At 41.2% G+C, this 72,089-nt stretch overlaps 1 long non-coding RNA gene across 1 annotated transcript; it reads right to left on the minus strand.

The window, feature by feature from the left end:
• Positions 1-330: 330 nt before the first annotated feature.
• LOC121847460 lies at positions 331-37,428 on the minus strand. Its single transcript, XR_006084323.1, has 3 exons — positions 37,242-37,428; positions 36,457-36,541; positions 331-1,025 (listed from the first exon to the last, which is right to left on the minus strand). It is a non-coding gene; the product is annotated as an uncharacterized LOC121847460 (long non-coding RNA).
• Between the last annotated feature and the right edge of the window lie 34,661 nt (positions 37,429-72,089).

A 72,089-nucleotide genomic window follows, 5' to 3' on the forward strand; every position in this document is an offset into this window, starting at 1 on the left:
CGCCTTCCTTAAGTCAACTGAATTCCGACTACTTGAGGTCAGTCTTGAAATGAGCAAGAAAGGGCTGCATTTGAATACGTTAACTGCTGAATAACTTCTATCCAGCAGGCTCATTAATCATAACAGCAAACACAAAGCTAATGCTGATAAACAGATTCACTTAATATGAAATGAGTTTCTTATGCTCCAGACATACAAGGACAATTGGTCATACTTTATTGTAGGTGTCCTTATGCATGCACTCAGAACTGCTTTAAAACAGCTACATGACACTTTGTAAAACTTGTCATAAGTTGTTTATAACTAGTTATGAGTAACCCCATATGATGTTATAAAACTAGTTAACATTTGCATTATAGATGACTGTTCGTCCTGTTATCATATGCTCTAATATCAACCGTTATTAACGACTGCTATTACATAGTCTGCATGACAACTTTTGTCATATGTTATTACATTCTACATAAGTCTACATACAATATTTTATAACAGGGTGTTATTTAATTTACCAACCTCTATGTCACAACCACATTATTACATTGATTGAAATCCTAGGTGTCAAAACCATGTCATATGCACAGTGCGCACAGACACCTTAAGTAAAGTGCCATTAATATGAGGTATTGTAAAAAAAAAAATTATGAATGTGCTTATACCACATTTTGACAACGAGACAATAACCTGCTCTGAGTTGTACAAATTGGACCACGTCCAGATATAAAATGATACATTATAATAACAACAATTTGCTCAAAAAACACAAACATGTTCAAATGAAATGTAAGTAAATAGAAATTTACAACAAAATCAATGTTTCTGGGACACATCAGGATTAGTGACAGGTGTGAAAAAATGAAAATGTATAGGCTACAGCAATAACAACCGCTACATAAAAAAAGGTAGTTAGTGTAGTTAGTTAGGTAATTGCGTAGTTGATGTTGCAATTGCAACATTGTGTCAATTTCCAGTGTTGAGCTCTTTGGTGAGGAGAATACTTCCCGCCATGTTGATGGAATGTGGCAGCACTACAAAAAAGAAGCAAGACTCAGGTAAGTGTAAAATCGGTACCGGGTTTAGTGCCACACTCACAGACATGGAGGTGTGTTCATCAGTCCATAGCCTTATAGTGTATTGCTACACACACACACACACACACACACACACACACACACACACACACACACACACACACACACACACACACACACACACACACACACACACACACACGGTTGTAAACAAAATGGTGGATGCTTAACATAAAGGTTTACAGCCAAGGGAAACATTTCTTTACTTTTACTATTTACTACATTGTAGAAGAATAGTGAAGACATTAAATAACACATATGGAATCATGTAGTAACCAAAAAGTGTTAAACAAATCAAAAGACACACTTTTCCTTGATGACAGCTTTGAACACTCTTGGCATTCTCTCAACCAGCTTCACCTGGAATGCTTTTTTTTTTGGAATGCTGGAATGCTTTTGAAGGAGTTACCATATACACTACCATTAAAAGTTTGGGGTCCCTTAAAAATGTCCTTGTTTTTGAAAGAAAAGCACATTTTCTGTCAATTAAAATAACATCAAATGGATCAGAAATACAGTGTAGACATTGTTAATGTTGTAAATGACTATTGTAGCTGGAAACGGCACGTTTTTTATGGAATATCTACATAGGCATACAGGCCCATAGGTAAAGAGGCCCCTTATCAGCAACCATCACTCCTGTATTCCAATGACACGTTGTGTTAGCTAATCCAAGTTTATAATTTAAAAAAGGCAAAACATTTTTTTTTGCAATTATGTTAGCACAGCTGACATACTGACAACAAACTGTTGACAGCTGACAACAAACTGTTGTCCTGATTAAAGAAGCAATAAAACTGTCCTTCTTTAGACTAGTTGAGTATCTGGAGCATCAGCATTTGTGGGTTCGATTACAGGCTCAAAATGTTCAGAAACAAAGAACTTTCTTCTGAAACTCGTCAGTCTATTGTTATTCTGAGAAATGATGGCTAATCCATGCTAGAAATTGCCAAGAAACGGAAGATCTCGTGCAACGCTGTGTACTACTTCCTTCACAGAACAGCGCAAACTGGCTCTAATCAGAATAGAAAGAGGAGTGGGAGGCCCCGGTGCACAACTGAGCAAGAGGACAAGTAGATTAGAGTGTCTAGTTTGAGAAACAGACGCCTCAAGTGTCCTCCACTGGCAGCTTCATTAAATAGTACCCATAAAAAACAGTCTCAACGTCAACAGTGAAGCGGCGACTCCGGGATGCTGGCCTCCTCTAACTTCCTGACCCTGTGACTCTGTAATGAGGTCGACAGTGTGATAAGGCATTTTTAGAAAAAATCAACAGAATGTGTTATTCTTTTTGACATTTGTCTTAGAGTTTTGTATTCACCTCTCTGGGATATGTGGGACGCTAGTGTCCCACCAGGCCAAAAGCCAGCCAAATTCAAATAAATTACGATAAAAATCTAACTTTAATGAAATCACACATGTAAGATACCAAATTAAAGCTACACGTGTTGTGAATCCAGCCAACATGTCAGATTTCAAAATGGCTTTTTGGCGAAAGCAAACAATGCTATTATCTGAGAGTAGCACCTCTGTAAACAAAGAGAAAACATATTTCAACCCTGCAGGCGCGACACAAAACGCAGAAATAAACATTTAAATCAGTCCTTACCTTTGATGAGCTTCTGTTGTTGGCACTCCAATATGTCCCATAAACATCACAAATGGTCCTTTTGTTCGATTAATTCCGTCAATATATATCCAAAATGTCAATTTATTTGGCACGTTTGATCCAGAAAAACACCGGTTCCAACTTGCGCAACGTGACTACAAAATATCTCAAAAGTTATCTGTAAACTTTGCCAAAACATTTCAAACTACTTTTGTAATACAACTTTAGGTATTTTTTTACGTAAATAATCAATACAATTGAAGACGCGATGATCTGTGTTCTATACAGGAGGAAAACAATCTGTAGCTAGCTTTCTGGTCACTTGCCTCTATCTAACAGTACACTTGAAGTGACCCTCATTCAAGATGGCCGTACTTCTTCATTACACAAAGGAACAACCTCAACCAATCTCTAAAGACTGTTGACATTCAGTGTAAGTGGTAGGAACTGCAAGAAGGTCCCTTAGAAATCTGGATTCCCAATGAAAACCCATTGAAAAGAGAGTGACCTCAAAAATTTTTTTTTGAATGGTTTGTCCTCTGGGTTTTGCTTGCTAAATAAGTTCTGTTATACTCACAGACATGATTCAAACAGTTTTAGAAACTTCAGAGTGTTTTCTATCCAAATCTACTAATATGCATATCTTATCTTCTAGGGATGAGTAGTAGGCAGTTGAATTTGGGCATGCATTTCATTCGGACGTGAAAATACTGCCCCCCGTCACCAAGAAGTTAAGCTACATTCTTAAAATGTGTACGCCACATTTGTGTGTTTGAGTCACTTTTAATTCTTAATTGATCTACCGGTTCTATCATAGGCCACTGTAATCGATGGGGGCTCAGGGCAGTAACATTCTGCTCATCTGATGAAGGTGCTCATGGGTGAGATTCAAACTTTGAAGACCGAGATCGAGTCATTGAAGGCAGACCATCAGAAGAGAAACATTCTTTGAGGGCAGAGATGCAGGTGACAGCTAATGCATTGGTCCAGAGCCAGGCGGTATTGGCGGAGAGTCACTCCTCATTAGTGAAACTCCGGGTTCATTAATACTGTGTCTCAGAAGTTTCTGTCCATGAATGATGTAACATGAAAAAGCATTAAAGACAGAGTTAACGAGTACTTGAGGTCACCGAGAAAGTCTGGACATGGCCTGCTCTACCTTATGTAAGGAATTAGACACTTTCCCATGTTTACTACAGTATGCTATGTTTACTTGTCAGACTGCACAGTAGCCTAATAAACAAATGCAGTTGGCTTATATCTTCAAAATGCTTTATTACCCAAATGTAAGACCATATACAGTACTGTACAGTACTGTATTTCCTCATCAGCATCTTTATGCTTTCGTTAATAAAATAATGATAAAAATTCTCTTTCAAAATGCTGATGTTTATTTAGTTATGGATCCGTAACAAATTACTTGTTCAAATAGGCCATTATATTCTTGAGAAGTGTTGACTGAATACAGTGGGACAAAAAAGTATTTAGTCAGCCACCAATTGTGCAAGTTCTCCCACTTAAAAAGATGAGAGAGGCCTGTAATTTTCATCATAGGTACAATTCAACTATGACAGACAAAATGAGAAAAAAAATCCAGAAAATCACATTGTAGGAATTTTTATTAAATTATTTGCAAATTATGGTGGAAAATAAGTATTTGGTCAATAACAAAAGTTTCTCAATACTTTGTTATATACCCTTTGTTGGCAATGACAGAGGTCAAACGTTTTCTGTAAGTCTTCACAAGGTTTTCACACACTGTTGCTGGTATTTTGGCCCATTCTTCCATGCAGATCTCCTCTAGAGCAGTGAGGTTTTGGGGCTGTTGCTGGGCAACACAGACTTTCAACTCACTCCAAAGATTTTCTATGGGTTTGAGATCTGGAGACTGGCTAGGCCACTCCAGGACCTTGAAATGCTTCTTACGAAGCCACTCCTTCATTGCCCGGGCGGTGTGTTTGGGATCATTGTCATGCTGAAAGACACAGCCACGTTTCATCTTCAATGCCCTTGCTGTTGGAAGGAGGTTTTCACTCAAAATCTCACGATACATGGCCCCATTCATTCTTTCCTTTACACGGATCAGTCGTCCTGGTCCCTTTGCAGAAAAACAGCCCCAAAGCATGATGTTTCCACCCCCATGCTTCACGGTAGGTATGGTGTTCTTTGGATGCAACTCAGCATTCTTTGTCTTCCAAACACGATGAGTTGAGTTTTTACCAAAAAGTTCTATTTTGGTTTCATCTGACCATATGATATTCTCCCAATCTTCTTCTGGATCATCCAAATGCTCTCTAGCAAACTTCAGACGGGCCTGGACATGTACTGGCTTAAGCAGGGGGACACGTCTGGCACTGCAGGATTTGAGTCCCTGGCGGCGTAGTGTGTTACTGATGGTAGGCTTTGTTACTTTGGTCCCAGCTCTCTGCAGGTCATTCACTAGGTCCCCCCGTGTGGTTCTGGGATTTTTGCTCACCGTTCTTGTGATCATTTTGACCCCACGGGGTGAGATCTTGCGTGGAGCCCCAGATCGAGGGAGATTATCACTGGTCTTGTATGTCTTCCATTTCCTAATATTTGCTCCCACAGTTGCTTTCTTCAAACCAAGCTGCTTACCTATTGCAGATTCAGTCTTCCCAGCCTGGTGCAGGTGTACAATTTTGTTTCTGGTGTCCTTTGACAGCTCTTTGGTCTTGGCCATAGTGGAGTTTGGAGTGTGACTGTTTGAGGTTGTGGACAGGTGTCTTTTATACTGATAACAAGTTCAAACAGGTGCCATTAATACAGGTAACAAATGGAGGACAGATGAGCCTCTTAAAGAAGAAGTTACAGGTCTGTGAGAGCCAGAAATCTTCCTTGTTTGTTATTGACCAAATACTTATTTTCCACCATAATTTGCAAATAAATTCATTAAAAATCCTACAATGTGATTTTCTGGATTTTTTTCTTCTCATTTTGTCTGTCATAGTTGAAGTGTAACTATGATGAAAATTACAGGCCTCTCTCATCTTTTTAAGTGGGAGAACGTGCACAATTGGTGGCTGACTAAATACTTTTTTGCCCCACTGTAGGACTCGATTTATTGTGGATATAGATACTTTTGTACCGGTTTCCTCCAGCATCTTCACAAGGTCCTTTTCTGTTGTTCTGGGATTGATTTTCACTTTTTTGCATCAAAGTACGTTCCTCTCTAGGAGACAGAACACGTCTACTTCCTGAGCGGTATGACGGCTGCGTGGTACCATGGTGTTTATACTTGCGTACTATTGTTTGTACAGATGAACGAGGTACCTTCAGGCATTTGGAAATTGCTCCCAAAAGTGAACCAGACTTGTGGATGTCTACCATTTTTTTTCTGAGGACATGGCTGATTTCTTTTGATTTTCCCATGATGTCAACCAAAGAGGCACTGAGTTTGAAGGTAGGCCTTGAAATACATCCACAGGCACACCTACAATTGAATCAAATTATGTCAAATTATGTCAAAAAGAAGCTTCTAAAGCCATGACATAATGTTATGGAATTTTACAATCTGTTTAAAGGCACAGTCAACTTAGTGTATGTAATCTTCTGACCCACTGGAATTGTGATACAGTGAATTATAAGTAAAATAATATGTACGTAAACAATTGTTGGAAAGATTACTTGTGTCATGCACAAAGTAGATGTCCTAACCGACTTGCCAAGACTATAGTTTGTTTACAAGAAATTTGTGGAGTGGTTGAAAAACGAATTTTAATGACTCCAACCTAAGTGTATGTAAACTTCCGACTTCAACTGTAACTGTTCTAAAGGCGTTATGAATGCATACATAAGGACACCTACAGTAAAGTATTACTGGACAGTCTTTAGCCATAGACACCCTTCATCAGACCGGATATCGTGTCAAAAACGTACTTAAAAAAAAAAAAAATGTCCCTTCGTCTGGTAATATTATTTTTATATCCTGATAAAATTATTAAATACCTAGGGACTAGACACACACACGTCCGCATTCGCAGAAATACACTTATACATGTACACACACACACACACACACACACACACACACACACACACACACACACACACACACACACACACACACACACACACACACACACACACACACACACACACACACACACACTCTCTCTCTCTCTAACAGAAATGCAAACAACTAACTGAAACAAAAACACGCATGCACTCAAGCATGTACCATGCAAACATGCACTCATGATTGATTCAATATTTTTGCAACTCAGTTCTTGTCGGATAATTGTACGTCATTTTCACCTAAATCAATACTAATGTTTGCAGGCCTCTCAATGTGTCTCGTCAGCTAGTTCAAACCTCAACTAGATGACACCAAAGGTGACAATCTAAGCACCCTTGGCTGACAGGTTTTGTGTGTCTGTGTGTGTGTGTGTGTGTGTGTTTGTGTGTATGTGTGTGCGTGTGTTGCAGCTCAGTGTGATGCAAGCCTCAGCTGTCCAATTTGTGTTAGAGGGGGGAAAAATTGGTTTGCTTTGTCACAGTTGGACCTTGTTAAAGGCCCAATGCAGCCATTTTAATATCAATATATAGTACATTCTGGGCAAAAATTAGGTACTTTACTGTAATAATTTATATTAAAATTGACAAAAGTAGCTTTTTAGCTAAAAACTATTTCTCAAACAATTTTGCTAGGACTGGCTGGGAGTAGTCTGAGTGGAGAGGTGCAAACTGAAAACTAGCTGTTATTGGCAGAGGTTTGGAAGTCTCTTTGTTATTGGTCTCTTAAACAATTAACTGCCTGGTGATGTCATCAGGCAAGCCAAAACTCCCGTCCATGCAAACCTTCTGATTAGAAGGTCCTGTGTAGATTTTATTTTCAACCAGCAACTATCAGTTAATAACACTGATTTAATAAAATCTAACTATAACAGTGTTTGTTTCATCAGCTGTTGTACAATATGATACAAAACACAGGAAAGCAATGATTTGACTGCACTGGGACTCCAAGGGACGGTTAAGGCAGAAGTTGCCTCAGTCAGAAATCTTTAAAATGCATGAATTTTAGAGTATATGTTCTGGAGGTCGAAAATGTATAATCTGTTCATTTCTTAATTCTTATCAATAGTTTCTCTTTTGAGGAGTGTAGTCGCAGGGCAGAGGCAGGGATGTTAAGTGTAGAATGTACGTGGCCTGCATGTCAAGTAGTAAAACCTGTAAAGTACTAGTATGACAGAATGATACTACTTTCTAGAGCCTGTAGCTCTCTAGACAATTCTGCTAGTGGACATTTTCTTTATGACTTCAAAACCAAGTAGTTACAGCACACTTCTTTCCTGTACAGTTTCACTTTCTTCATTTGAAATGCCAATGTTTGGGTCTACCGAACTCCGACAGTCTGGCAGTTGGTTGCTTGATGAGTGAGGCCAGTAGACCGAAACACTGGCATTTAAAACTTCTTAGGGCTAGGCCCCTTTTTCTCAATTTCTGCCTGAATGACGTGCCGAAAGTAAACTGCCTGTTGCTCAGGCCCTGAAGCCAGGATATGCATATAATTGGTACCATTGGAAATAAAACATTTTGAAGTTTGTAGAAATGTTCAAATAATGTAGGAGAATATAACACAATAGATATGGTAGGAGAAAATCCAAAGAAAAACCAAACAGAATATTTTTGTTGTTGTTGAGAGACCATCCTCTTAGAATGGCAAGTATAGGGTCATATTGAAAATTAGCTCCCTGGATGCAATTCCTATGTCTATGTTCAAGGTTTCAGGCTTGTTACTTCAAAAACGTTTGCGGGTGCCATGAAGACAGGACAGATTCTCGGATTCCTTTCTCTGCACGTTGAACGAGTAGATTACTCAAAATCGATGACGCCAACTAAACTGACTTTTTGAGATATAAAGAAGGATTTTATCTAACAAAACAACACTACATGTTATAGCTGGGACCCCTTGGATGACAAATCAAAAGGTTTTCAAAAAGTAAGTGAATATTTCATCTTCATATGTGAATGTATGAAACCTGTGCCGGTGGAAAAATATTTTGACGATGCCATCCTCAAACAATCGCATGGCATGTTTTCGCTGTAATAGCTACTGTAAATCGGACAGTGCAGTTAGATTAACAAGAATTTAAGCTTTCCACCTAAATGTTTAAAATCCATAATATTTATGATTATTTATTTGAATTACGCGCCCTCCAGTTTCACCGGAAGTTGTTCCGCTAGCGGGATGCCTATCCCTTTAACCCCAGAGCAGGTTCTCATTTTCACTTCGGGGCTTCAGCCATTCCTAGGCTGGGATTTCCAGTGGAGCCACAGCTACAGTTCTTATACAAACAAGAGAATGAGGCCACCAGGATCTTCCCGGAAGCAAATACATGCAGCATTGTTTTAAGGCTGCCCATGCACGCCACTTATTACGCAGCCTTCAAAGGCTATAAATTCACAGACAACACAAAGATTCCTTGATGTCCTTCCAGATTCCTTCTGTCTACCCAAGGACACCAGAGGACAAAAATCAGTTAACCACCTAACTGAGGAACTCAATTTAACCTTGCGCAATACCCTAGATGCAGTTGCACCCCTAAAAACTAAAAACATTTCTCATAAGAAACTAGCTCCCTGGTACACAGAAAATACCCGAGCTCTGAAGCAAGCTTCCAGAAAATTGGAACGGAAATGGCGCCACACCAAACTGGAAGTCTTCCGACTAGCTTGGAAAGACAGTACCGTGCAGTACCGAAGAGCCCTTACTGCTGCTCGACCATCCTATTTTTCTAACTTAATTGAAGAAAATAAGAACAATCTGAAATTCCTTTTTGATACTGTCGCAAAGCTAACTAAAAAGCAGCATTCCCCAAGAGAGGATGGCTTTCACTTCAGCAGTGATAAATTCATGAACTTCTTTGAGGAAAAGATCATGATTATTAGAAAGCAAATTACGGACTCCTTTTTAAATCTGCTTATTCCTTCAAAGCTCAGTTGTCCTGAGTCTGCACAACTCTGCCAGGACCTAGGATCAAGTGAGACGCTCAAGTGTTTTAGTACTATATCTCTTGACACAATGATGAAAATAATCATGGCCTCTAAACCTTCAAGCTGCATACTGGACCCTATTCCAACTAAACTACTGAAAGAGTTGCTTCCTGTGCTTGGCCCTCCTATGTTGAACATAATAAATGGCTCTCTATCCACCGGATGTGTACCAAACTCACTAAAAGTGGCAGTAATAAAGCCTCTCTTGAAAAAGCCAAACCTTGACCCAGAAAATCTAAAAAACTATTGGCCTATATCGAATCTTCCATTCCTCGCAACATTTCTAGAAAAGGCTGTTGCGCAGCAACTCACTGCCTTCCTGAAGACAAACAATGTATACGAAATGCTTCAGTCTTGTTTTAGACCCCATCATAGCACTGAGACTGCACTTGTGAAGGTGGTAAATTACCTTTTAATGGCATCAGACCGAGGCTCTGCATCTGTCCTCGTGCTCCTAGACCTTAGTACTGCTTTTGATACCATCGATCACCACATTCTTTTGGAGAGATTGGAAACCCAAATTGGTCTACACAGACAAGTTCTGGCCTGGTTTAGATCTTATCTGTCGGAAAGATATCAGTTTGTCTCTGTGACTGGTTTGTCCTCTGACAAAACAACTGTAAATTTCGGTGTTCCTCAAGGTTCCGTTTTAGGACCACTATTGTTTTCACTATATATTTTACCTCTTGGGGATGTCATTCGAAAACATAATGTTAACTTTCACTGCTATGCGGCTGACACACAGCTGTACATTTCAATGAAACATGGTGAAGCCCCAAAATTGCCCTCGCTAGAAACATGTGTTTCAGACATAAGGAAGTGGATGGCTGCAAACTTTCTACTTTTAAACTCAGACAAAACAGAGATGCGTGTTCTAGGTCCCAAGAAACAACGAGATCTTCTGTTGAATCTGATGATTAATCTTAATGGTTGTACAGTCGTCTCAAATAAAACTGTGAAGGACCTCGGCGTTACTCTGGACCCTGATGTCTCTTTTGAAGAACATATCAAGACCATTTCAAGGACAGCTTTTTTCCATCTACGTAACATTGCAAAAATCATAAACTTTCTGTCCAAAAATTATGCAGAAAAATTAATCCATGATTTTGTCACTTCTAGGTTAGACTACTGCAATGCTCTACTTTCCGGCTACCCGGATAAAGCACTAAATAACGGCTGCTAGAATCCTGACTAGAACCAAAAAATTTGATCATATTACTCCAGCGCTAGCCTCCCTACACTGGCTTCCTGTCAAGGCAAGGGCTGATTTCAAGGTTTTACTGCTAACCTACAAACCATTACATGGGCTTGCTCCTACCTATCTCTTTGATTTGGTCCTGCCGTACATACCTACACGTACGCTACGGTCACAAGACGCAGGCCACCTAATTGTCCCTAGAATTTCTAAGCAAACAGCTGGAGGCAGGGCTTTCTCCTATAGAGCTCCATTTTTATGGAATGGTCTGCCTACCCATGTAAGAGACGCAAACTCGGTCTCAACCTTTAAGTCTTTACTGAAGACTCATCTCTTCAGTGGGTCATATGATTGAGTGTAGTCTGGCCCGGAGTGGGAAGGTGGACGGAAAGGCTCTGGAGCAACGAACCGCCCTTGCTGTCTCTGCCTGGCCGGTTCCCCTCTTTCCACTGGGATTCTCTGCCTCTAACCCTATTACAGGGGCTGAGTCACTGGCTTACTGGGGCTCTTTCATACCGTCCCTAGGAGGGGTGCGTCACTTGAGTGGGTTGAGTCACTGATATGATCTTCCTGTCTGGGTTGGCGCCCCCCCCTTGGGTTGTGCCGTGGCGGAGATCTTTGTGGGCTATACTCGGCCTTGTCTCAGGATGGTAAGTTGGTGGTTGAAGATATCCCTCTAGTGGTGTGGGGGCTGTGCTTTGGCAAAGTGGGTGGGGTTATATCCTTCCTGTTTGGCCCTGTCCGCGGGTGTCCTCGGTTGGAGCCACAGTGTCTCCTGACCCCTCCTGTCTCAGCCTCCAGTATTTATGCTGCAGTAGTTTATGTGTCGGGGGGCTAGGGTCAGTTTGTTATATCTGGAGTACTTCTCCTGTCCTATTCGGTGTCCCGTGTGAATTTAAGTGTGCTCTCTCTCTTTCTCTCTTTCTTTCTCTCTCTCGGAGGACCTGAGCCCTAGGACCATGCCTCAGGACTACCTGACATGATGACTCCTTGCTGTCCCCAGTCCACCTGGCCGTGCTGCTGCTCCAGTTTCAACTGTTCTGCCTTGTTATTATTTGACCATGCTGGTCACTTATGAACATTTGAACATCTTAGCCATGTTCTGTCATAATCTCCACCCGGCACAGCCAGAAGAGGACTGGCCACCCCACATAGCCTGGTTCCTCTCTAGGTTTCTTCCTAGGTTTGGGCCTTTCTAGGGAGGTTTTCCTAGCCACCATGCTTCTACACTTGCATTGCTTGCTGTTTGGGGTTTTAGGCTGGGTTTCTGTACAGCACTTTGAGATATCAGCTGATGTACGAAGGGCTATATAAATACATTTGATTTGATTTGATTCAAAGAGAAAGTGGAGAGTGGAATTCTACAGTCACCAACATTTGGTGTCATTTAAAGGAAATTAATTTAAAGGGAATTATCCAAAATGTTTATTGCATGACTACCTAGTAAAGTTTGGAATACTGCAGCCAATGTTAATTGGTGATGTGTCCCAAAAGGCTTGATATGTTATGAAAGTTTCCAAACAGGATCGGCCATCAGAAAAAAAAAAGTTGTGTAATGACACTTTTCAAAAACATTACAACCAAACAGAATCAATTGGACACAGTATTACATAATGTAGTTTTAATATAAAAATGTATGATTTCTTAGTAGAGTGGGTAAACTGAGCATTATGCAAAGTAGTTAAGTCATGTATGTCAAGGGACTATAATGTTACAATATGTGCAATGTTACCAGAAATAAATTGCATTATTGTTATGCAAAAATAGTTAAATACGTCAACACGCACACAATCTCTGAATCCAGCAGTCCCAGTAATGATAGCTAGGTTCTGGGGTACAGTATGAGTGACTGAACCCTATCTCCCAATTATTCCTAAGGATACTGAGATAGAGTGGCATGTGTGTGTGTGTGTGTGTGCACACCCCTGTGTGTGTGAGAGAGTATCTGCTCTCTATTGGAGATCATTAGAAAACCACTCAGTTGAAACAGATCACTGTAGAGAGAAATGGATGGGGGAGAGAGAGAGAGAGAGAGAGAGAGAGAGAGAGAGAGAGAGAGAGAAATGGACAGACAGAAGGAGAGATGTCTCTGCCCCTAATAGCACAGCGGGAGGCTCCCCCAGCACTCTGTAACCCTTTATTTTTTTATTCTATCTATATTTTCAATTCCTCACTCCCTCCCTTGAATGGTGTCCTCTCTACACAATTTTGAATTATTGCTTGTAAGATACTGACTAAAAGTATAAAGTGTGTGTGGGTCTAAGTTTGTGTATGAATATTCCAGTGTGAAATTGTGTGTGTGTGTGGCAGATGAACAGCACCAGTGTGTGTGTGTGTGTGTGTGTGTTTGTGTGTTTCCATATAGCTAATGCCTCTGTATTTATCTGCCTTATTCTAAAACAGATTAAATACATTTAAAAAATCCTCAGCAATCTACACACAATACCCCATAATGACAAAGCAAAAACAGGTGTTTAGAATTTTTTTGTAAGTATAACATATACCTTACTTAAGAAATACCTTATTTACATATGTATTCAGACCCTTTGCTATAACACTCGAAATTGAGCTCAGTTGCAATTAAAAATGGAAAAAAGGCAAATCCAGTCATACAATCAAAATCTTCACACACAGATGTTTCTACAACTTGATTTTAGTCACCTGTGGTAAATTCAATAGATTTGACATGATTTGGAAAGGTACACACCTGTCTATATAAGTTCCGACAGTTAACAGTGCATGTCAGAGCAAAAACTAAGCCATGAGGTCGAAGAAATTGTCCGTAGAGCTCCGAGACAGGATTGTGTTGAGGCACAGATCTGGGGAAGGGTACCAAAACAGCATTGAAGGTCCCCAAGAACACAGTGGCCTCTATCATTCTTAAAAGAAGAAGTTTGGAGCCACCAAGAAACTGAGCAAACAGGAGAGATGGGCTTTGGTCAGAAAGGTGACCAAGAACACGATGGTTACTGTGACAGAGCTCTAGAGTTCCTCTGTGGAGACGGGAGAACCTTCCTGATTACAGGCCTGAGCAATTCCAGTCCTCTGGGGCCTGATTGGTGTCACACTTTTCCCCCATTCCTATCAAAGACACCTGATTTAAACTAATTGAATTTTTAACTGAAGATCATGATTAGTTGAATATTGGAGTCAGGTGTGTTAGCTGGGGCAAACGTGTGACACCAATCAGCCCCCCAAGGACTGAAGTTGCCCAGGCCTGTTCCAGAAGGACAACCATCTCTGCAGCACTCCACCAATAAGGCTTTTATGGTAGAGTGGCCAGGCGGAAGCTACTCCTCAGTAAAAGGTACATGACAGCCTGCTTGTAGTTTGCCAAAAGGCACCTAAAAACTCTCAGACCATGAGAAACAAGATTCTCTGGTCTGATGAAAGCAAGATTGAACTCTTTGGCCTGAATGCCAAGTGTCACGTCTGGAGGTAACCTGGCACCATACCTACGGTGAAGCATGGTGGAGGCAGCATCATGCTGTGGGGATGTTTTTCAGCGGCAGGGACTGGGAGATTAGTCAGGATCGAGGTAAAGATGAACGGAACAAAGTACAGAGAGACACCTGAACATAGCTTTGCAGCAATGCTCCCCATTCAACCTGACAGAGTTTGAGAGGATCTGCAGAGAAGAATGGGAGAAACTCCACAAATACAGGTGTGCCAAGCTTGTAGCATCATACCCAAGAAGTCTCGAGGCTGTAATCATGCCAAAGGTGCTTTAAAAAAGTACTGAGTAAAGGGTCTGAATACTTATGTAAATGTAATATAAATTCGCAAACATTTCTAAAAATCTGTTTTTGCTTTCTCGTTATGGGTTATTGTGTGTAGGTTGATGAGGGGAAAAAAACGATTGATCAATTTTAGAATAAGGCTCTAACGTTACAAAATGTGGAAAAAGTCAAAGGGTCTGAATACTTTCCGAAGGCACTGTATCTCTGTGTCTCCCTGTCACAGTGACCTGATAAGGGGACAGAACAGGGTGCCAGTGAGATAGTTAGTCGATTCTCCTCCTCTCTAGCAACCTATTGAGGGAAGACTCTGTTACGTTCCCCAGATTATGTGTTGTAGTTTGTGTATTTGCATGTGTTTATTTCAGGAAATGGCTTCCTGAAATCCCTCAAGCAGCTGATTGGTTGACTCCATGGTTAATTGGAGAGCTGACCCCGCCCCCTCGTCAAGACACAGCTGTCTCCAATTACCCATTCCTTCAGAAGCTATATAAAAGCCAGTGTTCTGTTCAGGAGGGAGAGATTTTCTGGGAGGTCATTGCAGAGATTTTGCTAGAGAGATTTGCTAGAGATTTTGCTAGAGATTTTGGAGGTAGGGATTGCTGAGAGAGATTTTGCTAGAGAGAGATTTTCTGGGAGGTCATTGCAGAGATTTTGCTAGAGAGATTTGCTAGAGATTTTGGAGGTAGGGATTGCTGAGAGAGATTTTGCTAGAGGTTGATTTTCTGGGAGTTCATTGCTGGGAAGTGGTATGTTCTGTGAGTTTGTTGCTCAGATAGAGCTGATTTGATGTCCTTTGGTTCTTAGTTTGTTTGTGAAATTGTTTAATATTCTGTTTCATTTGTTCCCAGGGGGGAAGGGGAAGGCACCTAGGGAGTGCTTAGGCAAGAGGCCCGCGGGCATACATATACCCGTAGTATATTCACTGTCTAGGCACACTAGGTAAGACCTGGGTGGACCACCCCCTGTATTTTGGTTAGGGCACCAGGTGGTGCTAAATTAGGTAAGTAGTGGGTAGGCAGGTAAGATAGGAGAGGGGGGGGCTTTGAGATTTACTTTCTTTGCTTTGGTTCCGTCCAGCCCCTTTTCCCCATATTACCGTGTAAAGGAATAAAGTCCTTGTAAACGGTACCACATTCTGCCTGTTGTCATTCTTACTCGCACCTACAGTCCATACCTTTTTCACTTCACGGAGAGCTTAGTTGTAGCAGGGTGTTGCGTTCCCTTTTTATAGAGGCGGGCGTAACAGACTCCTATGAACATCACCGGTGTGTGTGTGTGTGAGAGGGTGAGATATGAGGAGGCTTATCCTGGAGTATTATCCGATCTTAACTCATCTCTACCCCCCCTTTACACACACACTCCCCAAGGGCTATGGTTGGAGTGGCAGAAAGAGAGAAAGTGTAGCTGCTCATCTGCTGAAGGATGACAGTTTAAAAGCCCCAGGGGTCTTTCACTGGCTGTTCAGATCAACTGACAGGTGTGTGGGTGTGGGATGGAGTGTATGTGTGTTGGAAGATAGTTTTTGTGTGTGTGTGTGTGTGTGGGTATCAGAATAACTCTACCAGTATACATTGAGAGGAATGATGTCTAAATAAGAAAACTGTGGCATTTTGATCAACTTTGTTGCATGGGAGACTAATTTCATGGATGTATCAATGTTCAGATGGAAGGCTATCTGTCTGAGACGGTTGTTCATGGGTGCCAAGGAAAGCCAGGCCTCTCTCAAAGATTTACCAAGAAAAAACATACAAAATAATTGATCTTTCATCTGTCTGTGTTTCATACAATTTACAAGAGGCTGAATGTATCTCACTGGAAAAAGCATCAGAGTGATTGAAACCGCGTCCCTCTGTCTCAGTATGGGTAGCCCAACTATCAGATGCTGTCTGGTCAAAAAGAGCATGACATTGTTGCCGCCCATAGTATTGAATACAAGAGAAGTGAGCGAGCATTTGACCACCCTTGATAAAAAATATTAAATAATAGCCAATCAGCGTTGAGCTAAACTGTGTGTGTTCAGCTGTGAATGGTCCTGGCGCACCAAAAACAAAAGTGTTAAGGGAAGCCAGTTTGGATTTGGCTTCACACCAATCACTTCACCAGAATCCAAACCTCATTGACAGAAAAATATTGAATTGTTGCATCTCGTTGTGCTGTTGTGCTCTAGTGGCTACCTAACTAGCTAGGTAAAATAAGCCATGGATGGAGATAGGGATTTGGACTTGTGGTTTTACTTAATTCTCCATACTGGCCAATGATTATAATGGCGATTCTAATAAATGTATACATTGTGCCTCTGGCCTGAGAGGATGGAAGTTCAACATGTAGCTAGATGTAGTAGGCCTGTTGCATCGTTTGCCATGAAGGGAAGTTAGGCTAGTGAGCAAGCATTTGTGACTCGTTTCAGGAAACTAGGCGTATGTCGCGCTACTTCACAGGAAAAAATTCTAATCAGAATGTGTTTGTTGGCAGAAATGCCTTCTGGAACATGTGAACTTTCTTGTGCCTTAATAACAAACTTGTAAATACTCTGTAGATACAAATACAATTGTTAAATTAGGAGCCTAGTTGGTTTAGCCATAGAAAAAGTCAGCAACCTTCCCACTAGCCATGATTGGCTGAGATAATTTTTATTTATTTATTTATTTTACCTTTATTTAACCAGGTAGGCAAGTTGAGAACAAGTTCTCATTTACAATTGCGACCTGGCCAAGATAAAGCAAAGCAGTTCGACAGATACAACGACACAGAGTTACACATGGAGTAAAACAAACATACAGTCAATAATACAGTATAAACAAGTCTATATACAATGTGAGCAAATGAGGTGAGAAGGGAGGTAAAGGCAAAAAAGGCCATGGTGGCAAAGTAAATACAATATAGCAAGTAAAACACTGGAATGGTAGTTTTGCAATGGAAGAATGTGCAAAGTAGAAATAAAAATAATGGGGTGCAAAGGAGCAAAATAAATAAATAAATTAAAATTAAATACAGTTGGGAAAGAGGTAGTTGTTTGGGCTAAATTATAGGTGGGCTATGTACAGGTGCAGTAATGTGTGAGCTGCTCTGACAGTTGGTGCTTAAAGCTAGTGAGGGAGATAAGTGTTTCCAGTTTCAGAGATTTTTGTAGTTCGTTCCAGTCATTGGCAGCAGAGAACTGGAAGGAGAGGCGGCCAAAGAAAGAATTGGTTTTGGGGGTGACTAGAGAGATATACCTGCTGGAGCGTGTGCTACAGGTGGGAGATGCTATGGTGACCAGCGAGCTGAGATAAGGGGGACTTTACCTAGCAGGGTCTTGTAGATGACATGGAGCCAGTGGGTTTGGTGACGAGTATGAAGCGAGGGCCAGCCAACGAGAGCGTACAGGTCGCAATGGTGGGTAGTATATGGGGCTTTGGTGACAAAACGGATTGCACTGTGATAGACTGCATCCAATTTGTTGAGTAGGGTATTGGAGGCTATTTTGTAAATGACATCGCCAAAGTCGAGGATTGGTAGGATGGTCAGTTTTACAAGGGTATGTTTGGCAGCATGAGTGAAGGATGCTTTGTTGCGAAATAGGAAGCCAATTCTAGATTTAACTTTGGATTGGAGATGTTTGATATGGGTCTGGAAGGAGAGTTTACAGTCTAACCAGACACCTAAGTATTTGTAGTTGTCCACGTATTCTAAGTCAGAGCCGTCCAGAGTAGTGATGTTGGACAGGCGGTTAGGTGCAGGTAGTGATCGGTTGAAGAGCATGCATTTAGTTTTACTTGTATTTAAGAGCAATTGGAGGCCACGGAAGGAGAGTTGTATGGCATTGAAGCTTGCCTGGAGGGTTGTTAACACAGTGTCCAAAGAAGGGCCGGAAGTATACAGAATGATGTCGTCTGCGTAGAGGTGGATCAGAGACTCACCAGCAGCAAGAGCGACCTCTTGTGATGAGTGGGCTGGACATGCCGAGAGATGAGTTCGGATTGGTCTGCGATGTAGCATGCTTCTGTCTATTTGAGCTGGTCAGCATGTGTAGTAGGTAATCATATCTAACGCTGCTTAAAAAAAAAAGATATCATGTACTAAAACTGCAGTGTTGTTCTCCACTTTCTGGAGGACCGAGTTTTGAAATCAGTGGAATTAGTGTATGATAGCTAAGGAGATGGAGAAAACACCTGTCTCTGCATTACATCTTCAAACTAAGGACAGCCATGGCATCCTTCACAGAGAGGTAGAAGCGTCCATCCATGTCTATCCACGGGTAAGTAGCCTAGAACAACAAAAACTACATGACAGATTCATAGACTGTTTAGACAACATGAAAGAGGAGGATGGCATTGCTAGCATTTCTTTACAAGTAGGGTGAGTCAACATGCTTTTTTTCTTCACACACACACACACACACACACACACACACACACACACACACACACACACACACACACACACACACACACACACACACACACACACACACACACACACACACACACACACACACATATCAGTACCATGGACAGCTACATCATATTTAGCTTACGTTGATTGGACTAAATAGTTGTTGGTATCTTTCATTGTCACTGTATTAGGTGATTAGATGATGTTGAAGTTTAAATGGTGCTGGATTAGTGGAGGCAGCTCCTGTTTTCTTTGCAAGTTGCGGTAACTCTCCGTGATTGTAAGTCAATAGTTTCGTCGTCCGAAAATGTCGGAAACATTAACTTGCTTGAACATGCTGTAGGTCATGTAACTGTTTGTTACATGCAATATGTTTTGTGGACTTCACTGGACAGATGCTGCTCTCCAGTTTTGTGATGGAAACAATGTTTTGATTGAATTTATTCTTATTATCTCAGCCTTAGGCCTATGTATCATGGTGTCAAGCCATATTAAACTAACATGCTTCGCTTCTCAGGTGATTTTACACACACATACCACTACTGTTGTTAGGTCTGATGAAGTCTATTTTATTCATTCTGGTTCCTCAGGTGCTGTTTAGCAACAGTTCTGATCACACAGCAATTACCACCATTACAGTGCCTTCTGAAAGTAGTCATACCCCTTCACATATTCCACATTTTGTTGTGTTACAGACTGAATTAAAAATAGATTAAATAGATTTGTTTCTTTTTCACACAATCTACATACAATACCCCATAATGTGAAAGTGAAAACATGTTTATTAACATTTTTGAAGATGTATCAAAAATGAAATACAGAAATATCTAATTTACAGAAGTATTCACACCCCTGAGTCAATACATGTTAGAATCGCCTTTGGCAGCGAGTACAGCTGTGAGTCTTTCTGGGTAAGTCTCTAAGAGCTTTGCACACCTAGACTGTACAATATTGGCACAGGGTAGCCTAGTGGTTAGAGCATTGGACTAGTAATTGAAAGGTTGCAAGTTCAAATCCCCGAGCTGACAAGGTACAAATCTGTCGTTCTGCCCCTGAACAGGCAGTTAACCCACTGTTCCTAGGCCGTCATTGAAAATAAGAATTTGTTCTTAACTGATTTGCCTAGTAAAATAAAGGTAAAATTAAATAATTATTTCAAAAACTGTTCAAGCTCCATCAAGTTGGTTGTTAAACAGCCATTTTGAAGTCTTGCCATAGATTTCGATTTAAGTCAAAACGGTAACTAGGCCACTCAGGAACATTCAATGCCATCCAGATTATGTGTCCCTGTGTTTTAGGTTATTGTCCTGCTGAAAGGTGAATTTGTACATATGTTGATGTTAATCCTATGCTAAGGCTAATGATAACAATAGCCTAATATACTCAATATGCTGTAAACTATTGTCTTTTTCACAGTTTCACTCAATTAATTCTTGTCATACCTTGATCTGTTTCACCTCTCTTTGTGATTGTCTCCACCCACCTCCAGGTGTCCCCATTTCCCCCATTACCCCCTGTGTATTTATTCCTGTGTTCCTGTGTTTGTCTGTTGCCAGTTTGTTTTTGTTTTGTCAAGCCTACAGTGGTTCCTCCTTTAAAAGTTGTGAGCTTACAACACGGCTTCATTACTCAAGACCACCACAAGGGGGAGTTAGAGCACTCATTATGCATTTGGGTCCCAAGGTTTTTATATGACCAATCATATCGAGTGGTTCCAATGACGAATTTGACGCGAGCCACCCGTCCCTGGCGACTATCTTCAGCAAAGATGGCTGACAAAACATTACGGGGGAAGCAAATGTAAGTAGTTATAACGTCACAACGAGTTAAGCAAAAAATGCACAATTGAGAGGAATATGTTAGTTAATGCAGAGACAAATGACTGAGCATATTTTTTTGTCATAAAGTTAATTTACGAAAATCACTATGTAGCAGTTTTTTTTCAATCTAATACCAGGTGTATCAAACTCCATTATTTGAATGATGACGTCTTTAAAAAATATATATATTTAAGTAAAGGCTGATTTGTAATTCATATATACAGAATAAAAAACAATACATCTGTCACGCCCTGGTCGAAGTATTTTGTGTTTATCTTCATTTATTTGGTCAGGCCAGGGTGTGGCATGGGTTTTTGTATGTGGTGTGTATGTATTGGGATTGTAGCTTAGTGGGGTGTTCTAGTTAAGTCTATGGCTGTCTGAAGTGGTTCTCAATCAGAGGCAGGTGTTTATCGTTGTCTCTGATTGGGAACCATATTTAGGCAGCCATATTCTTTGAATGTTTCGTGGGTGATTGTCCTTAGTGTCCTTGTTCCTGTCTCTGTCTCTGTGTTAGTTTACACGTTTGTTTATTAAAAGTATAGGCTGTTTCGGTTTTCGTTACGTTCATTACGTTCTTTGTTTTGTAGTGTTTATAATTGATTCGTGTTTTACGTTTGTTTATTAAACATGGATCGAAATCTACACGCTGCATTTTGGTCCGACTCTCCTTCACTACAAGAGAACCGTTACAACATCCTGCCAGCACGCTCACAAGCATGCTGAATGGCGTGTGGAAGAGAGCGAGTAACGAGATGGGAGTAACAATCCAGGCTATTTGCTCTGAGACCCGCATAATAATGTAATGAAACAAGCAGAGAGCAGGTTTCGAACCCTCAACATTATAGCCCGAAGTCCAGCACGCTATCGACTGTGCCCAAATGTATTAATTGGGGTTGGGGCCGATTGTGGCTAAAAACATTTTATCAATTGGAATCTTTAACATGTGGAAAGAGGAAAAAGTATTATTATTTGTTTTTCACAAGCGTAGCAGGATGGGCTATTAGCTGAACAATACACTATTCAACCTTTACTAAAGAATTGTCTAATAGCCGAGCTAGGTGTGAAACCCCCTCCTCCTCCCCAACTTGAGCTAGGTGTGAATCCCCCCTTCCCAACTTGCAATAAATCCCTTGTATCCATCTATCCACATCTACCAACACACGTCTCTACCTACACACGGTTAATGTTCTGAAAAAAAAATATAAATTGAAATAAATACGTTTGAATGACTGAGGTGTGCTCAAAGTAAACTGCCTGTTACTCAGGCCCAGAAGCTAGGATGCATATAATTGGTAGTATTGGATAGAAAACACTCTAAATTGTATAAAACTGTTAAAACAATGTCTGTGAGTATAACAGAACTGATATGGCATGCAAAAACCCAAGGAGAATCCACCCAGAATTTTTTTGTTTGTTGAGCACACCACTCATTGAAATGTCTGTCTATGGGAATATCAATGGAATACCTCCCAGATTGCAGTTCCCAGGGCTTCCAGTAGATGTCAACAGTCGTTAGAAAGAGTTTCAGGCTTGTTTTTTGAAAAATGAATTTGGAGTTTTTCTATGTTCCCATTTAGGCTGTAGTATTGTGACGCGAGTGGATGAGGGCGCACACTTTGTTATTTATCTCCGGTTTGAACATACTATTCTCTGTCTTAAATTTGATCGTTTATTTACATATTAGGGTACCTGAGGATTGATTAGAATTGTTGTTTGACTTGTTTGGAAGAAGTTTATAGGTAACTTTTGCGATTCATTTGTATGCATTATGAACGAGGGAAACCGGTGGATTACTGAATCAAGCGCGCCGACTAAACTGACATTTTTGGGATATAAAGAAGGACTTTATCGGAAAAAAAAAGAGACAATTGTTATGTAGCTGGGACCCTTGGGAACAGAGGAACCCTTGGGAACCCTTGCAAACAGAGGAAGATCTTCAAAGGTAAGTGATTTATTTTATCGCTATTTCTGACTTTCATGACGCCTCTGCTTGTTTGGCACGGTTTGTAATGCTTTTGTATGCAGGGCGTTGTCCTCAGATAATCGCATGGTCTGCTTTCGCAGTAAAGCCTTTTTGAAATCTGACAAAGCAGCTGTATTAACAAGAAGGTAAGCTTTTAAACGATGTGAGACACTTGTATTTTCATGAATGTTTAATATTACGATTGTGTATTTTGACGCGCTCCGATTTCACCGGATGTTGTTGAATTGGATCCCGGTAATCGGATTTCCGCACTAAGAAGTTAAGAACATATTCTGATTTACAAGGACAGCCTATTCCTTCCTCGTGCCATGCAGGGATTCTTTAGCTAAATAGCCAAGTACTGTACTGCTGACCGTCACGTTGTACAGCTCCATATTTTCCATTCCATCCTAATGGAAACCCAGAGGGTTTTTCATTTTTCTTGGAACAGAAAAAAGCAGTACGCAAAATGTGCCGCAGTATGACCACTGTACCAGCGGTTTTCCCCCTGTTCTTGTTTCTTGATTTGTCCTGTTCTCTAGTTTTCCTGGGTTTTGACCTTTTCTGCCTGCCTTGACCCTGACTGCCATCCTGAACCTTTGACCCACTTATCTAGATTATTGACCCCTGCCTGTCCTTGTCTTTTGCCTTCCCCTGTTGGATTAATAAACTATTGTTAATTCGACATTGTCTGCATCTGGGTCTTACCTGAAACGTGATAATTCTAATCAACCTAATAATTATGACACACCCCTCACCTTGTTATGACCCTATACTTGTGATAAAAGGTCAAGTTTTGGTCAAACCCACTTCTGAGCTTTGAATTGCTGATAAGATGGTTGCTGCTGTCAGGGGGAGGTTAGATTTATTAAAATGATGTTGCCAGGGAAACTCACGCAAGGAGGACTGGGAGATGCTATATGAGTAACAGGATGTCTTAGACATTTTGCAGAACTTGTGGAAAACTATCATATACTGATATAGTGTACTCTGTACCAACTTCTGCCAACAATTGTATTACTAGAAGGAGTAGATTAATACTTAAACAAAGAGTCTGTGTTTCCTTTCCTTTACTAATGTATGTTTGATAATTATATAGACCCGATTCAGTCTAATGTAGCAAAATTTGAATTTCTGTTTGTTACATTGGATAAAAGTAGAGACTCAGAGCTACAAAATGATATATCATACACTGCATTTGAGGAACAATGGGACAGTCATTCTGTTTTGAAAGTTGAATAACTTGTAAACTCTGCTTTTGAGAAAATTGCATTTTAGTGTTTCGTTGAGAGAGCTCTTCTTTGTCTACACCCATTCAGCATTGTTCACACCCTCTTAAGCATTATCCCCACCCATCTCCTTGTGTTCAGAGCGTACACTTGATGCTTGGCCGATGATTTGTTTACCTCTGGATAACATGAAAACAGCCTAACCAGCTCTGCTGGCAACAATTTCATTATGCCTTTTTGCTGACGTTTACTGACACCGGCCATATTCAACAATTGTTGACACTCTAGCTTAAGACATGTAACTAACTACCTAGGTAAACAATTAACCTAGCTAGGTAAACAACATGTAGGATCACACACATCACTTCATGCCACCTAACAGTAGCTAGTTAAATGGTACCTGCAAAACACCAGTCTCAACGTCAACAGTGAAGAGGCGACTCCGGGATGTTGGCCTTCTAGACAGAGTTGCAAAGAAAAGCCAGAACTCAGACTGGCCAATAAAAAGAAAAGATTAAGATGGGCAAAACAACACAGACACTGGACAGAGGAACTCTGCCTAAAAGGCCATTATCCGGGAGTTGCAGTTGACGTTGAGCGTCACTGTTGATGTTGAGACTGGTGTTTTGCAGGTACTATTTAACGAAGCTGCCAGTTGAGGACTTGTGAGGCGTCTGTTTCTCAAACTAGACACTCTAATGTACTTGTCCTCTTGCTCAGTTGTCTACCGGGGCCTTCCACTCCTCTTTCTATTATGGTTAGAGCCAGTTTGCGCTGTTCTGGGAAGGGAGTAGTACACAGCGTTGTACGAGATCTTCCGTTTCTTGGCAATTTCCCACATGGAATAGCCTTCATTTCTCAGAACAAGAATAAACTGACGGGTTTCAGAAGAAAGTTATTTGTTTCTGAACATTTTGAGCCTGCAATCGAACCCACAAATGCTGATGCTCCAGATACTCAAATAGTCTAAAGAGGGCCAGTTTTATTGCTTCTTTAATCAGGACAACAGTTTTTAACTGTGCTAACATAATTGCAAAAGGGTTTTCTTATGATCAATTAGCCTTTTAAAATGATAAACTTGGATTAGCTAACACAATGTGCCATTGGAACACAGGAGTGATGGTTGCTGATAATGGGCCTTTTATGCCTATGTAGATATTCCATAAAAAAATCAGCCGTTTCCAGCTACAATAGTCATTTACAACATTAACAATGTCTACACTGTATTTCTGATGAATTTGATGTTATTTTAATGGACAAAAAATGTGCTTTTCTTTCAAAAACAAGGACATTTCCAAGTGACCCCAAACTTTTGAACGGTAGTGTACATTATCATGCATGATAGACGCGTCTCCCTGTCACGGATCCATGCCACAAATGCCCTTAGTTTGAAGACGTAATCTGGACACAGGTGTTTTCCCATCTCTTTAGCTATCATACTCTAATTCCACTGATTTCAAAACTCGATCCTCCAGAAAGTGGAGAGCAATACTTATGCAGCTACATTTTAAAAAAGCCGCATTCGACATGATTACCAACACAGACTGACCAGCTCAAATAGACAAAGCCTTCAATATGGCAGACAAATCCGAATTCATCTCTCGGCATGTCCAGCCCACTCATTATCTCAGCCAATCATGGCTAGTGGGAAGGTTCCTGTCTTTTTACTGTATGTGGCTTAACCAACAAGGCTCATAATTTAACAATTGTATACGTATTTACAGGTGGCATAGAAGTTTATTGATGCACATGAAAGTTCACATATTTGAGAAGGCATTTCTGCAAAAAAACAAACACATTTTGATAAAATAAAAAAAATGTTTAAAACTGCTCTCCTTTTTTAACCTTTATTTAACTAGGCAAGTCAGTTAAGAACAATTTCTTATTTTCAATGACAGCCTAGGAACAGCAGATTAGATTTGTACCTTGTCAGCTCGGGGGTTTGAACTTACAACCTTCCAGTTACTAGTCCAACGCTCTATAACCACTAGGCTACCCTGCCACCCAAGTAGTGACTTGCGACATATGCCTAGTTTCCTGAATTGGGTCACTCATTTGTATTCATTATTACAGGAAAATAAACTCACAACAAGATCATTATTCACAAGTTAATGGTGAGCAAATGACAGAAATAGCTTACGGTTGTGAGTGTGACAAAATAAAAGCAGGGAATTCTACCAGAGAATTTTAGAACTTGACCCTGTCTCATTGGCCTAACGTTATATCCTAATTTGACTTTGGTGCAGGGCATGTTGAACTTCACATTAGCCTCTGGGAAACACACTAACATTTTATTTGTCAAATGCACAGGATACAGAAGGTGTAAATGGTACAGTGAAATGATTACTTGCATAGTAACAACTCCCAACTCATAACATTACTGCCCTGCATGAATTTACAGGTAGCTAAAGCTAACCAAATAGGTTCAATGTTAGATAGATAGCTAACATTAGGCTATAACTAGCAATGCAAATGGCTCTGAGATACGAATAACATTACTACACAGATAATAGCAAGCCAGCCAGCTAACATTAGCTAGTTTGCTAACAGTACACTTTAACTTGCAATAAACGATTTTCTGACAAAATTAGAAACATACTGTATAATATCTGAAAATGTAGCTAGCTAGACTCTCTTACCCGTATACATGGATGAACGCTTCTCCCTCTGTCACAGATGCCATGGTTGACCTTAGTTATAATATGTCATACGGAGACAGGTGTTTTATACAACAGCCTTCTTTGTGTTCTCTTTTTGACTCCCTCTGCACATTTGCAATCAAACACCTGAATTTTCTTCGTCTCGTTAGCTATCGTATTCTGCTTCCACTGGGCATTCTATTGATTTCAAAACTCCAGAAAGTGGAGAGGATTAGCAACACTTTTGCAGGTCTTTGTGATATCTTGCCTAGTTAAATAAAGGTAATTAAAATTTGTCGCAAAAAGGAACGTTTGGAAAAAGGAAAAAACACCCCTTTCGAACGGATAAATGTCTCCTATATTTGCCGTTTCCATTACACCTCACAAGGATTTTTTTTAAAGAAACCTGGGTCAATGTAAACTTCCCTAGTGAGAACTTCAACCTGGAGAAAGCCGTCACTGGTGCTACCCATGATGTGTCAGGTGTGGTCATTGCGAAGATAGGACATGAGATCTAGTACATCTCTAATGTGTGTTCTGAATTCTTTATGTCTGGAACAATAAAACAGGCACGTATGAGGGCGCATATACTATACGAAATAAAACAAATTATTTGAACTTGTAAGGACCGACGCTGGAAACGAGAAGCAAGTACAGGGAGTGAACATTAATGAAAAAGGACATCAAACAAACGAAGAACAGAGTCTGGACGGGGGGGAACAAAACAACATGACGACAATAATGCTGACACGGGGAACAAAACTGAGGAACAAACCGATCTAGAGGGGGTAATCGACATGTGAAGGAGTCCAGGTGAGTCCAATGAGTGCTGATGCGCGCAATGTTGGTGACAGGTGTGCACCAGAGAAGCACCAGAGAAAGGAAGCGGGAGGTAACAGTACCCTCCCCTCTAGGGGCGCCACCCGGCGTCACACCTGGGCAAGCCTGATGGGCCGGCCGAGGCGTGAGTGCCGGACTGACCGACTGAGGCGTAGAAGCCCGACGATCCGGCTGAGGCGTGAAAGCCTGACTATCCCACTGATGCGTGGGAGCCCGACGGGCCGACTGAGGCATGGGAGCCTGATGGGCCGGCTGAGGCATGATGTGGGATGGGAGCCTGATGAGCCGGCTGAGGCGTAGGAGCCTGACCGAGCTAATCGAGGCAAGGAAACCTCTCGAGCCAGCTAAGGCGTTGACGACGAGCTAGCTGAGGCACCCCCGGTTCTATCGGCGGCGGCACCCGGACCTGACGTCACCGCCAAAAACAAAAAACTCCCTGATGCTTCAAATATTGGTGTCAGCATTCTGTAAGGACCGACGCTGGAGACGAGAAGCAAATACAGGGAGTGAACATTTAATGGAAAACGGACATCAAACAAAACAAGAACAGCGTCTGGATGGTGGGAACAAAACGACATGACGACAATAATGCTGACACGGGGAACAAAACTGAGGAAAAACCGATATAGAGGGGTCAATCAACAACGTGAAGGAGTCCAGGTGTAATGAAGGGCAGCCTGGCACCCTCGAGTTGAGTACCAGGGAGTGGAAGCGGGAGCATGCATGACAGAACTACAGTGCAAAAAGTGTAGCTTCACATAAAACCATTTTCAAAATATTGTGTCTTCAACAGGATTTGACCTCATACCCTTACGTCCCTGAAAGTTCCCTGCTAAGCTACTGGTCAGGTGAATCCTTCTGTATAAAATCCTAAGTATATTTGTAATGTTGGATTCTAGCTTGAAATATACTTATTCATGTTACCATACAACTTTACATTTATCATTATTATATATGTATTGGGGTCAATGGCGGGTAGATAAGGGGGAGTGCAGAAAGTTTACATTCTGTCAGAACATGTTATTGTCAAATCTCATGTATCCTATGGAGAGAGGCAAGGAGTAACAGTCTGGATCCATTCACTGATAAGGTTGGATAGCCGTGAATTATGGAGGAGTGAGGAATTTGGGCCGAGGTCAGTTCAGATGAAGTGAGAAGGAACAGTCACCACTTAAGTTCCTGCCTAGCAGCAGAGATGTATTGGCTGTCTAGAGGTGCAAGGAGGGGACACCTAGGATGGTATAAATATAGATGCTTGTGTAAACATGTCTTTGTCTTCTGCAGCTGTTTGACCCAGTGGGTGAATAAACTTGGTTTGAGCTTTGACTAGTTGTCCGTGAGTTCTGTTTGTTCAGAACCTAACAATAAGTACAGTTGTGGCCAAACGTTTTGACAATATAATATAAGAATATAACACAAATATTAATTTTCACAAAGTCCGCTGCCTCAGTTTGTATGATGGCAATTTGCATATAATCCAGAATGTTATGAAGAGTGATCAGATGAATTGCAATTAATTGCAAAGTCCCTCTTTGCCATGCAAATGAACTGAATCCCCAAAAACATTTCCACTGCATTTCAGCCCTGCCACAAAAGGACCAGCTGACATCATGTCAGTGATTCTCTCATTAACACCTGTGTGAGTGTTGACGAGAACAAGGTTGGAGATCACTCTGTCATGCTGATTAAGTTTGAATAACAGACTGGAAGCTTCAAAAGGAGGGTGGTGCTTGGAATCATTGTTCTTCCTCTGTCAACCATGGTTACCTGCAAGGAATCATGTGCCGTCATCATTGCTTTGCACAAAAAGGGCTTCACAGGCAAGGATATTGATTCCATTAAGATTGCACCTAAATCAACCATTTATCGGATCATCAAGAATTTCAAGGAGAGCAGTTCAATTGTTGTGAAGAAGGCTTCAGGGCGCCCAAAAAAGTCCAGCAAGCGCCAGAACCGTCTCCTAAAGTTGATTCAGCTGCGCGATCGGGACACCACCAGTACAGAGCTTGCTCAGGAATGGCAGCAGGCAGGTGTGAGTGCATCTGCACGCACAGTGATGCAAAGACTTTTGGAGGATGGCCTGGTGTCAAGAACACCTTTCCGATTGTTTGGTGCATCCGGAAAAAACCTTGTTCAGAGAAGACAAGGTGAGTGCTACCATCAGTCCTGTGTTATGCCAACAATAAAAGCATCTTGAGACCATTCATGTGTGGGGCTGCTTCTCAGCCAACAGGGTGGGCTCACTCACAATTTTGCCTAAGAACACAGCCATGAATTAAGAATGGTACCAACACATTCTCCGAGAGCAACTTCTCCCAACCATACAGGAACAGTTTGGTGACGAACAATGCCTTTTCCAGCATGATGGAGCACCTTGCCATAAGGCAAAAGTGATAACTAAAACATAAATATTTTGGGTCCATGGTCAGGAAACTCCTCAGACCTTAATCCCATTGAGAACTAGTGGTCAATCCTCAAGAGGCGGGTGGACAAACAAAACCCCACAAATTCTGACAAACTCCAAGCATTGATTATGCAAGAATGGGCTGCCATCAGTCAGGATGTGGCCCAGAAGTTAATTGACAGCATGCCAGGGCGGAAAAAATATCAAAAGACACTGAAGCAGCAAACTTTGTGGAAATTAATATTTGTGTCATTTTCAAAAATTTTGGCCACAACTGAACATTGTGCAGTAAAGGTTGTTTGAAAACAGCTTGGAATTGAAGAAAGCACCAGAACCACGGCAAAATCAGTGGGATCTTGCTTTTTGCAACAAACAGGTAGAAAAAGCACATGATCAAACATAGCTTCGGACATCATTGATGACGTACTTCTGATAAAGTGATACATACGTAGTTACACTGCTTCGAAGTTAGCTGCTTAGCGATTTGACACATGCCTCGGAGCTCTGGTATCAAACGTAACATCACTACATACCAAACCAACAAGTGTGTGTTCGTGAAAGAAAACAAGTCAAGAACTAAGCTATTGTTCCATATTAGAGAAGGGGAGTTAGAACTGTAAAGTTCTGATAGCATTCTGCTGTTAGCTAAGTTTTCTAACTGGCATTAGCTAATTTTGCTAACTGGTGCTAGCCAGGTGTAAGCATTGTGCTGTTAGCTTACTTTGCTAATTGGCAATAGCTAAATTTGATAACTGGTGCTAGCCATTCGACTTGACTGCTTTTCCCTCATGGGCACCCATTGATTTTGTTGACTCACTCAGGTATCATATGAACACACAGTTTCATCTTGGTAAACAGCTCGTTCACACCATGCTCCCACATGCTCGTTCACGCCACACTGCTTGTTCATGCCACGCTGCTCGTTGGTATGCAAATCCTCTTGCTACCTGTCTCTCCTTAATTTTTTATTTAACAGTTTTTTGGCTCACTGCCCCGCATTTTACAGTTTGCTTCTACAGCCCCAACTTGCGAATTGGTCATGTCCTGCTCGTATAGTACTGTACAGTATATGTGCAAGCAGGATCCATACAGTGAGCAAGTCCTCCACTTTCTCTCTGTTTGGCGTGTGATGTGTTGCTTTGTGTTTTTGCTACTTCATGAGCTGTGCTTGTTTCGGGAGGCGGGGTGCGAATCAACTGTAGCTTATAGCAAATTTAGCAAAAGCGAATTTTAGTAAATTCCGGTCAAGAACAGAGACAAAGCACTGTTACCCTAGCTAGCCTGTAATTTCAAATGGAAGTCGCAAATGAACGGTTTCAACGCTGCAGGAAAGTCACGACTTCTGCCGAAGTCAGCCCTTCTCCTTGTTCGGGTGGTGTTCGGCGGTCGACGTCACCGGCTTTCTAGTCACCACCGATCCATGTTCCAGTTTCGTTTTGTTTTGTCTGTATTACACACACCTGGTTTCAATTCCCATATCAGGTTCCGTATTTAACCCTCTGGCATACATTTCTGTTCTGTCCATGATTGTTGGTGTCTTAAGTGGTTGTTGTATGTGCTAGTGTGTATGTATGTTCCTATTTGGAATTTTGCTTGACTTTTTGAGTAAACTCCGTTGTGTTGCTCCAAACCTGTGTCCTGCGTCTGACTCCGCTACATCTCTGCACCCAATCGCTGACAAGGAAGCTGTGTTTATTTTTGCTCTATTCTAGGACAATGTGAACTTTCAATGTAGCAAATGTTTGCTAGCAGAGGACTACAGCGGCGAAGTGGCTACTCTTAGCAAACTTACACAAGCTACTGGGGAATCCACGTCCATCTATTTTCTCTTTCTCTTCTGCTCCAGAAGCTGGATGCCTATCTGACCTGATGGGTGTGTCTCTCCATAACTGATTGGCCAGGGTTATGCAGTGATCCCTCCCCAAAGGGGTCCACCCTTTCCCTGGAAAATGGAGTTAGTAGGATGCTTCTGGATCACTTAGGGGATGTTCATATTCTTGACCCTGTCAACGAGCCTTGGAGGCACGTCACTCGCCATGGAAGTCGATAGCAGCGGCTTTTGGCAATTGGGGCATCCTTAGCTGTGGGAAGCCATTTAATGACATTAGGAATGGTAGCTCGGAATGGCTGAAACAGGATTTTGAAGAAGTGATTGGGTCCTATCAAAAAACGTTTCTGGCCCTGTTCCCTCGCTGGGTCGAGATAGTGAAAGTTTTAGCATTCTACTAGCAATTCACAACTAGCTAAGTAACAACTGCAGCTCCTTGGGTAACTGTATACAACTTTGACACCTTTTGGAAGGAGAGGATGCTCTATAAGGAGGAAGGGTGGCTCCCTAATCCTTTGGGTGCCTGGATAGTGTCCAAACACTACAAGGCAGCGCTGAGGCAATTACTGATCAAATCAAGCTCCTCAAAGGTATTTACTCCCATTAAATTGCAGCGATATCATTCTGCCACACCTTCCCATGTTGACAGATGTATTGTTAATTGTAATTCTGTGCCTGTTAATTTAATTTCCATTGATAGCTCTGTTAGCTCCTATAAAGAACCCACTATCAGCTCCACCTATGTTATTAATAGTTTTATATTTATTTATTTAACCTTTATTTAACTAGGCAAATCAGTAATTTAACTAGGTAAACCTAATTATATAGACCTGATCATCTGTTGAAGAAATTGACCAACAAAGGCCAGATGTGATGTTGTGATACAGCCCGGGGTCAAATCAGGGTCTGTAAAGACGCCTCTAGTACTGAGATGCAGTGGCTTAGACCACTGCGTCACTCGGGAGCCAAGCTATTGATCTCAAGCTATCGTTTTGCTACATGTGCTCATAAGCACAGAGGTATTGTCTATAGTAGTCTTGTGCACATTTACCTGAATTATACTATTAGCTCTGCAACTTTGAATCCAATCAAGAAACCTATTGTGGCTTGCTCATCCAGTTCTATTGACTCTTGTGTCATCATGGATACTACTGTTTTCAAATCTCACAGAGGGCTTAGACCAGGGGTCTCCAACAGTAGCTCGCAGGCCACCTATGAGTAGCTCGCTAAACAATTCTTAAAGTGCATACAATGTTCACGTGTTCTACCCCAAACGGTCATAAACAAATCTCCCAGCTACTATCTAATCAAATAAACATTGACATTATCCCACATCTGGTTAGCCACTATTGGCTAACCAGATGCGGGACTAAAAGCCGATTTGAACACAATACCTGCCCATTAATTTCCAGCAATATTGCCCGTCTGTCTGTGTGGTGCACGTTTGTTTATCACTCCGTGTTAAGCCAGTTGATGTGATAACCGTCTTGTGGGTTGACAGAAATACTTTCCCAAAAACCTTCTCAATTAAATGTTAACTGCAAAGTAGGCTTTCCTGGCAGAAGTATATCATGAGTAAGTATATAAAATGTATCTATTATTTGTTATTTGCAAACTTTTCCATGAAATGAGCAGCAGCATTACAGAACCATCACTAGACTGGCACATAAGACAGCACATTTCTCACTTGATAGATGCGTAATTAAAGCCGCTTTCTAGTATCTGAAATGGTTGTGTTAGGAGATATAAATCTTGATTGGCTTTACACATCAAATCAGTTTAAGAATATCTGTCTTGAGTTCAACTTGACTCGGCTGATAATGAAACCCACTCGTATTAATGTAAAACAAATAGCAAACTCCTCATTGAACTTAACCTGACTAACTGTCCCCATAAGTTAAAAAAAAAAACGAATCCTTGGTACTCTCCTGTACTCTCAGACCTCCTCTTGATAAGTAATCAAGCCTGGGACAAGGCTAGATAAACTGTTTCGTTAGCTGATTGGCGGCTTTTTAGGCAATTGAGAAATATGTGCACCGCATCGGGCTAAACAGGCCTAGACGCTATGACAGACTGTTAGTGATCCCTCTAAATTCTGGAAAACCATTAGTTCACTGAATCTGAGTAATTCCTCTACTTCCCTGCCTAAACAAGTAGTTTTAGACTCCTGCATCACCACTGAAAATTGTATGTTTTGTGACATTTTTAAATCAGCATTTTATCTCAGCTGGTTTCCTGTTAAAAATAAATGGTGGTGATACAGTTCTTGGCCAGTCAGTTCACTGTTTTTCCCACTGATGGCTGATCAGGCAAACTCACGTGACTTGGGAAATGGTAGTCAGTGTTTTTCTTTTTGTCAACTTACAGAAACAGTCATTGATGCCTTATTAGCTATTGACACCAAGAATTCATTAGGGGCTGACAATTTGGACCTGTCTTTGCTTAAGTATGCAGCGCTCCTCATTGCTGGCTCAGTAACACCAATTTTTTAAAATTTCACTTAAGTATCAGGAAATATTCTAAAAGTATGGAAAGCAGATTTTGTTCTACCACTCCAAAAGGGCGGGGATAGTAGTAATCTTGATAGGCAACCCATTTCCAGGCTCCCTTGTCTTGCGGAAATACTAGAATCATTGGTCAACAAACAGGTATGTTATTTTATCTGTAAATTATATTCTTCATGTTAACCAATCCGGATTCAGACCTAAACATAGCACCACTACGGCTACCATGCTTGTTGTAAATTATATTGCAAACATCTTAGAAGATAAAGAATTGTGCTGCCATGTTTATAGACTTGTCAAAAGTATTTGATAATGTAGACTATGTTATTCTGTTGAATAAACTGTCCGAGGGTTAGCTACTGATGCTTGCCGATGATTTCAAAATGATCTCAATGACAGAACTCAGGCCACCAAGGTAGATAGAGTGAAATCTGAGTTCCTTAAGTTACACAAAGGGGTGCCCCAAGGTTCGATACTCAGCCCACTACTCTTTACAATCTATATAAATAACATTGGTAATGCTGTAAAAAAATATATATGAATTTGTGTGCAGATGATACTGTGTTGTATTCCATTGCTCCATCGGTTGGCCAAGCCTTTTCACATATGAAGTCTGATTTTCAAGCACTGCAGAGATCACTATTGTATTTAAAGTCAGCACTAAATGTAAACAAAACAAAATGCATGCTTTTTTTCTAGGTCCCATAATCCAGATTTAAATGAATTTGTAATGACAAGTTTGAACACAAATTGAGTGAGTTCCTTCCTACACATATCTTGGAATCTGGCTTGATGACAAACTGACATTTAAAAAACATGTCACTGAGCTGAAGAAGTTCAAGTCCAAGGTTGGTTTCTTTTATAGAAAAGAATGTCTGACTTTTTTTAATAGGAAGGAAATTGTCCAGGCCACTTTAGGTCAATCAAATTTCAATCAATCAAATGTCTTTATAAAGCCCTTCTAACATCAGCTGATGTCACAAAGTGCTGAACAGAAACCCAGCCTAAAACCCAAACAGCAAGCAATGCAGTTGGTAGTCTTTAACAAATCTACTTTGAAACAAAAGTACACCTCACACACATGGTTATGGGCTTAAAAAAGAAAACACCTGTACCATGTCAGATATAAAGTTGAAATGTATTCAATTTTGAGTTTGGATCCCAATATGACACTTTAAATACATCACATAATACTGAAATATAACAAAACGCTTAGTGTGTTTATTGAGCTGTACACTGAGGTGACTATTCAGAGATGCTCAGTTGGTAAATATTCCCCTCCAGTGATTCCCCAACATTTTGTCAACATGTGCCTCAAAAATGGAGCAGATATCTGGTACCAATCTATCTTTATAAGCGTTTATCCATACATAACAATGCGTCCCCCTAGTGTCCAAAAATCTCAAAATGTCACATTTTGAAAAATCTTTATTTCTTTAGTGTAGACAATACTTTTTCATGCTTTCATGAGTGTTTGAGATTAGGTCCCTGAACGGTCAAAAACCTCTTCAAATAGAAGTATGTTTGTAGCACTATTCAACAAATATCCTACAGGTAGGCCCTCTCTCACTCTCTCTTATTATAACACAAGCTGGCGGGCTCCCAGAGGCAGGGGCATAAAAGGCCCCAGCTCACTCAACTACCCCTCTGCCTCATTAACAGCCATCAGCCCAAAAGCAGAGATAAGGATCTTTCTCCACTGAACTGACCAATCAGCGGTGAGGAGGCTTGGCACTCTGTGACCCCTTGAATCCATCAGTCTATATCATAGTTCATCACTCCATCTAGTGGAGAGGTGTTAATGTACAGGTCAGGCAAATCCATTCTCCAAAAACAAATCAAATCTATGTATTGGTACCAGGACTGAACACAGGCCCACCGACCATTTGTTTCAGCTTTACTAAAATAGACACACACAAATACAGATAGCCTGGGTTCATGTCATAGTAAAGGGTCTGTACAGATACCTCTGGATGTTTTTATCAAGGAGAGAGGTTGCATCACATAGGTCATCATAGCTGAAAGGTGAAATATATTCAATTGTGTAAATGTCTAGTAGTTAAGTCTAGATACAAAATAAAACCTAGGTAGCCTAAGGTACATACACTATAAACACCATTTGAATAAACTACATATCCTCAATAGTGTTGTGTTTGCATTGGCTTAAAATAGGCTATACAGCACAAATTCAGCCAGCCAGGAGTACCTGTAGCTGAGGATGGGTGAGCGTGACTGATCAATTGTGTCATTCAGGAGAGAGGTTTCATCCGGGCAGGGGTTCAACATCATTCCTGAAGTAAAATAGAAAGAAGGAACTATTAAAAAAGCTCTTAAAATGCCATAAATCCAGCACAAGTCTACACAATATGTGCAGGTTAACATTCATGAATGTGTGGTAGCCTTAGCCAGCCCTAAGACAGACAGGCTTAACATGATCACAACAACATGTTTCCAATAAAATACGCATCAAACTGGTTATGCTATTGAACAATTCACGTTGAACAGGCCAAAATAAACGTGTTCTTTCATGATTTATTTAGTTGTTTATATCAAAAGTGGACATGGAATGGAAAGTAGTCGATAGAAGATTCAAGACACTCAACTTTTTCAATTTTCCATTGATTTCTGCCTGATTCGTCCTTGCGCAAGCGCAAAGTAATGGAGTCGCTAATTGAGTCTCTTGGTAAAATAGCATCACTGATTCAAGTTTCTGCTGTGATAAAGTTATACATTTTATGTCACCAAAATGTCATAAACAGAGCTATTATTCATAGTCAGAGTGTTATATAATATATTAAAATCTGAATGTTTTTGTTTGTATCATAATGTGTCTTATGTTACCATTCCTTCCTATTCTTTAGGCTAAGCTATACCTGCTACAATGGTGTACTATGAAACCTGAATGCACTGCATAACTAACATTTATAGCATTAACTACATATTGTAGCTATAACAATAACACCAATAATCAATACACATATTGATCCTTACAAGTGTCTGTCCAGCAGAATAAAGCCAACCCTTGCTTGCTTGATGCGTCTTCCACTAAAACAAGCCAACGCGCAGAACAACAACTGTCCGGGTCAAAGCATTTCGGCGGGGGATGAACAGCGCTGGCCATGTATATGTGACTCAAATACCACCAGGATAGACTGAAGGTGATGCTGTTGAATGACAAAGACCTATCCACACTGTTCAAAACGTTGACATGAAAAAACCGCTTGCCCACACAACGACATACACGCTTTCTGCCATCTGTCTAGTACAGTTGAAACCGGGATTCATCAATGAAGAGAACACTTCTCCAGCATGCCAGTGGCCATCGAAGATGAGCTTTTGCGACCATGTCTGTAGTTACAGTAGGTCAAGATGGTTTGTTTTAGAGAAATAAAGGAACATTAAGGAACATTTCCGGGATCTTTTATTTCAGCTCATGAAACATGGGACCAACACTTTACATGTTGCATTTATATTTTTGTTCAGTCTGTATCTCTCAAATTTTGGGATTTCACATACATCCCTGTTAGTCAGCATGTCTTCTTTACCAAGGTAATCCATCCACCTGAAAGGTGTGGCATATCAAGAAGCTGATTGAACAGCATGATCATTACACAGGTTTACCTTGTGCTGGGGACAATAAAAGGCCACACTAAAATGTGCAGTTTTGTCACACAACACATGCCACAGATGTTTCAAGTTTTGAGGGTGTGTGGAATTGGCATGCTGACTGCAGTAATGTCCACCAGAGCTGTTGCTAGAAAATGTTGTGTTCCCTACCATAAACCACCTCCAACATCATTTTACATAATTTGGCAGTACATCCAACTGGCCTCACAACTGCAGACCACGTGTATGGCGTCATTTGGTGGACTTGTTGGAGTTGATGCCTCTAGGGCAATTCAGGCAGATGTTAGAGGGACTTTTAATTGAAACATTCATTTGTTTCATATAATTGTGTTTTGTGTTTGCTTTTCATGTATTTTGAAATGTAAGTGTGTATATAGATGTGTATAGTGTAATTGTTGTTTATTGATGTGTTCATGCAGGGTTCATCTGCCAAAGAGAAAAAATAAAATAAAAAAAACATTTAAAAAAATGAGTGTCCATTTGTGTCTGTGTTTGTGCAGGCATGAGTGTGAGTATGTGCGCATGTGTCTATTTTTGTGAGTGAAGTGTGTCTATATGCGCATTAATGGGACCTGTTGTCTGTAAACAATGATGACAGGTACAGTGTGTTATCATATGGATTCATGTTCAGATCTTATGTTGCTTTTGACCACTCACATTATGATCCTAGAATCACACCCCCTAGACTAGAGTCATATTTAGATTAATATTATACCCCTCTCAAATAAGTTCACCTTGAAAGCTTAGCTCATCCATAACCACATGCATATGTAACTATTAGTGCCAGTTTGAGTAAGTATATTAGTGAGAGTTTGTCACATACTTCGTTTTGGCTCTTTATAGCTAAATATCAAGCAGATACTATAAGCCCTTTTAAACCTCCATCCACGTAAAGCTAAGTGTGGTGATAAAATTGTGCAGATTTAAAAGGTATTGCAACCAAGGACAGTGAGGTGAATATACTGTATAATATATCCAATTGGAATTTAAGTTAAGAGTGCTCCTTGTTAAGATGGTTTTAAAATGCCCTGAATTATTTACATATCCATTCCCCACGTTCTGTCTCGCACAGAGAGCTTAAGTGTGTGTGTGCGAGCGTGTGTGTGCATGCGTGTGAGCTTGTAAGCGCGCATACATGTGTGTGTGACATTGGAAAGAACAGGAACAGTGGTCTCTCCTCTAGCATTAAACAGTTTTGCTTTCATAAAAAATGTACAAATAGGGAATATATTCTAAATGAATCCATGACTTCAGTCAGTCAGTCAGGCTGGTAAATGAAACTGAAATTCACTCTTTGATTTAGTTTGGTTTGCTGTGCTCTGCATCCATTTCCAACCATGGCTTCACATGTCCACAGGGGAGAGTGGGTTACCAGTGGGTTACCAGTCCATGTAATGTTATGGAATCCATTTTGTGGTTCTGTTTTCCCTGACAGGGCCTGTCCCGACAGTCACCTGCAGGTAGCTGGGTGTGGTGAGTCTGGGAGTGTGACTGTGGAGAGCATGGAGTCGCTGGCAGCCATTACGGATTCAGTGTTCCAAGGAGCAGAGCAGACATGGAGACTCGACACGGAATAATGCATGAAAGACTTCTCAGCCGGAGGTTAGAGAGATGTGGTGTGATGGGGTGTGTGGCGCGGTGAGTGTGTGTGTGTTTGTATATGTGTGTTTGTGTGAGAGAAAGAGTGAGGGAGAGAGTGAAAGTGTGTGTGAGAGGTCTAAAGAAGAAATGCTTACAGAGGATGGCTGTAACACTACATTTCAAAAGTTTTGGCTGACAAGACTTTCATAATTTGTAATTACTACATCTCTCTCTAACTGTGTGTGTCTCACATCCTGTTTTCTAAGTGTGTTTGTGTGTCTCACATATTCTTGTAACTGTCTCTGTGTGTTTGTGTCTCACATCTCCTCTAACTGTGTGTGTGCATGTTGTACATGTGTGCGTGTGTGTGTGTGTGTGTGTGTCTCCTTTTAACTGTGGGATCAACACTATTCGGCATTGAGCTCTCCAATATTCCTTAATCAACTACATTATTAAAATTCTTCAGGGTAATTATGAATGTAATTAGTCTACATCAAATCTCTCTGGATGCTCCACAGTAAATAGTATTAAAGGCAGCTGCAATAATACAGTGCCTTACAAAAGTATTCATCCCACTTGGCATTTTTCCGATTTTGTTGCATTACAACCTGTAATTGAAATGGATTTTTATTTGGATTTCATGTAGTGGACATGAACAAAATAGTCAAAATTGGTGTGAAATGAAAAAAAAAAAAACTGGTTTAAAAAATAAATAAACGGAAAAGTGGTACGTGCATATATTATTCACCCCCTTTGCTATGAAGCCCCTCAATAAGATCTGGTGCAACCAATTACCTTCATAAGTCACATAATTAGTTAAATAAAGTCCATCTGTGTGCAATCTAAGTGTCACATGATCTGTCACATGATCTCAGTATATACAGCTGTTCTAAAAGGCCCCAGTCTGCAACACCACTAAGCAAGGGGCACCACCAAGCAAGCAGAACCATGAAAACCAAGGAACTCTCAATACAGGTCAGGGACAACGTTGTAGAGAAGTACAGATCAGGGTTGAATTATAAATAAATATCAGAAACTTTGAACATCCCACGGAGCACCATTAAATGCATTATTTTTTTAAATGGAAAGAATATGGCACCACAACAAACCTGCCAAGAGAGGGCCCCCCACCAAAACTCACAGACCAGGCAAGGAGGGCATTAATCAGAGAGGCAACAAAGAGACCAAAGATAACCCTGAAGGAGCTGGAAAGCTCCACAGTGGAGATTGGAGTATCTGTCCAAAGGACCACTTTAAGCAGTACACTCAACAGAGCTGGGCTTTATGAAAAAGTGGCCAGAAAAAAGCCACTGCTTAAAGAAAAAAATAAGCAAACACCAAACGTGTTTGCTTATTTGCCAAAAGGCATGTGGGAGACTCCCCAAACATATGGTCAGATGAGACTAATATTTAGCTTTTTGGCCATCAAGGAAAACACTATGTCTGGCGCAAACCCAACACCTCTCATCACCTTGAGAACACCATCTCCACAGTAAAGCGTGGTGGTGGCAGCATGTGGGGATGTTTTTCATCATCAGGGACTGGAAAACTGGTCAGAATTGAAGGAATGATGGATGGCGCTAAATACAGGGAAATTCTTGAGGGAAACCTGTTTCAGTCTTCCAGAGATTTGAGACTAGGACAGAGGTTCACCTTCCAGCAGGACACTCGAGTGGTTTAAGGTGAAACATTGAAATGTCTTGGAATGGCCTAGTCAAAGTCCAGACCTCAATCCAATTGAGAATATGTGGTATGACTTAAAGATTGCTGTACACCAGTGAAACCCATCCAACTTGAAGGAGCTGGAGCAGTTTTGCCTTGAAGAATGGGAAAAAAATCCCAGTGGCTAGATGTGCCAAGCTTATAGAGACAAACCCCAAGAGACTTGCAGCTGTAGTTGCTGCAAAGGGTGGCGTTGCATAGTATTGCCTCAAGTTTTCTGTCTTATTTCTTGTTTGTTTCACAATAAAAAAATATCTAGCATTTTGTGGTAGGCATGTTGTGGTAGGCATGTTGCGTAAAAAGTGGTAGGCATGTTGTGTAAATCAAATGATAAAAACCCCCAAAACATCCATTTAAAATCCAGGTTGTAGGCAACAAAATGCCAAGGGGGGTGAATACTTTCGCAAGCCACTGTATCTCTTATTGCTCGCTTTTATTCAATTTGGATAAAAGCGTTATGTAGGGAATATGATTTCCAATTAGGCACACACGCATACACACACACGTGGTCAGACACACACACACTTGCACGCACATACGCACATTCACACACACATCTGCACACACACACACAAATCCAGGATTTAAAATCCCACTCATGAGTGTATATCAGACAGTTAGTAGTTTGATCTCATCTCATCCAGAGTGTGCAGCTGCAGGCTGTACCTACCAATGGCATTGTTTATGCCTCCCACTACTAGCTATAGCGATAGCATGTGGCAGCATAGAGCACACTAAGTAATATAGATCTGTAACTGTTAAATGATACGGTAAGTGGAGTGTTATGGGCTGTTGATTGGTGTCAATAGCCTAATATCTATTGGAAATGTGTTTATTTTTTATTTATGCATTCATGATTGATTGAATATGCAATATGTAACTTTTATGGCGACCTGACCAAATTCACATAGAACTACTGTATGCATTATTGATCTGTCATTCTAAATGAAAGCAAGTCTAAGAAGCGGTAGATCTATGTGTGCAATTTCTATGCATTTACTTTGGGTTTTGTAAACCAGCTTCAAACAGCTGAAAGTACAATATTTTTGGTTATGTACAATATATATTCACAGTGGTTTAGATGGTACAATGATTCTCTATACTGTACTTGCTTGAAATTAGGTGAACTAAACTCAGCAAAAAAAGAAACGTCCTCTCACTGTGAACTGAGTTTATTTTCAGCAAACTTAACATGTGTAAATATTTGTATGAACATAACAAGATTCAACAACTGAGACATAAACTGAACAGGTTCCACACACATGTGACCAACATAAATGAAATAATGTGTCCCTGAACAAAGGGGGGGTCAAAATCAAAAGTAAATTCATATCTGGTTTGGCCACCAGCTGAATTAAGTACTGCAGTGCATCGCCTCCTCATGGACTGCACCAGATTTGCCAGTTCTTGCTGTGAGATGTTACCCCACTCTTCCACCTCGGCACCTGCAAGTTCCCGGACATTTCTGGGGGGAATGGCCCTAGCCCTCACCCTCCCATCCAACAGGTCCCAGACGTGCTCAATGGGATTGAGATCCGGGCTCTTCGCTGGCCATGGCAGAATACTGACATTCCTGTCTTGAAGGAAATCACGCACAGAATGAGCAGTATGGCTGGTGGCATTGTCATGCTGGAGGGTCATGTCAGGATGAGCCTGCAGGAAGGGTACCACATGTGGGAGGAGGATGTCTTCCCTGTAACGTACAGCGTTTAGATTGCCTGCAATGACAACAAGCTCAGTCCGATGATGCTGTGACACACCGCCCCAGACCATGATGGACCCTCCACCTCCAAATCGATCCCGCTCTAGAGGACAGGCCTCGATTTAACGCTTATTCCTTTGACGATAAACCCAAATCCGACCATCACCCCTGGTGAGACAAAACCGTGACTCGTCAGTGACGAGCACTTTTTGCCAGTCCTGTCTGGTCCAGCGACGGTGGGTTTGTGCCCATAGGCGATGTCGTTGCCGGTGATGTCTGGTGAGGACCTGACTTACAACAGGCCTACAAGACCTCAGTCCAGCCTCTCTCAGCCTATTGTAGACAGTCTGAGCACTGATGGAGGGATTGTGCATTCCTGGTGTAACTCGGGCAGTTGTTGTTGCCATCCTGTACCTGTCACGCAGGTGTGATGTTCAGATGTACCGATCCTGTGCAGGTGTTACTGTGAAGACGATCAGCTGTCCGTCCTGTCTCCCTGTAGCGCTGTCTTAGGCATCTCACAGTACGGACATTTATTGCCCTGGCCACATCTGCAGTCCTCATGCTTCCTTGTAGCATGCCTAAGGCACGTTCACGCAGATGAGCAGGAACCCTGGGCATCTTTCTTTTGGTGTTTTTCAGAGTCAGTAGAAAGGCCTCTTTCGTGTCCTAAGTTTTCATAACTGTGACCTTAATTGACTACTGTCTGTAAGCTGTTAGTGTCTTAACAACGACTTTCGTTTATGGTTAATTGAACAAGCATGGGAAACAGTGTTTAAACCCTTTACAATGAAGATCTGTGAAGTTATTTGGATTTTTACAAATGATCTTTGAAAGACAGGGTCCTGAAAAAGGAACATTTCTTTTTTTGCTGAGTTTATTATAATTCTAGCAAACAGAAAATGGTAGAGCTATTTCTGCATAGTGCATCTTTAAGAGGCACCAGTCAAATGTTTTAATATTGTTCACTGTGACAGCCAGTTAGTGGACAGAAAATGTGGTGGGGCTAAAAACAGTCAGGGCTTATTCACTACCGGTCATTCTGGCAGGAAGTACAACTACAGATCAACTCTAGTCAACTCTCGTCATGAGAGAGAGAGATAGTGAGAAACAAAGAGAAAAAGAGAAGAAGAAAGACAGAGACACCGAATGAGACGAAAAGAGACAGACACACGTGTCTTCAGGCAGGCTGGGGTGATAGACTGTGTTTGTGTGTTTAATAATGTAACAGCTCTTCCCTTTTTAGTGTTAGAGATTCAGGCCATGTGAGGCAAAGTCACGAATACACACATTCGCACATACACACAATATTCTCATGTCATCAAGAATTTATTTGTTTTTACTTCTTTTAAAGGAGTGTTTCCAGTCCTGGTGGCATCCATTGAAAAGCGTTGCCTTTTCATGTCTTTCTTTTGCAAATGACTATTAATTAACAGACTTATTTCCTAAAACTTGTCAATGTTAAACCTCATATTCCGGTGTGGAACATTCATGAGAAAATAAATAACTAGCAGGTCTATTACGCCTCAGCAGCTAGAATTTGTCCTTCCACAATTCGACTGCGGGAACATGGCACCTCTCAACACCAGACAACAGAAAGAGCTGGCCGCTACTATTCGGCAGATTGTTTGTGATGAGATTACCTCTGCCCTCAATTTACAATTAAAACCGGTAAATGTATCATTATCAGTGCTCACTGCTAAAGTGGATACCTATTCAACTAAACTGGAAAGTCGAGAAGACAGGCAATGCGACTCCATGACCTGGAAACAGCGCAAGCTAAGCTGGAAGGGATAATCAAACTTCTAACAGAGAAAACTAAAACACCGTAAATTCAATCAGTGGGTCATAGGAATTAAAACTGGTGTGGAAGTGGGCAACCCAACTTCATTTTTTCTATGAACTGTTCAGGCAGGAGAATCTTTGTTCCATGGCGCTGATAAACTTTGCGCACCGCACGTGTCAATTCCGCAACAGCTCTCGATGTATGATTGTATGGATCCAAAGCTTTGAAGTCAAGCGGTGAATTGTTCGCCTTGCAGCGGAACCCGGGGATCTGACCTATGCAGGGAAGAGGATCAGCTTCTACCCAAAGCTTAGTGTCGAACTTCTAAAACAGAGGGAGACCTACAATGTGGTGAGACGCGAACTGCACAAGCCAAACCTGAGATGCAGCTTCATCCAACCGGCAAAACTCATCTTGACCTCCCAGGACACAACACACACATTTTCCACTGCCAAGAAAGCTCAAGACTTCTTTGAGAAGCACATCAAACCCAACACACAAGGGGACAAGCTAACAAATGGAACCCCGTGATTGACTCATGATTCAGGCATGCTATGCATGAACAATCACACAGCCTAGCCTATGGCTATGATGCTGCCCTCAGCATAAGACAAGGATTAGGACACCCCTCATGTTTGGGTACAAGGAACAATATTACTATTATTGCTGAGCATTGAACATGTGATAAATATATTTCTTAAGGTCCAAGACATTTACAGAGTGATGATACCACGCCAATTAATGATCAATGGACAATATATGGAGGTGTCATCTGTACTGGGACTGTTTTCTTGTGTGGTTACAGCTCATTGAATCAACTTGGGCTAAATATGACAAGATACTGTACGTTGGTAACTATATCCCTACTAATTTTAGTTGAAATGTTATTTATTTTTGTTACTGGCAAGGAGAGATGACCTGTCCAGTATGTGCTATTACTACACAATAGCTTTTTAGCTTTTGCTGGTTTTACCTTCCTGTTGATTCCTGTCCCCCTCTGTTTAGGCTACGTTGTTGTTTTTTTACATGGCATAGAGCATGTAAAGGAGGACAAATGTATGTTTAAGGTCATTTAAAGCATATTGCTAATAATAAATGAAGATAATGGATTAAGTGCTATGGGTTTTACAGCTATCTTATTTCTGACTGTTTAGTCATTAGACTTGCATATGTCATTTTCTTTTTTCCCCATTTTATTTATTTTTTTCCTCATTACCTACCCTTACTCAACAAGTCTGCTGACTTAATTGTAAAGGTCTGAATTTTACTTTATTATTACCTTATTATTAATATTATTGTAATTATATATTTTTCCAATACCTTAAGAGAGGGATATGATTTTAGGAGCCATAAGAGAAAATAGTTTTACATAACTTTGCACAGTGACAAGTCATGCCCCTGAGTGAGGCCAGATAGCGTGTCAGCCTGACGGAACCGCCCTTGAACAATCTGTATAAAATCATAGGTTAAAGAATCAACATACCAGACCAGAGAGACTTAGAGCTGCAGCTCAAGTTTAAAGTGGTTCGAACTCTGAATCTCAACCCGAGGCAGAGACGATAAAGTCACCTCCCGGACAATCACTGATACGACTGATTAGCTGTCCTAAGTAAAGTATCTAGAAAGCGAATTGAAGTGGGACCATTCTACTACTCTCCTCAAACCACCATAGTACGCTACTCTCATCACCCTACTGGGAACCATCGACATGGCTGGCTATTCACTTTCTATTCAAATAGGCATTAAAGTATTCTCCCGAATCGATTTTGTACTATTATCTACTCCTTAATTTTCTTTAATCAAGAAAACAGAAATTCGACATTTGATCATCATGCTTATTACTGCCAGATATACATGTCAGTATCACCTAAAAGAGCCATCATAGGTTTGATTCAAAACAACGCAACTGCATTTGCATCTGGGCTGAATAAATCACAATTAAAGAAGATATCAGAATTGGAAAAGTTGTTTATGACATTAGGGCATTCTCAACAAACACTTTTTTCAGACCAGGCAGCAACTACTCTTTCCAAAGTCAAGACATAACTTTATCTGTTGATAAGACAGAGAGCTGAATTTGCCATCCATCAAGACAGACTCAACCATTACTTCCATGGTAATCGACCCAGTCATCTACTGGTTAACAAGCTTTGCAGTAATGATCAATTAGCGGATATTGCAACTATTGAATCTGAATCAGGTGAATCAGGTGAATTACCCAAATGAATCAACGAAAGATTCTCCCGTTTTTATAAAGAATTGTACACCTCTGATTGTAAATCTACACAAAGCCAGATTGAGTCCTTTTTAAAAAATATAAGAACTTATCTTCTCTCAGCTGAGGAAGCCGGCTTGCTGGGAGCCCAAATCTCTCTCCATGAACTCAAGGGCATTGGATAACATGAATAAAGGCAAGTCACCCGGTCGGGACGGTATCCTCGTGAGGTCTATTTAAACAAATTAGGTCCACTGTTACTTGAAAAGATTGACACAGCTGTTGCCAAAGGTTCATTTGGAAGGGATGTAAATAATCATATGTATTGTGCATGTTGTTACTAAGTGTGTCTGTGTGTGTTTGTGTTTACTGTTGTCCTCTAGAATACTTTGGATGTGTTTTCTAAAGAGCTCTACGGTGGGTTCAGACAAATAAACACTCTCTCTTCTGCCTGACAAATCATGTCAACTCCCTCTCTCCCTCTAGGGTGTGTAGTGTACAGTCAGTGCATGTGACAGCACCCAGCCTGCTCCATTTAACCAAACCACAGGAAATAGACCCACAATGACTCGTTACTCAGAAGGAGAGAGAGAGAGAGAGAGAGAGAGAGAGAGAGAGAGAGTGTGCGTGCGTGAGTGCGTGCTTGCATGTGGTAAAGCATATTAAGGCGTATAAGCTAAATACATTATGGTAACTAACTGCCTGAGTACTTAATTACCATGTATAAACAGGGCTTGTATTTACAATTATATGTGCATTTCATTATCGCAGAGAAAACTAGTATCATCACTTCCCTTCCAGTTCCTTATGTTTTCACTCTTCTTGGAGAGTGCAGTCAGTCTTATGTAACTATATTAGTCCATTGTCTTTAACAATAGTCACATTCACTGATGTGATTTCTCACAATTACTGGATAGACCCACTGACCTATACACTACAGCACTATTGGGGCTGCATAGATTCCAAGAACACAGGATGAGATGTTACTATCCTTTGTGCAAGCACTTCCAAGAGTTAATGAACAGTGAGCGTGGTGAAATTTGGGGAGCGCATCGTCAGTAGTGTACCTTTTGGTTCCTAGGGTGTTTCGGCCTTTCACACTATACACCCTCCCCAAAGGCGGCCAGCGACAGGGTGATCAATCCTACGCTTGCGTCCCATTCCCAATTAGTCATAGGAGTTGCCTTGTTGTTGATAGCCAACATCCCATGAGTCTCTGTTAATACAACACATGTCTGACCATTGAACCCAGAGTCTTAATGGTTATTCCTCAGGGGGCAACCTAGAGCCTTGTAGTCCCAGAGCATGCTTTGTGTCTGTTAACAGTTAATCCAGTTATAGCAGCATCCCACACTAGGTGAGTGACACAGAAATTAAAACTACAACCACACACTGACATTGGATACATTGTAAATGCAAGTCCAATCAGGTAAGCTTAACTAGCTAGCTAGCATTCATTTGTTTTTGCAGATACATATTTTTACAGCATCTGATGACTTAAGGTGGTGAGTGATGAACATGAATTTCTCTGATCCGTCTGTTACAATATTGCAGTAATGACGCAGGTGACGCTAGTGCTGTCAAATACTCCCACATGTTTCTCGTTTGACCAGCTGTTTTCAGCAACTGATTTGGGTTGTCATATTGGCAGATTTGCAAGCAAAAAACTATTTACCTAGCTTCTTGCCTAGGATTTGATTTGTATTTTTAATGTGATCTCCCCTACCAAAGAGGCCTTCAGAAAGTATTCACACCCATTGACTTTTTCCACGTTTTGTTATGTTACAGCCTGAATTTCAAATAAAAAATTTGAATTCATTTTTTTTCATTGGCCAACACACAATACCCCATAATGTCCAAGTGGAATTATTTTTTTTTAATTTGACAAATTAATAAATAAATGAAAATCTGAAATGTCTTGAGTCAATAATTATTTAACCTCTTTGTTATGGCATAAATTAAATAAGTTCAGGAGTAAAAATGTCTAGTAAATCACATAATAAGTTGCATGGATTCACTCTATGGTCAATAATAGTGTTTAGCATGATTTTTGAACAACTACAGTACCTCATCTCTGTACCCCACACATACAATTATCGGTAAGGTCCTTAAGTCGAGCAGTGAATTCCAAACACAGATCCAACCGCAAAGACCAGGAAGGGTTTTCCAATACCTAGCAAAGAAGGGCACCTATTGGTGGATGGGTACAAATTTAAAAAAGCAGACATTGAAAATCCCTTTGAGCTTGGTGAGGTTATTAATTACACTTTGTGTCACTACAAAGATACAGGAGTCCTTCGTAAATCAGTTGCTGGAGAGGAAGGATTTCACCATGAGGCTAATAGTGACTTTAAAACAGTTACAGAGCTTAAGGCCGTGATGGGAGAAAACTGAGGATGGATCAACAACATTGTAGTTACTCCACAATACTAACTTAATTGACAGAGTGAAAAGAAGGAAGCCTTTACAGAATATAAATATTCCAAAACAAGCACCCTGTTTGTAACAAGGAACTAAAGTAATACTGCAAAAAATGTGGCAAAGCAATTGGTGCTTTCTGAAGGTACTGTAGCTAGCTAGCAAGGAGGGAGAAGATTGTTCACCAACTTGCCTAAGGAATAGAATACACAACCAGAATGCTTCTCTATCAACCTAACGAATAGAACTAACGACCACATTTCTGTCCTCTGGTGGATGGCCGAAATAGTATGAATTTACTTATCAAAGGACGACGCGCATAGAGCATTGGTGTTTATCCTGTACTTAATCTTCATCTACATCTTCATCTGGATTTTATATCAATGAGTTTGCTCTTTCTCCAAATAAAAGTCTTACATGGGAGGAATGCTAGTTATTGATTCCTGTGACCGCACATACTGTGATTTAGAGTCTGTACTATTGGGCGCACACACTCACAGAAATAAGCAAACACACACACACACACCAGGGCTCATTTATCAGTTTGATAAATTAACCTATATTGATCTGTCTGTAGATTAGGCTGGCCAATTATTTCTCCCCATCCAAAGCTTATATCACTCTCTGAACCGATGGACTGTAATAACCAAGCCAGGTGTTGGGTGACATTGATAGAGAACAAAAGCAATAAGCTTGTATAAACATTGATGTTTAATTAGTACAGTTCACTATTTTCTCATTTAGTGTGCTTTTGTTGTCACAGAGAAGTATCTGATATCTATAAAGCCGAATGTCACTGATTTATTAAACAACTACAGTTTGTCTTGGCTTATGCTTCTCAACACCAACCTGTTAACATATAGAGAAAGGAGGAGTGAGAAGGAGGGGAATGAGAACAGGGTTAAGACAGAGACAGGACAGCCAGAGTACACAAACACAATTTGGTGTCAAATTTACAGCTGATAAAAACAGGAGATTAGTTGTGAAAGAGACAGAAAGAGAGAGAGAGACTGAGAGATGGAGATAGAGAGTGTGGAGGAAAAGGAGGATGTACAGTATAATGTATTGTGGTTCTATAACCCTATGCTCTACTGAGAAGGCTAATCCCCACAATCCCCTAGCTGGATGACTGGAAGGTGGGAGAGGAGAGATGAGACTTTAGATCTACTGGAAATGCCTGTGTCTGCCCTTCGGTCCATTTGCCCTTGGGTGTGAGATGGTAGTTTTGTGCCCTTCAGACATCAAGATTAAACCATCTTCCTCTTCTCTGTCACCTTGGCTGCAGGCTGTTTTCAGCAGTTCTATTTTTAATAGGTTGTCCGCTTTTAGAAGGTCAGTGTTTGTGTGAACCGGCCCAAACCGGCATCAGACAGGACACTGCAATGCCATTCTTTGAAACATTTAAACGCGTTAACCCTCGCAAGGCTGCAGGCCCAGACGGCATCCCTAGTCGTGTCCTCAGAGCATGCGCAGACCAGCTGGCTGGTGCGTTTACGGGCATATTCAATCTCTCCCTATCCCAGTCTGCTGTCCCCACATGTTTCAAGATGGCCACCATTGTTCCTGTACCCAAGAAGGCAAAGGTAACTGAACTTAACCTTTTCACATGTGAGTTCCAAATATCTCTAACAGTCTCCCAAGTTCTCTAATGGTCGCCCCCAGTGTGAGTTGTTTTATGCAAGTGATGTCAGAATGCACTCACTGTATCAAAATGTGATTATTACGCAACCGGACAGTTAACACATGCTGCCTGCTAATTATCTATAGGCAACGTTTCAACTTGTCAATTTCAAATTATTTTCTAACAAGTTGTATTTTCTAATAACAGTTTGAATTGAGGTGTGTTCCGCCTCATTAATTCACATAGAAGCAGTCGATTTCAGCGTTGTGGACAATTTATGTTTGAGGCTTTGCTGAGCCAGATAAACTTCTCTTTTCAAGTGGAGTTGACCACACTTCACTCATGTTTATGCATCAAAACAAAATTAGACAGGTGCATAAATTTGGGCACCCCAAAAGAAAAATCACATCAATATTGAGTAGAGCCTCCTTTTGCTAAAATAACAGCCTCTAGACGCTTCCCATAGCCTCTAATGAGTGTCTGGATTCTGGATGAAGGTATTTTGGACCATTCCTCCTTACAAAACATCTCCAGTTCAGTTAGGTTTGATGGTTGCCGAGCATGGACAGCCCGCTTCAAATCATCCCCCAGATTCTCTAGGATGGCTGGGATGACCATTACAGAACAATGTACTTGTTCCTCTGCATAAATGCCCGGGTAGATTTTGAGCAGTGTTTTGGGTCGTTGTCTTGTTGAAATATCCAGCCCGGCGTAACTTCAACTTTGTGACTGATTCTTCAACATCATTCCCAAGAATCTGCTGATATTGAGTGGAATCCATGCGACCCTCAACTTGAACAAGATTCCCAGTAACGGCACTGGCCACACAGCCCCACAGCATGATGGAACCCCCACCAAATTTTACTGTGAGTAGCAAGTGGTTTTTTTGGAACACTGTGTTCTTTTGCAGCCATGCATAACGTCCCTTGTTATGACCAAATAACTTAATCTTTGTTTCATCAGTCCACAGCACCTTATTCCAAAATGAAGCTGGCTTGTCCAAATGTGCGTTTGCATACCTCAAGCGACTCTGTTTGTGGCGTGTGTGCAGAAAAGGCTTCTTCCGCATCACTCTCCCATACAGCTTCTCCTTGTGCAAAGTGCGCTGAATTGTTGAACGATGCATACCATTTGACACCATTTGCAGCAAGATGATGTTGTAGGTCTTTGGAGGTGGTCTGTGGGCTGTTTTTGACCGTTCTCACCATCCTTCGCCTTTGCCTCTCCGATATTTTACTTGGCCTGCCACTTCTGGCCTTAACAAGAACTGTGCCTGTGGTCTTCCATTTCCTCACTATGTTCCTCACAGTGGACATTGACAGCTTAAATCTCTGCGATAGCTTTTTGTAGCCTTCCTCTAAACCATAATGATGAACAATCTTTGTTTTCAGGTCATTTGAGAGTTGTTTTGAGGCCCCCATGTTGCCACTCTTCAGAGGAGAGTCAAAGAGAACAACAACTTGCAATTGCCCACCTTAAATACCTTTTTCTTATGATTGGATGCACTTGTCTATGAAGTTCAAGGCTTAATGAGCTCATCAAACCAATTGTGTGTTCCAATTAATCAGGTATTCAAATCAACAGAATGACGAGGGTGTCCACATTTTTGCATAGCCTATTTTTCACATCTGATTTAATTTCATACAACTTAATATTGCTACACTAAAAATCTTTGTCTGGACAATACCCCAGTACTCAGCTTTTATTAGAAAATGAATGGCATGCCACTGTGATCATTTTCTGTGACGACAGAGTAAATTATTATGCAGCCTCAGAGGGGTGCCCAAGCGTTTTCATACGACTGTATATAGTCTTAATTCATTCCTACTTAGATTTGTGTGTATTGGTTTTGTGTAGCATTTCACTACACCTGCAATAACATCTGCTAATCACGTGTATGTGACCAATAAAATGTGATTTGATTTGATTTGATTTTTGATTAACATCTACTTATCCACCAATGGGATGTCAGGCCTGCCCCTACCCAGAGTCGTGGTCTAACAGATTCAAACACGTTAATTCCAGCAAGCATTTTAATGACTAATCAGTTAGCACTTAATTGGTCAATTAAACAGCCCTCATCGTTCGTTAGGCATGCTAATAATGTCTTAATTAACTTTGGAGACAATGCCACTGCAGATCAGGGTCAAATAGAAAGAGGTGGGAGGGGGTAGGTGATGGAGAGAGAGATGATGAATAAGGGTGGTCATATGTGAGAGTGGGAGAGAAAAATATAGTGAGGGAGAGAGGTAAAGATGGATGAGGGTCATGAGAACCCACTGGGCACAAACTGGTTAAATCAACGTTGTTTCAACAACATTTTCAACCTATTGTGACGTGGAATCTACGTGGAAAATAGATTGGATTTTTTTAAAGTCATTGTTGTAAACAATTTTTAACATGAACAAACCTTGTATAAAATATGTGGAATTTATACTTTTGAAACAACGTCAGAGCTTCAACGTTATATCCACTATCACAAAAAAAACAATAGGCTGGGCAGCACCTCCTACTGGAAAGTTGATATATCTACAACTATTAATTTTGTCTGCCGCTCATGGTTTTAACACAGTCCTGCCCTGCTTAGCTTTGGAATTTATCACTGACTACTCCCAATGTGCTATCATGAGAATGATTATTAAGGGATCTCATAATAACTAAATATATTAGCTATTGCTATGGAAGTCATTCCGAAGGGTAGGTTAAACAGAGAAATTTCAATATAACCTTAACTCATATATCATCAATGATACTATTTAGGCCAATATAGCATTTGCAAAGTCACAACTTTTTTTCCATTCAACCCATTGTACAACTGAACATTGAAAATACATACAGTAAAGGCCTAGGGTTTCAAGCTTTGGGTGATGTCCAATAAATGTTCTGAGTTAATCAATAAACGTGGATTCATGTTTCTCATCTCTTTTGAGGTTACCCTACAGTAACTATACATGTCTTTGTATGTAATCATAGGAAGCGTGCATGTTCAAGATAGCATGCAAAGGTCGCAGGTATTTGGAGATCTTCGCAATTGCTATAATAATCTGTGCAGAATCTCAAACACCGTTGTACTTGCAATGTAATCTCAACTGCAGTCCAGGTCATTTGGTCATGCTATTAGATGAAGCACAGTTACAACACATTATAAAAAATATCCCATTTGACCTTTGTTGTGATTTTAAATGGTTGAAACGCAGTGATAACACATTTAAGGTGACAAGAAGAATCAGACATTGTTTTTCCATTGGAAATTGGTTGCTTTTAGATGGTTGAAACTGATAACACATCAGGAATTCAACAAACCTCTGGTTGTCTTTTTGAGTGGGTGAATAGATATGAGAGTGAGAGAGAGATGCTTTCTGCCTGAAGGGAGGAGAAGACACACATGTCAGTGTGACCGAAGTATCATAGGCACAATCCGGACCTGTCAACTTTGCACATGTTGATTCATGCACGACTCAGCCTCTTTAAAGTGCACCTGGGTTAGTATGCACACACGAACGCATACACCCGGGTAGTGGATTTAGTCTGCTTCAATATAGTTTACTAAGTCACCTGTGACCTAAATCAGCAGCGACCACCGACTGACCGCTTCACCCAGACCCCATGGCCTTGTTAGCAGTTGATGTTAATCTTCAATAACAAAGACCCCAAAGCAAATCAGGGGGAGGAAAATAGGTTTATTGAAATAGTACAAATCATGCTTGGAAGAAGATGGTCATTCTCCCCTGTCCCCCTAAAACTGGGCCAATGGCCAAATAACAAGTTTCCTATTTCAGGTTGGACCAATGAGAACGTGCCACATGTAGCTATCCATTGATAAATAAGTTCAGGGCTGACATTCCTAACAGATGTTGAACTGAAAACCAACTATTTCCATTGATAATTCCCAATTGACCGTTAGTACTATTGACTTTAAGTACTTTTGACCTCTCGTCCTCTGCGGTTTATATTCTTACAGCCCGTTGCTATTGGCAACAGAATGGCCGGCCAGTGTGTGTGTGTGTGTGTGTGTGTTGGAGGTGTGTGACTCTGATTGTTGAAGTGCCAAAGGCTGAGCCTCTGTAAAAAGTGGCATCTGCTCATCTCAAGGTCCATTTGCTAATTATCTTTTCAACTTGGACTCAAATTATGTGTAAAAAGAAAGAGTACCAATCTGTGTATTGTGTGTATCTCTGCGGTACACTCACTAGATGAGTATATAGAGTACAGGAATGGGTGTAGATGATACTAAACTATCTCCTCCATTAAATCTTACATCAGGGAATAAAACACACACTCTTGTTTTAGGAAATTTTTGTATAAGTAAAATAGCCTATTAAGTCCCGGACGTCATAGCAGATGTTGGAGATTTGGGTCTGATTTAAAAGCCTCATCAATTTCCTGGGCTGTGCCAATAGCTGCTTGTGACCACAGTTAGAGTGCCTTGCAAAAGTATTCATGTCCTTTGGCGTTTTTCCTATTTTGTTGCATTACAACCTGTAATTTAAATTGATTTTTGGGGGGATTTCATGTAATGGGCATACACAAAATAGTCAAAATCGGTGAAGTGAAATGAAAAAAAAAAAAAACAGAAAAGTGGTGTGTGCATATGTATTCACCGCCTTTGCTATGAAGCCCCTCAATAAGATCCGGTGCAACCAATTACCTTCAGAAGTCACATAATTAGTTCAATAAAGTCCACCTGTGTGCAATCTAAGTGTTACATGATCTGTCACATGATCTCAGTATATATACACCTGTTCTGAAAGGCCCCAGAGTCTGCAACACCACTAAGCAAGGGGCACCACAAAGCAAGTGGCTCTGCAAAGTATTGGCGGGGGGGGGTGGATAGTTATGCATGCTCAATTCCTCTGTTTTTTGTCTTATTTCTTGTTTGTCTCACAATAAAACATATTTTGCACCTTGAAAGTGGTAGGCATGTTGTGTTAATCAAATGATACAAACCCCAAAATATACATTTTAATTCCAGGTTGTAAGGTAACAAAATAGGAAAAAGGCCAAAGGGTGTGAATACTTTCGCAAGCCATTGTAGATTTATAGAGCTCATCAAATCTCTGGGACTTGTTTATGGGCCCTGCAATGGTAATGACTCACACACACAGTTATGTATGCATGCACGCATGCACGCACACACACACACACACACACACACACACACACACACACACACACACACACACACACACACACACACACACACACACACACACACACACACACACACACACACACACACACACACACACAGGCATTCACACACACACACACATGGCCTGCTCCATCATGAGGGTGTGACAAATCTGACGGATGAAAGTCATAAAGGGAGAGATCGTTTTCTGATTAGGCATCACTGCTACTGAGTGGAGGAGGAAAGGAAGGAGGGATGGGTGAAGGGAGGGAGAGAAAATCAGGCAGGTCACCTCTGATACAAGCCCGTATACAACGTCCATCCATGTCTGAAGACGTCGGGAGATGATGTGGAAAACAGACCTTAGGGCCAACAGTGTTACCTTCAAGAAGGCTTTAGTTTTGCTAGGGCATTGTAGAAGAGGATGGCGAACAGGCGTAAGCTTCTGCCTCTGGTTCCAAAGGTTGCATGTGTGAATCCAGCGATAGAATGTTGTTTTTGTTTTAAGCCTATTCCAAACCTTAACCATTCAGACTTAATACCTAAACTTACCTTGGAACAATACAGTAACCAAACACTTGCGAGAATTTTAACTTTGAGAAATATGGATGAACGTTTAATCAAATCAGATCATATTTCATTGGTCACATACACATGGTTAGCAGATGTTATTGCGAGTGTAGCGAAATGCTTGTAAAAAACGAAATACTGTAAAGTTTCCTAAGGACTAGAAGTGAAGCAGCCCTCTTGTCGGTGCCATTTTTTAGATGCTGGCTTGAGATAATTTTGACGTAATTCTGATGTGAGACTGTGAGAGCTTGTTGTAGAAAATAGAACCTATTTATAGGACTCTCGTTTTGAGGCTCACACAGGTGCCTCAGAAGAGTTGTTTTCTCTGCGATCAGAGAACTTCACCTGTGTGAAATATGCAGGGGTCTAGTGCTGAGGAGTGGCACTTCCTCACCTGTTCAAATTTGAGAAAACACAAAGCTGGTAAAACTATTTCTAGAAAATTCATTCTGATAAATTTGAAATAAATTATATTTAATTACCACAAATTATAGAATGACAATCCAAATAAATATGTATAGCAGCCTAGAGGTAAGTAAATGCGGGTTTCTTCCCTGTCTTCTCTCTGGCAGTGGCGAGAACAATGAAAAACTGTACAGGCTACGTGTGTGCACTGCGGAGGCCCTTTGAAGGCTTGACCACTTTGGCCAATCAGAATTGTTAAAATCCAAATTCACAGTATGTCTGTCTGTCTTGATGTTCATAAAACTCCACGGACCCCATCTTGCGCAGTGGAACTCCTGACCACATGGCCAGGCGTAGGATTGTGGCGATCATGTCAGCTGGGGATTGACAAGCAAATAACTGCCGGTGTCAGGGTAATTGACCGTTAATTAACATGAACACATTTAGCATCTCCTGGCTTCTATGCATAGCCTTCAAGCCACTGATGCAGACCTTTGGCACATCTACATTTTTAAAAGTGTAATAAATCCATGTAATATAGCCTACACAATCACAATAAATCTATTATTTATTTTAGACACGTCTAAAGAAACATGATATGAAGAAAATTTGCCTGAAGCAAAAGATTTAAAAAAATAAAAAATTCTTCCAAACACGTGTTATTGTGGGTGTAGTGAAATACTGTGTTTCTAGTTCCAACAGTGCGTAAGGTTCTGATTTTCTTTTCTTAGTCAACCTTGTGTTCTTTTTCTTTGTTCTTGGACATAGCCCTGTTTTTTTGTGTTCTGGAACGTAGCCCTGTCTTTCATTTTAGTTAATTGATTTCACCTGTGTTTGTTTCTCACCTGGACTCATCAGCTCCCTATTTAGTTCAGTTCTTTCTGTTTGTATGGTTGAGGTATTGTTTGTTTTTGACTCCCTACCTGTGTATGACCATTGCCTGCGACCACGATTCCTGCCTTCTGCGAAGGCTTAATAAACATTTGCCACGCTCTGCTCGTGAATCTACACTGTTTTCATTACACAGTGCAGTAATATCTAACAAGGAATGGAATTAAGAATATATCAATATTTGGACAAGCAACGTCAGAGCAGCATAGACTAGGATACAGTAAAATAGGATAGAATACCGTATATACATATGAGATGTGTAATGCAAAATATGTAAACATTATTAAAGTGACTAGTGTTCCGTTATTAAAGTGGCCAGTGCTTTCAAGTCTATGTACTGTATATAGGGCAGCAGCCTCTAAGGTGCTAGTGATGGCTATTTAACAGTCTGATGGCCTTGAGATAGAAGTTTTTTTCTGTCTCTCGATCCCAGCTTTGATGCCCCTGCACTGACCTTCCGGATGATAGCGGGGTGAACAGGCAGTGGCTCAGGTATTTGTTTTCTTGTGACATCGGTTGCTGTAGGTCTCCTGGAGGGCAGATAGTTTGCCCCTGGTGATGCGTTGGGTAGACTGCACCACCCTCTGGTGGTTGCCGTACCAGGCGGTGATACAGCACGACAGGATGCTCTCAATTGTGCATCTGTAAAAGTTTGTGGGCTTTAGGTGACAAGCCAAATTTCTTCATCCTCCTGAGGTTGAAGAGGCGCTGTTGAACCTTCTTCAGCACAGTCTGTGTGGGTGGACCATTTCAGTGTGCCAGTGATGTGTACAATTGCTTCGTCTGTGGATCTATTGGGGTGGTAAGGAAATTGAATTGGTTCTAGGCTGTCAGGTAAGGTAGAGGTGATATGATCCCTAACTTGTCTCTCAAAGAACTTAATGATGACAGAAGTGAGTGCTAAGGGGTGATAGTCATTTAGTTCAGTTACCTTTGCTTTCTTGGGTACAGGAACAATGGTGGACATCTTGAAGAATGCGGGGACAACAGACTGGGATAGGGAGAGATTGAATATGTCCTTAAACACTCCAACCAGCTGGTCTGCCAATGCTCTGAGGACGCGGCTAGGGATGCCGTCTGGGCCGGCAGCCTTGCGAGGGTTAACACACTTAAATGTCCTACTCACGTTGGCCACAGAGAAGGAGAGCCCAGAGTCCTTGATAGCGGACTACGTTGGTGGCACTGTGTTATCCACAAAGCGGGCGAAGAAGGTATTTAGCTTGTCCAGAAGCAAGACGCCGGTGTCCGCGACGTGGCTGGTTTTCCCTTTGTATTCTGTGAATGTCTGTAGACCCTGCCACATACGTCTCGTGTCTGGGCCTTTGAATTGTGAGTCCACTTTGTATCAGACCTCAGGATAAGACTCAGATTCTGTCAGTTCGAAATAACAAAAGGTTAATATTTGAAACAGGGGGCAGGCAAATGACAGGTCAAGGGCAGGCAGAGGTCAGTAATCCAGGGCAGAGTCCGTAAGGTACAGAATGGCAGGCAGACAGGTTCAGGGTCAGGGCAGGCAGGGGTCAGTAATCCAGGGCAGTGTCAAGAGTTACAGAACAGCAGGCAGGCTCAGGGTCATGGCAGACAGAATGGTCAAAACCGCAAGAACTAGAAAACAGGTACTAACAAGAAACAGGAGTCTGGGAAAAACACTGGTAGGTTTGAGGTGACAAGAAGAGACAAGATGAACTGGCAACAGAAAAACAGAGAACACCCGTATAAATACACAAGGGATAATGGGGAAGATGGACGACACCTGGAGGGGGGTGGAGACAAGCACAAAGACAGGTAAAACAGATCAGAGTGTGACACTTTGTCTACATACTGACGTTTTGCCTGTTTGATTGCCTAACTACACTGTTTGTATTTGGCCATATTCCCAGTCACCTTGCCATGGTAAAATGCAATGGGTCGTGCTTTCAGTTTTGCGTGAATGCTGCCATCTATCCACAGTTTCTCATTTGGGTAGGTTTTAATAGTCACATAGTAAATCCAGTGACTGTATCAGTGTATTCATCTATGTTGATCTCAGAGGCTACCCAGAACATATCCCAGTCCGTGTGATCAAAACAATTGAAGAGTCCTTACCACGGATACTTCCTGTTTGAGTTTGTGCCTATATGAAGGGAGGAGCAAAATGGAGTTGTGATCAGATTTGCCAAAGGGAGGATGGGAGAGGGCCTTGTAAGCATCCCGGAAGTTGGAATAGCAGTGGTCGAGTGTTTTAGCAGCGCAAGTACTACAGTCTGTGATAATAAAACTGTTTCATCACAAATTTGCTTTGTTAAAATCCCCAGCTACAATAAATGCAGCCTCAGGATATGTGGTTTCCAGTTTGCATAAAGTCCAGTGAAGTTCTTTGAGGGCCGCTGTGGTATTGGCTTGAGGGGGAATATACACGGCTGTGACTATAACCGAAGAGAATTCTCTTGGGAGGTAATACGGTCGGGATTTGATTGTGATGTATTCTAGGTCGGGTGAACAAAAGGACTTGAGTTCCTGTATGTTATCACAATCACACAGTGAGTAGTTAATCATGAAACACACACCCCCGCCCTTTTTCTTCCTGAAGAGATATTTATTCCTGTCTGAATGATGAACTGAGAACACAACTGGCTGTATTGTCTCAGACAGTATATCCCGAGAGAGCCAGGGGTTCTTAAAACCTTTCAGCCTGGGACCCAAATGAGAAATTCTGTGTTTTCCTGGGACCCAAGCTTATGACAATGTGCAACTATACGTAAATATGGGTACATTTCATTGCCCTTATGCCTAAAACAAAGGCAATATAGACAAAAAACAATAATGAAATACCCATATAAGTAGCAATTCATGTTTATTTTCCCCATTAATAGTGACACCCCATCCCGTGAACGGGACCGTTGTCATCATCTGACACTAATTAGCATAATGCAAAGGACATAAATCTTCCTAGAAAATCTTCCTATTCATGAAAATCACAAGTGAAATATATTGGAGCACAGGTTAGCCTTTTGTTAATCACCCTGTCATCTCAGATTTTCAAAATATGCTTTACAGGCAAAGCTAGACAAGCATTTGTGTAAGTGTATCGATAGCCTAGCATAGCATTATGGCAACCTTGTCACGGAAATCAGAAAAGCAATCAAATTAAATCGTTTACCTTTGATGAACTTCAGATGATTTCACTCACGAGACTCCCAGGTAGATAGCCAAAGTTCATTTTTTCCCCAAATATTATTTTTGTAGGCGAAATAGCTCCGTTTGTTCTTCACGTTTGGCTGAGAAATCGACCGGAAATTGTCACAACAACGCCGAAAATATTCCAAATTAGCTCCATAATCTCAACAGAAACATGGCAAACGTTGTGTATAATCAACCCTCAAGGTGTTTTTCAAATATATATTCGATAATATATCAACCGGGACAATTGGTTTCTCAGTAGAAGCGATTGGAATAATAGCTACCTCTGTATTTTACGCAATAATTTCTCTGGGAGCATCAGGTGATCACTTGCGTAATGAAGACGCCTACGGGTATTCTTCAACATAAATGCGTAAAACTACGTCACAATGCTGTAGACACTTTAGGGAATACGTAGAAAGCATAATCTGGTTGATTGTGCATTCACAGCTCAATAGGGACGCATCGGAACACAGGGCTTTCAAAAGATGAGTCACTTCCAGATTGGATTTTTCTCAGGCTTTCGCCTGTAACATCCGTTCTGTTATACTCTCAGACAATATTTTTACAGTTTTGGAAACTTTAGAGTGTTTTCTATCCTAAACTGTCAATTATATGCATATTTCTAGCATCTTGTCCTGACAAAATATCCAGTTTAATTTGGGAACGTTATTTTTCCAAAAATGAAAATACTGCCCCCTGTTACCAACAGGTTAATAACACTCTTTCATATATGCCTAGGTTGGAACTGTTGCTGTTAAAATACAATAAATTAATTCATTCTGAACTGGAATAAACTGACTGATCACATCACACAGATGTATAACAGAACCACAGGCGTCTGCTGAGGGGAGGAAGGTTCATAATAATGGCTGGAACGGCGCAAATGGAATGGCATCAAACACTTGGAAACCATGTGTTTGATGTATTTGATACCATTCCACTAATTCCACTCCAGTCATTATAATGAGCTTGTCCTCCCCAATGAAGGTGCCACCAACCTCCTGTGAACAGAACACACACACAGGCTCAGTTTTTGATAGGACAACCCTAAGTAACAGTACAGATGAAAAATAATCAGGCCTACTGTACATCTTACTGTAGAAATTATTGTTGAAAAAAGGTATAGGTTGGAACTGTTGCTGATCAAATACAATAAATAATTTATATTCTGAACTGGAATAAACTGATTGCTCACATAACACAGATGTAAACTAGCACACACACACACACACACACACACACACACACACACACACACACACACACACACACACACACACACACACACACACACACACACACACACACACACACACACACACACACACACACACACACACACACACACACACAATCCTAATGAGAGGTGTGTGGCTGGTTGACGTTTTCAACAAGCAGGTCTATTCTGGGCTCAGTTTGACAGTGCAACCCTGAGGTCATGTTCAGCATTGAGTCTGTTTCTGTACTTGTTTTTTAAGTATGCCAGAATTGAGAACCCTGACTCGCACAGGTATGTGGTGCCACCCTGGACCAGCACATCTACTGCTTTCTCAGCCAGGCAGGAGACCGCTTCCTGCTCTAGATGACCTCTTCTCTGCAGCACTTCACCAATCCCTACGGTGAAGCATGGTGGTGGCAGCGGCAGGGACTGGGAGACTAGTCAGGATCAAGGGAAAGATGAACCTTCCAACAGGACAATGAACCTAAGCACACAGCCAAGACAACACAGGAGTGGCTTCGGGACAAGTCCCTGAATGTCCTTGAGTGGCCCACAGCCAGAGCCCGGACTTGAACTCGATCAAACATCCCTGGAGAGACCTGAAAATAGCTGTGCAGCGACGCTCCCCATCCAAACTGTCAGAGCTTGAGAGGATCTGCAGAGAAGAACGGGAGTAACTCCCCAAATACAGATGTGCCAAGCTTGTAGCGTCCTACCTAAGAAGACTCGAGGCTGTAATCATTGCCAAACATGTTTCAACAAGGGGTCTGAATACTTATCTAAATGTGATATTTCCATTATTTATTTGTAATACATTTGCTAAAATTTAATCCATTTAATCCATTTTAGAATAAGGTTGAATCGTAACAAAATGTGGAAAAAGTCAAGGGGTCTGAATACTTCCCGAACGCACTGTACGTACAGTACAATACTGTAAAATACTATACAATTACTATACAGGTGGAATATATATGATTGCCATCCCCATGAGCATACCACCCTCCTTCAGGTCATGGATGAGGCCTGCAATGATTTCAATCCAGACCTTTGTCAGGCTTGGATTCTCCATGCCAAAAGGTGCATGAACATTGAAGATATTTACTGCAATTCCGATGAGAATCTATGGCCATATGCTCAAGACAGGCGAGATGCAGACTAGTGCCTGCTAAATATTGCTTCTTTCATTTATTTATTCTATTGCATTGATCACACCTTTGATCACACATGGGATTGAAATTATGGACATGCGATGTTCAAATCATTTTAATGGGTAATACAAGTGTATTGCCTAATGTGAAAACAGAGTAATGGGAATTTTGAAACACACACCTTAAATGTTTTGCTGTTGGATTAGCTGGTTGTTAAAATAACTAAATTCAGAAGACATCATTATGTTGTCCTTTGGTGATTAAACCAATGTACTCATATTTCATAGTAAAACTTATAGTTTGGATCAATGGTTGTGTGGTGAAAGATGTCTACAAACAAAATTAATGCGCAATCAAAGGTTTTCAATGTAAGACTGTCAGTTTGGAATTTTGTATGAAGAGTTTAGAAAATTCACCACATACTTTCACCACATACTTATTACGAAAATAATACCAAAGCGATATCTTTTTAAACAGCAGTACCATTAGTGGATCACTTTTGTGGTGGTTAATTTCTTTCCTATCAAATGAGGAGAGACAAACTTATCACACAAGTCAGAGTTCTACTTAAACTACATCTTTAATAATAAGAGCTTTGCAATAGCAATGACTTTCAACGATTCACCATTTCTAATGATTCGTTAAGAGTGGCAACACAATGGCCACTGAGATCTTTTATAGCAAAGGTACACCCCTTTCAACCTACATGACGAACAGCAGATACATAGAATGGTCACAAGGTTAAGATTTGTATGAAAGATATCTATAATACATAGCAGTCAGCATCTGCTGTGTCAACCATTTTCATTGTATAGACCAGTGTCTGGCCCTCCGACTCCAAACTGGAACCATCTCTCCCTGGTACGGTATAGAACAGAAACATTAACTCATGTTCTCTGGAATGCTCTTTAGGTTTTATCACCCAAAGACATCGTAAATGTCCTCTGTCAGTGTTATCTCATAGAGGCCCATCCTCAGTAGAACACACACACAATAGTTAACAGAACACTCTATTCTGTTGAATAAAACAACCATTATAATGCAATACAAGCATTATAACATAATCTTGCAATTACCCTGACACTTTGAAGAACTTCAGTGTGTGTGCTCACGCGACTGCGTCTGTGTGTGTTTGTTGTTTGACTTAACAAACAAATGTATGAACTAGTCAAAGCCCAGACCTCAATCCAATTTGAGAATCTGTGGTATGACTTAAAGATTGCTGTACACCAGCGAAATCCATCCAACTTGAAGGAGCTGGAGCAGGTTTGCCTTGAAGAATGGGCAAAAATCCCAGTGGCTAGATGTGCCAAGCTTATAGAGACAAACCCCAAGAGACTTGCAGCTGTAATTGCTGCAAAATGTGGCTTTACAAAGTATTGACTTTGGGGGTGAATCAAATGATACAACAACCCCCCCCCCAAAATCTATTTTAAGTCCAGGTTGTAAGGCAACAAAATAGGAAAAATGCCAAGGGGGGTGAATCCTTTTGCAAGCCACTGTACATGTGATAGTTGCTTTAATGTTCAGCACATGCTTTTCGACTGAGGTATTTTCAGGACCTTTCCATGAACAAGTGTTGGAACAAGTCCAACCACTTCAACGATTTTAATTGGCTGATGCAGAATTTGTGCCAGGATATAATCAGTGCCACCTGGTGAGGTTAGCATAGGGCTAACGTATACCCGGTAATCTGACGAGACCAGATACAATTTAACATTCTGTCACGTGCAAGTAAATCAATGATTTTAATTGGCTGATACGCATTTTGTGCTGGAGAACCTGTTCACATTTAAGTGGTTGCTTATGTTCCCATGTACGGCCCACACATTTCTAACAATGCTGTCATTATGTTAACAGGACTGATTCAGCAGGTTCTAAAATAGCTGTGAAACATGTTGCCTCATTAATCGAACTCACCAGTGAGAAAAATAGAGAAGTTGAATTTGAGCAAGTTTAAGAGGCTGACGAAATTGTAAAATAATCCCAGTCCATGGGGTTTTCAGAGTTGGGGCGGAAGGAGAGCGGGGAGAGGAGGATAGAGATGTCGAGTGAAAAGACTGAGTCAAAAATAAAGGTATAAAAGGAATAGCGGCAGAAAGTGTGTGATAGATAGAGAGGTGAAAGAAGTGAGAGAGAGAGTAAAAGTTAAACTCATAACTCGACAATATCATATCAGTGCCGCTCACTGAGTCCCTCATTTCCACGTAACTTTAGCAAGTCACACAGGTGTCACCTCTCCCACCATATCCCTCTTGCTTTTTCTCTCTCCCTCTTGCTTTTCTCTTCTTTCTCTGTGCTGAGTCGACAGCTAAGGTACCGTAACCCCCGTCACACCCCCTTGATAAGACCCAACAGTGCAGCACCCTGCAGTCCCAGCATATTGTGTTGTAGTCCAACTGAAAGGAGAATTCCGGAGTGTATAACAAACTACTTATTCTTTTAAATCTTCTTCTCTTACTCTCTCTTCTCAAGTTACCAACATTCCCCTCACCTCTTTCTACTTTATTCTGTCATTTAATTTTGTCTGCTTTGCTCCATTTCTCGCTCCTGATCTTTCTCTTTCCCGCTCTCTCTCAGACCTGTATTCTTCCTTTTTCTGTCTGTAGGGTTAACCATGTTTGAGACACTTTGTAACCAAACAGATGGTGTCTGTCTCCTGTCCTCCCAGACATGTATTGTAGTCCTGCCTCTCCACCTTTTTTCTCCGTCATAACTTCTTCCTTTCCCCTTCCCTTCATGTGTCACTCACTCTCTCCCCCATTTCCCCAGGTCCCCTCCCTCTCTGCTACTAAGACTATTCCACTTCCTATCCCCCTCTTCCTACCCTTCTCTCTTTCTTTTACCCTCTGTTCTCCCAGTCTGTTGTTTTAATGAGCTGTGCGACAGAATGTTCTCTCCTCTCCAGGTCTCTTGCTCCCAGTGTGTCTCTGTGTTCCCTGTCTGACACAGCACCTGTGACGCATGACACACTCTCGCTCGCTCGTTCTCTCTCTCTCACACACACACACACACACACACACACACACAAACCTCTTCTTTAGTACTTCCATACATGTTCAATTACTTTATTCATTTTTTATTTTTTTTATTTCACCTTTATTTAACCAGGTAGGCAAGTTGAGAACAAGTTCTCATTTACAATGATTTCTCTCTCATTTGCGACCTGGCCAAGATAAAGCAAAGCAGTTCGACACATACAACGACACAGAGTTACACATGGAGTAAAACAAACATACAGTCAATAATACAGTATAAACAAGTCTATATACGATGTGAGCAAATGAGGTGAGATAAGGGAGGTAAAGGCAAAAAAAGGCCATGGTGGCAAAGTAAATACAATATAGCAAGTAAAACACTGGAATGGTAGATTTGCAATGGAAGAATGTGCAAAGTAGGAATAAAAATAATGGGGTGCAAAGGAGCAAAATAAATAAATAAATAAAATACAGTAGGGAAAGAGGTAGTTGTTTGGGCTAAATTATAGGTGGGCTATGTACAGGTGCAGTAATCTGTGAGCTGCTCTGACAGTTGGTGCTTAAAGCTAGTGAGGGAGATAAGTGTTTCCAGTTTCAGAGATTTTTGTAGTTCGTTCCAGTCATTGGCAGCAGAGAACTGGAAGGAGAGGTGGCCAAAGAAAGAATTGGTTTTGGGGGTGACTAGAGAGATATACCTGCTGGAGCGTGTGCTACAGGTGGGATATGCTATGGTGACCAGCGAGCTGAGATAAGGGGGACTTTACCTAGCAGGTTCTTGTAGATGACATGGAGCCAGTGGGTTTGGCGACGAGTATGAAGCGAGGGCCAGCCAACGAGAGCGTACAGGTCGCAATGGTGGGTAGTATATGGGGCTTTGGTGACAAAATGGATTGCACTGTGATAGACTGCATCCAATTTGTTGAGTAGGGTATTGGAGGCTATTTTGTAAATGACATCGCCAAAGTCGAGGATTGGTAGGATGGTCAGTTTTACAAGGGTATGTTTGGCAGCATGAGTGAAGGATGCTTTGTTGCAAAATAGGAAGCCAATTCTAGATTTAACTTTGGATTGGACATGTTTGATATGGGTCTGGAAGGAGAGTTTACAGTCTAACCAGACACCTAAGTATTTGTAGTTGTCCACGTATTCTAAGTCAGAGCCGTCCAGAGTAGTGATGTTGGACAGGCGGGCAGGTGCAGGTAGCGATCGGTTGAAGAGCATGCATTTAGTTTTACTTGTATTTAAGAGCAATTGGAGGCCACGGAAGGAGAGTTGTATGGAATTGAAGCTTGCCTGGAGGGTTGTTAACACAGTGTCCAAAGAAGGGCCAGAAGTATACAGAATGGTGTCGTCTGCGTAGAGGTGGATCAGAGACTCACCAGCAGCAAGAGCGACATCATTGATGTATACAGAGAAGAGAGTCGGTCCAAGAATTGAACCCTGTGGCACCCCCATAGAGACTGCCAGAGGTCCGGACAGCAGACCCTCCGATTTGACACACTGAACTCTATCAGAGAAGTAGTTGGTGAACCAGGCGAGGCAATCATTTGAGAAACCAAGGCTGTCGAGTCTGCCGATGAGGTGATTTACAGAGTCGAAAGCCTTGGCCAGATCAATGAATACGGCTGCACAGTAATGTTTCTTATCAATGGCGGTTAAGATATCATTTAGGACCTTGAGTGTGGCTGAGGTGCACCCATGACCAGCTCTGAAACCAGATTGCATTGCAGAGAAGGTATGGTGAGATTCGAAATGGTCAGTAATCTGTTTGTTGACTTGGCTTTCGAAGACCTTAGAAAGGCATGGTAGGATAGATATAGGTCTGTAGCAGTTTGGGTCAAGAGTGTCCCCCCTTTGAAGAGGGGGATGACCGCAGCTGCTTTCCAATCTTTGGGAATCTCAGATGACACGAAAGAGAGGTTGAACTGGCTAATAATAGGGGTGGCAACGATTTCGGCAGACAATTTTAGAAAGAAAGGGTCCAGATTGTCTAGCCCGGCTGATTTGTAGGGGTCCAGATTTTGCAGCTCTTTCAGAACATCAGCTGAACGGATTTGGGAGAAGGAGAAATGGGGAAGGCTTGGGCGAGTTGCTGTGGGGGGTGCAGTGCTGTTTACCCGGGGTAGGAGTAGCCAGGTGGAAAGCATGGCCAGCCGTAGAAAAATGCTTATTGAAATTCTCAATTATGGTGGATTTATCAGTGGTGACAGTGTTTCCTATCTTCAGTGCAGTGGGCAGCTGGGAGGAGGTGTTCTTATTCTCCATGGACTTTACAGTGTCCCAGAACTTTTTGAGTTTGTGTTGCAGGAAGCAAATTTCTGCTTGAAGAAGCTAGCCTTGGCTCTTCTAACTGCCTGTGTATAATGGTTTCTAGCTTCCCTGAACAGCTGCATATCACGGGGGCTGTTCGATGCTAATGCAGAACGCCATAGGAGGTTTTTGTGTTGGTTAAGGGCAGTCAGGTCTGGGGAGAACCAAGGGCTATATCTGTTCCTGGTTCTAAATTTCTTGAATGGGGCACGTTTATTTAAGATGGTTAGGAAGGCATTTAAAAATATAAAAAAGCATCCTAGCCTTATGAGTCAGGTTGTCACGCCCTGGCCATAGAGAGGCTTTTATTCTCTATTTTGGTTAGGCCAGGGTGTGACTAGGCTGGGCATTCTATGTTCATTTTATATGTTTTGTATTTCTTTGTTGTTTGGCCGGGTGTGGTTCTCAATCAGAGGCAGCTGTCTATCGTTGTCTCTGATTGAGAACCATACTTAGGTAGCTTTTTCCCACATGGGTTTTTGTGGGTAGTTGATTTCTGGCTAGTGTTTTTTCACCTTTCAGGACTATTTCGGTTATTCCCGTTTTTATTTTTGTATTTAGTGTTCAGTGTCAATAAACAAACATGAACACGTACAACGCTGGGCTTTGGTCCTCACCTTCTTCCACCAACAGCCATTACACAGATATTGTAGACATACACACACAGCCCTAGTCACCCTGAGGTCACCCTCTCCTTGGTTAGAGTTGTTGCCAGAAACAATATCATACAGGAGAGGTAGAGGAGGCAACAGACAACATGGCCTAATTCAAGTTCTGGCATATTTGTTTGAAAGCATTTCTATTTTCCTTTGCAAGACTTCATATAAGTATTTCAAAATGCACAGTAACAGGCGCACTGTTGTGTGTGTGTGTGTGTGTGTGTGTCACTGTGTGTCTGTCTGTCCGTGTGTGTGTCTCCTGTATGTGTGTGAGTCACAGGAACAGGCGCTCAAAGTTCTGACAGCTGAAAAGCAGACATTCGCTCATTCCATAAAAGGTGCAGAGAAATAGTATCAGAAGACACACACCTTTAACAATATCTCTGGTGGAGGCTTCCATGCCTATTATTCAGAAACTCACCGCTAAACCACCGTCCAATGCACTCTGTGTGTGTGTCTTCCCCAGTAAACAGCAATCAAAACATTGAACAGGTGCTTTTCCTTTCTTCAACCCATTGATAGAAACATTCCTAATCTTTCTCATTTCAGATAATGTGTTTGTCTGGCCATATTTGTATCTGGTCCACATATAATTGTCACACCCTGATCTTGTTCACCTGTCTTTGTGATTGCCTCCACCCCCCTCCAGGTGTCGCCCATCTTCCCCTGTGTATTTATACCTGTGTTCTCTGTTTGTCTGTTGCCAGTTCGTCTTGTTTGTCAAGCCAACCAGTGTTTTTGTGTCTGTTCCTACTTTCCCCAGTCTCTCTTTTTCTCGTCCTCCTGATCTTTGACTCTTGCCTGTCCTGACACTGTACCCACCCGCCCGACCACTCTGCCTGCCCCCTGAGCCTGCCTGCCGTCTTGTACCTTTGCCCCTGTTGCTGTAATAAACATTGTTACTTCGACACGGTCTGCATCTGGGTCTTACCTTGATACCTGATAATAATTATACTTAAATCATGCAGACAGTGGGAAGACAGGAAGACAGGGGGAGGAGAGGAAGACAGGGTAGGAGAGGAATACTGGGGGAGGAGTGCATCAGTCTCTAAGACAGCAGACAAAAGTCTTACCCTTGAGTCTAAAGCTGCTCAAACACACACTCTATTCCAATGCATTGTAATACCCATGAATCAGTCCAATGGCTATGTCCCTGTATGATTGCAGTTCCATTATATGTATGGAAGATGCATGTACAGGTAATTAATTACATTGTATGCTGTAATAGTATTCTTGGGCTCCTCGATGATGCCTTTCAACTGTAAATTGCCTCGTAGGGGATACATAAAGTAATATTGTGTGTCTTCTACTCTACCCCCATGGAGCATGTATGTTCAGTAATTGTAATCTTGATGCCTTCTACTGTAAATTGCCCCATAGGGGATTCATTTTTTTCAATTGCTAACATGCATTGGTCAAAACTGAAGTCACTTTGTCAAAACTCTTCACACAGTCAGCGAAACAGAAGTGTATGTGGACCAAACTGTGAATAATTTTTCATTGCTTTTACTGAATGCATTTTCTATGACCACATTCTCCAAAATCCATGAACTATTTTCTCATTCATACTCCACAACATGCAAAACTATATATTTGCAGCACGTTTTAAAATGCTAACCCACTGTTTCCAAAACTGCAAAAAACACATTCAAAACAGAATGATGGCAAATGTTGTGCATTTCTGCAGTAACCAGATTGAAATGTATAAATCTCTGCAGAATATTTAATCATGCCAAACACAGCTGATTGTAATTTCAGCTGGAAGCCTACCCAAGTGTCCTGTTTTTAGTCTCGTTACCAAACAGACGAGGACGGCTTCGTAATGATTTAGTTTGGAAACATGGATCAAGGAAGACAGGTTGGTGGGGAAAGACGAGTGGCAGGGAGAGGGAGAATGTGTGGAGGACAAAGGAAAGGAAGACAGAGTGGTGGTCTCCGATGAGATAAGGGCCACAATTATTGACCATGTTGTAAACCATGGTCTCAACCATGGTCTCTCTTTGAGAGACAACCAAATCTGCAGTGTTCAACAGTTGCATCAACAGTATGAATTTTCCGGCAAAACAACAGGTGAGATGTGCATCTTTCAATGATAATTGAACTGCATATTAAAGTATGTTCACATTTTTACATGTACTGACATTTAAAAATATATTGATTGTTTTGTGTTTTTCAGTAGGATCAAAAGGTTGCCTCCCACAGGAGGGATAGACAGAATATTATCAGATGCGCAGGAAATTGCCATTGTTGACATGGCAATTGGCAACAATGCAATAAAACTGCGGGAAATTCGGGACAGAGTGCTGGCAGACAATATCACTTTTGGTAATGTGAATACGATCAGCACAACGACAATCGTCAGTAAATAAGGATGAAGCAGTTGTACACTGTACCCTTTGAGAGAAACGGTGAACGTGAGAAAGAAATCCAGTATCAATATGTCCAGGTAAGATGTCTGTTCAATAACTAAACAGGGTACATTCACAGCTAGGCATAATGTAAAGTACTGTAAAACTGTGGATTTACTGTATTTTAGAGAGTAATGGAGATGGAAGCCAGGCAAACTGCACATACATTCATCTTTGTGGATGAAGCTGGATTCAACCTGGCAAAAACACGCAGAAGGGGAAGAATGTGATTGGAGAGCGCAAGCATGGATGTCCCATGCCAGAGAGGAGCTAACATCACAATGTG

This window comes from Oncorhynchus tshawytscha, linkage group LG01 (assembly GCF_018296145.1).
Source record: "Oncorhynchus tshawytscha isolate Ot180627B linkage group LG01, Otsh_v2.0, whole genome shotgun sequence".
Taxonomy (NCBI): domain Eukaryota; kingdom Metazoa; phylum Chordata; class Actinopteri; order Salmoniformes; family Salmonidae; genus Oncorhynchus; species Oncorhynchus tshawytscha.